The sequence below is a fragment of the Oncorhynchus nerka genome, linkage group LG21 (genome assembly GCF_034236695.1).
Source record: "Oncorhynchus nerka isolate Pitt River linkage group LG21, Oner_Uvic_2.0, whole genome shotgun sequence".
Classification (NCBI taxonomy): domain Eukaryota; kingdom Metazoa; phylum Chordata; class Actinopteri; order Salmoniformes; family Salmonidae; genus Oncorhynchus; species Oncorhynchus nerka.
The window spans coordinates 16,042,581-16,114,669 of record NC_088416.1 but is presented as its reverse complement, the minus strand read 5'-3'; the positions used below and the strand labels follow the sequence as shown (position 1 = coordinate 16,114,669).

The 72,089-nt window shown below is 43.2% G+C and overlaps 2 protein-coding genes across 5 annotated transcripts; one reads left to right on the top strand and one right to left on the bottom strand.

Moving 5' to 3' along the window:
- Nucleotides 1-24,206: 24,206 nt before the first annotated feature.
- On the bottom strand, nt 24,207-28,119 carry rrp36 (ribosomal RNA processing 36). The gene is made up of 8 exons (XM_029625034.2): nt 27,999-28,119; nt 26,997-27,435; nt 26,581-26,713; nt 26,262-26,328; nt 25,844-25,948; nt 25,507-25,584; nt 25,296-25,413; nt 24,207-24,896 (listed from the first exon to the last, which is right to left on the bottom strand). The coding sequence occupies exons 1-8, from the start codon at nt 27,999-28,001 to the stop codon at nt 24,760-24,762; spliced, it is 1,080 nt and encodes a 359-aa protein (XP_029480894.1). The 5' UTR covers nt 28,002-28,119; the 3' UTR covers nt 24,207-24,759.
- A 12,280-nt stretch (nt 28,120-40,399) lies between these two features.
- On the top strand, nt 40,400-71,871 carry LOC115103960 (uncharacterized). 4 transcript variants are annotated; one of them, XM_029625031.2, is made up of 20 exons: nt 40,400-41,201; nt 45,876-46,040; nt 46,384-46,502; nt 48,918-49,032; nt 49,333-49,410; nt 50,113-50,228; nt 54,243-54,396; nt 54,695-54,837; nt 54,937-55,030; nt 55,338-55,490; nt 58,168-58,317; nt 58,540-58,749; nt 59,658-59,810; nt 62,557-62,774; nt 62,960-63,143; nt 63,330-63,488; nt 63,849-63,986; nt 64,116-64,181; nt 66,591-68,306; nt 70,310-71,871. In XM_029625031.2, exons 1-19 carry the CDS (start codon nt 40,713-40,715, stop codon nt 68,280-68,282), a joined length of 4,596 nt encoding a protein of 1,531 aa, XP_029480891.1. In that variant the 5' UTR covers nt 40,400-40,712; the 3' UTR covers nt 68,283-68,306; nt 70,310-71,871. The 4 variants fall into 4 exon arrangements, with proteins under 4 accessions (XP_029480891.1, XP_029480890.1, XP_029480892.1 ...); XM_029625030.2 differs by having other exon boundaries at nt 40,401-41,201; nt 63,849-64,181; XM_029625032.2 differs by lacking the exon at nt 55,338-55,490 and having other exon boundaries at nt 40,401-41,201; nt 63,849-64,181.
- The last annotated feature ends 218 nt before the right edge of the window (nt 71,872-72,089 follow it).

The window sequence follows — 72,089 nt, the reverse complement described above, 5'->3', positions numbered from 1 at the left end:
GGGGATACAATCTTCCCAGCTCTGCAGATTTTGCTGCGAGGACGCAGAGTCATTAGATCATTTTATTTTGGTAATGTCCGTATGTAGCTTGTTTTTGGTCTCAAATCCAGGAATGGCAACATTTACCTAGAGCTAACGCTGCAGATAGAAATACTGGGTGATTTGACATGTCATAGTCAATCAATTAATAATATAATTATTATTTCAGCAAAAAAATATATCTTTAATTTGCAATCTGTGGGAACTATGAGAATAAAAAGGTTCAGTACTTTTCTGAAGCATCACAGCACAGTTGAAAAATATATGGCAAATAGAAATCCAAAATGGATGGTGCTAACTTCTTGGTGCACCCATCCCTTTTAGCGGGATCATTTTCGTCAACATCCGCTGAATTGCAGAGCGCCAAATTCAAATTAACTTACTAAAAATATTTAATTTTCATGAAATCACAAGTGCAATACAGCAAAATACAGCTTAGTTTGTTGTTAATCTACATGGAGTGTCAGATTTCAAAAAAGCTTTTTGGCGAAAGCTAATTAATAACTTAAAAATCACACAATGTGATTTTCTGGATTTTTGTTTTAGATTCCGTCTCTCACAGTTGAAGTGTACCTATGATAAATATTACAGACCTCTACATTCTTTGTAAGTTGGAAAACCTGCAAAATCGGCAGTGTATCAAATACTTGTTCTCCCCACTGTATATGTACTTATACCATGGCATTGCTGAATATTCCTTTCTTATTGGCTTGAAGGGCGTTCTAGAGCGTGCTTTATTTCCATATAACGCACGGTATTCATAGGTTGCACCTCCGTCACTAGGCTGTGCCATGACTCTCCTGTGAGGATCCAACGATCAGGTTTACAATGGATCTGTTTTTCACCAAACCCCTCTCACTCGTAGAGGGGAGGAGGGATTGATGTGGGGGTTTTATGACACCTCTTCAGTAGTGGTGATTGGAATCTCTTTGTTACAGAGACATTTTGCTGCCCAAAAACTCTAACGTCTAAAAGTGAACACTGGAACAATATTTCTAACATCCAAATGTGGGGAATGATGAGAGATGGAATATGGAAAATGAATGTCTATTTTGTGATGTCATTAAAAATGGTATAAAAATGAAATAAATAAATAAATATTGTAACTTGAAGAGTTTTCAGACTGTGTATGTCAGGTTTTCATCCTTTACGTTGTGTAGGAAATATCATGGATGAAGAGAATATTTTTGTTAAAATAAGAATTATGTGATTTTAGTTTTATAATGAGAACATAGTTTTGAGGATACTTTGCCCAGTCAGTAGCCACACCTGAGGGAGTTCAGCAAGCGTGTCAGCATGACGGAAACACCCCTACCAGAGTGTATAAAGGATGAGTTGAGAATTAACATATCAGACCAGAAGGACAAGTTGCAGCTTAAGTCTCCATTGGTTACGACCCTGAAAATCAACACGAGGTGAAGATGACAAAGTAGCTTCTCTAACAATCAATGTTAATGAGTGAAAGTAAACCCCATTCTGTTAGATCTGCTTAAGACAACAGGACAAGAGATTGAAGCCACGGACAACTAAGAAGGACATTGTGACCTCTTGTGGACAATCAGAGCCTTACACTTAAGAGCGCTGGAGAAGGCCCAACGGAACACTTTTCACAAAGGTCTGGGACCAACAGAGATACATGAGGAAGGAAGACATTCAAACACGTAAATACATTCATTACTTCTTACCCCAAACGGGTGGCGATTCGTGGCAAAGTATTATGATTAATGTGAGTGTAGTTCCAAGTGTATAAGTTTGTCTCTCTTTCTTTGACACTTTGTTCCTCTCTACTCCTCCCTCTTTTCATAAACAAGCAGTCATTTTGTCATTAGTCCACTAGGGACCTGTTTCCATCGTATTAAGTGTGTGTGTGCGCATGTGTGTCCTGTGTTATCATCTCGTTAGTTAGTAAATAAACAATTAAATCAATTTGTGTGGTATGGAATGATCAGTAAAGCTGGGGTTTGTGCTGATGCAAGGAGTATGCGACGTTCAGATGTATGGGACTGATATGAGGTAATGATGAATAAATAATCGATATATATCTTATATATCATCTAGAGTTTAATTCAGGAGATGGTAACTCATTAAACAACTTCTTCCATGGTGCCCGAAATACTAACGAGTTAATTGTTACATTATTAATTTAATCGAGTAACAATTAAACATACTTAGTTGATACGATACATAACAATCATCAGATGAATGAAAGTCACGTCAGGACAGCAGCATCATGCCATTGTTCTGAACAATCTCAAGCCGCACTCTATCGGTGGCTGCATAGTGGTAACCTGAAGTGGTGATAAGTCCCCCAGACAGCACACATACAGCTCGCCGATGTCGGCCTGACATCAGTGTATTGTTAGTAGATTGCGTTCCATGTAGAAGGTCGGCAGGAGGGGGCCTGTAAGTGTGGGAGGTCAGCATCACAGAGTCGGCCGTAGATCGTGTAGACATCAAAATTGGGACCCAGATAGCACGCGTCTTTTTTAAAAAAAAATTATTTTTTTATTTCACCTTTATTTAACCAGGTAGGCTAGTTGAGAACAGGTTCTCATTTGCAACTGCGACCTGGCCAAGATAAAGCATAGCAGTGTGAACAGACAACACAGAGTTACACATGGAGTAAACAATTAACAAGTCAATAACACAGTAGAGAAAAAAGGGGAGTCTATATACAATGTGTGCAAAAGGCATGAGGAGGTAGGCGAATAATTACAATATTGCAGATTAACACTGGAGTGATAAATGATCAGATGATCATGTACAGGTAGAGATATTGGTGTGCAAAAGAGCAGAAAAGTAAATAAATAAAAACTGTGGGGATGAGGTAGGTGAAAATGGGTGGGCTATTTACCAATAGATTATGTACAGCTGCAGCAATCGGTTAGCTGCTCAGATAGCTGATGTTTGACGTTGGTGAGGGAGATAAAAGTCTCCAACTTCAGCGATTTTTGCAATTCGTTCCAGTCACAGGCAGCAGAGTACTGGAACGAAAGGCGGCCGAATGAGGTGTTGGCTTTAGGGATGATCAATGAGATACACCTGCTGGAGCGCGTGCTACGGATGGGTGTTGCCATCGTGACCAGTGAGCTGAGATAAGGCGGAGCTTTGCCTAGCATGGCCTTGTAGATGACCTGGAGCCAGTGGATCTGGCGACGAATATGTAGCGAGGGCCAGCCGACTAGAGCATACAAGTCGCAGTGGTGGGTAGTATAAGGTGCTTTAGTGACAAAACGGATGGCACTGTGATAAACTGCATCCAGTTTGCTGAGAAGAGTGTTGGAAGCAATTTTGTAGATGACATCGCCGAAGTCGAGGATCGGTAGGATAGTCAGTTTTACTAGGGTAAGCTTGGCAGCGTGAGTGAAGGAGGCTTTGTTGCGGAATAGAAAGCCGACTCTTGATTTGATTTTCGATTGGAGATGTTTGATATGGGTCTGGAAGGAGAGTTTGCAGTCTAGCCAGACACCTAGGTACTTATAGGTGTCCACATATTCAAGGTCGGAACCATCCAGGGTGGTGATGCTAGTCGGGCAAGCGGGTGCAGGCAGCGATCGGTTGAAAAGCATGCATTTGGTTTTACTAGCGTTTAAGAGCAGTTGGAGGCCACAGAAGGAGAGTTGTATGGCATTGAAGCTCGATTGGAGGTTAGATAGCACAGTGTACAATGACGGGCCGAAAGTGTATAGAATTGTGTCGTCTGCGTAGAGGTGGATCAGGGAATCGCCCGCAGCAAGAGCAACATCATTGATATACACAGAGAAAAGAGTCGGCCCGAGAATTGAACCCTGTGGCACCCCCATAGAGACTGCCAGAGGACCGGACAACATGCCCTCCGATTTGACACACTGAACTCTGTCTGCAAAGTAATTGGTGAACCAGGCAAGGCAGTCATCCGAAAAACCGAGGCTACTGAGTCTGCCGATAAGAATATGGTGATTGACAGAGTCGAAAGCCTTGGCAAGGTCGATGAAGACGGCTGCACAGTACTGTCTTTTATCGATGGCGGTTATGATGTCGTTTAGTACCTTGAGTGTGGCTGAGGTGCACCCGTGACCGGCTCGGAAACCAGATTGCATGGCGGAGAAGGTACGGTGGGATTCGAGATGGTCAGTGACCTGTTTGTTGACTTGGCTTGCCCAACGTAGGCACGATGTGTACATGATACATCAGGAAGATGTAGTAAGGAGAGTGTTAGGACATTGGCAAGACGCCTTGCAGATGTATTTTGAATGCCTACATTCTAAATTCTACATCGTTTATACGTCGGCCAGGCATCCACATTCTATTCTGATGTCTCGGCGGTGTCTTGCCTATGTGCAAACGCTCTCCAAACTACATATTCCCTACGCATTTTGATACGTCGTCCGAAGGTGTGTGTGCTGATGCCTTCTCTCGAAGCATAATCATTCCTCGCCCGCAGGGCACGTTTCACATCTTTTAGGCATAGCCTACCCATGGACAGTCACACATTTTTGGGTCATGATTGGCAATACTTTTATCAGAATTTGTATAAAGCCTATAGGCTTAAATAAATTAATAAAAGTGCATTTTCTGATTTACAGTTAATGTCCCATGCATTCTTTTCACCACATGGTTCAAATGTTACCTTTTTTTGTAAATATATTCATAACATATTCACTGCTCTTAGCCTGTAATAAAACCTTCATTCCATAATGTAGTAACTTGACAAGGAATGCCCACATGCATTTCTATATAACTCCTTTATTTTCAAACTAAGAAATACAGCACACTCAACATGTGATAGTCGCCTTGAACAGATCCGACTTTGGGTGATGTCCTCATCAACGGGGAAAGGTCACAGTCAATGCCAATGCTTATAATACCCATGCACACATTAATAGCAATTATACTGTACTGCCGGTAAGTACAATACATATTGAATGTAATATAGAGTCCACACTATAACACTTCTCCCCCTTTAATTTCAATCCCCCCCTGTAAGGAAAGAACATAAGGTTAACCAGACAACCACAACAGTGTTTTCTTTTCTCTTTTTCCCAACACTTTAGAACTTCTGCTAGTGTTACTGTAAATGTAAACAAACAAACAAATATGACAGTCCTTACTTCTTTTCATCTAGGTCTGCTGTTCCAACCAAACACTAACACCACGAGACTCTCAGTCTCAACTACAGAGTTATTCTTTCAGGAGGCTTGTGACTACCCTGTGATTTTATTTTTTATATTTTTTATATATCCGTTATTTTACCAGGTAAGTTGACTGAGAACACGTTCTTATTTGCAGCAACGACCTGGGGAATAGTTACAGGGGAGAGGAGGGGGATGAATGAGACAATTGTAATGATCTGATCTGCGCAGTACTCCTGGTGTGCCACGAGACACAGGTAAGGTATGTACCGGTGGAGCTAGGTCTGTTCCTCAGATACTGTTTTCTGTGGAGTTTCAACGTGTGTACTACCACCCGCAGCTGTTCTGTCTGAAAACATGGTATTGTCTTTGTCATAGCGCAGGCGGATGTGGTCCTGGTGTCTGCGCATGACTCGACCATCAGTCAGTTTCACCACAAAGGAGACTGGACCACTCTGACTCCGAATGATACCTGGGAACCAGCACTGGCTGCTGTTTGTGAAGTTGCGGATGTAGACAGTGTCATTGGGTTTCAACTGTCTCTCCCTCGCGTGGTGGTCATGTCTCTATTTTTGTTCCACTCGTGCTTTGATGTCTGGACGCAGTAGATCCAGGTGAGCTTTTGGCTTTCTGCCCATCAACATCTCAGCTGGAGCCGGTCCTGTTGTTGTTTGCAGCGTGATGCAGTACTTGAACAAGAACCGAGAGAGCTTAGTTGTGATGGTTCCCCCAGTCATCCTTTTAAGTCCCTCTTTCAGTGTCTGTACAGCCTGCTCCTCGAAGCCATTTGAGGCTGAGTGAAAAGGAACGCTGCGGACATGACGAATCCCGTTTCTCCGCATGAATTCTTGGAACAAGTCATAGGTAAAGGTTCTGTGGAATGTTTTTGTATTTTCCCCTGCATATGCCTGTTACATAAGCAAGGAGACACACTTTCAGTTCATTACACAGAAAGTCAACCAGTCTGTTTTTTTTTTACATCCATTATGAATGACAACAGTTCTTCTCTCAATGCAAAAATATATTTCCAACACTCCCCCTCATTAACCACCAAGCCTCGGTGTGAAATAGAACATTGTCATGCTCTGATCCCATATCTCCACATAGTTCTGCGAACAGCTGTGTGCGCAGTGGATGTGGTTTGATGTGCAGTAGTTCACAATCGAAGTTACCTGCTGCTGCTTATCTCTGAGTTCTGTGCTCAGTTATTTTGCCGCCAGTTGCTCTGTGTATCATACAATGCGTCCATCTGGCAGAAGGAGATACATTCATAACTAAAGTATCGAGGCCTGCTCGCCGTCCCACCATTCGAGACCCATCTGTGCAAAAGCCCAGCATTCGATCCCATGGAATCTGTTTTTGGTATTTTGTAGTCACCCACCACACTGTGTCGTTGCATGCTCTGGAATTGTGAGATAGAACAATATGTCCTCGCCAATAGCATCCCCCGACATGTATAGCGAACAAAAGTCAATGCGTGGGCATCTCGGCCCTCACAGCTAACGTCCGTTTGGAGAGCATAAGCTGGGGAGTTTTTGAATCGTTCAGTCAGTTTCCTCTTGATTGCTAGGAATAGCATAAATTCTTTGTTTAACAGCGTTATCTGACAAAGGTATTGATGTGAGTCTTTGCAATAGTGTAGCAAGCCTGTAGCAGGCCTAGCCATTCACTGTGGGAATTATTCAAGTGAAACGATCAAGTGTGACCTTTTCCCATGATCTAAGGGTGCTCTCTGGTTGGAATGGATCTTTTAGATATGAATAATTGTAATTTAGAATTTTAAGGTTGACCCAATTACAATGATTTTGAGATACAAAGACAATATTATACTATTTTTTGTGTATATATTTATTTGAATGATTTTGGAAATTCTTCCGCATCCCCATATCAGTCGACCTCTAGCTTGGGAACCGCTGGTCTAGGATTCACAGAGAATGGTGCGACAAACAAAAAGCATCCAGTCAGCAGCAGTCATGTGGGCGAAAACAGCTCGTTGATGAGAGGTTGAAGGAGAATGTCAAGAATCGTGCAAGCTAACAAGCAGGCCACAAACAGACAAATAACGGCGCAGTACAACAGTGGTGTGCAGAACGGCATATCGGAACTCACAACTCGTCAGTACTTGTCACGGATGGGCAATTGCAGCAGACGACCACGATTGACCATGATTGTTCCACTCCTATCAGCTAAAAACAAGAATAAGCGGCTCCAGTGGGAAACCGATCACCGACACTGAACAATTTGGGAATGGAAAAACATCGCTAGGAACATGACAGCGAGTTCATATTACATGAGTGGCCTGCGCAGTTCCCAGACCTCAACCTAATAGAGCATCTTTGGGATGAGTTGGAACGGGCTGTTCACAGCATGAATGTACCACCGTCCAATCTGCAGCAACTGCGTGACACCATCGCGTCAGCATGGACCAACATCCCTGTGGAACGTTTCCAACACCTTGTAAAATGCCCCAGAGAATTCAGGCTGTTCTGGAGGCAAAGGGGGGTCCGACCCAGTACTAGATGTGTGTACCTAATGAACTGTCCGGTGAGCCAAAAGTATTCAGACCCATTGGATTTCTTCACATTTTATTGTGTTACAAAGTCGGATTGAAATGGATTGAATTAATCTACACAAAATACTCTGAAATTTCAAAGTGATTTATTTATTTTCTATTTAGAAAATCATGATGAAAATATAGTCGTTGCATAAGTACTCAGACCCTTTGTTTACACAAGCCTAAATTAGATAAAATGTGGCTTGACAAATCACATGATAAGTTACATCACTTTGTATTTCTGTATGTGTCTTTCTGCCTTTTCACTGCTGCGATGTGTTGTCTTTGACTTGACCTCCTGCTCGCTCTTGTGTACCTCGCTTCTCACTCTCAGATAAATATTTTAATAATTTTACCTTTCCCTCTTCCTTTCTTTTAGCATTTCTTTCCCTTTCCTTTTCCAGATATAGTTGATATTGCACAGGGGCAGTTTATCCTCTCTCTAGCCCCATTTATACCTAGTTCTAACATGTCAGTTGTCCTGATCTTGTCCATTTTCTGATTGTGCCCACATTTGTCAACAGGTGTAGACAATCAAAAGACGCATTGTGAACTGATTGTGATTCGATCATCCTGACCACCTTTGGAGTTAGTCGAAGACGCATCTTGTTCGGATATCCTTGAAGTGTAAACGAATCCTGACAATGAAAGCATTTCAATTTGGCCGATCTCATGGTTGTCCCGCACTAAAACAATGCATCACACCGGCCAGTTGAGGTAGTAGTTATGGACAATAATACCTCTATAATAATATTGGAAAACATTGTACAGAAAGACCAAGGAATGTATTATCAGGAGTGGGACCAGGAGAACCCAATGCCACTTTTATTCAAGACTGGACGTCATATAGGGTAACCATCCCACCACCAGTCCACTGTTCAATCTGGACAGAGCTGTGGAGGATGGAGATATTGAGCTGCTGAGCGCTTTTATAAAAGTTTTTGTAACATGAAGAATAGTCTAATTCAGTTGCTATAATAGGTATGAAAATAACAGTCTACAGTGGTATTATAATACAGTTGCTTGTCTATGGAAATGTTATACAACTCCACTCTGTCTCGATCTAAAGGTGCAGGTGGAAAATTAGGCCTATACATTATATTTTGCCATAGAGTTGACCCTTCCAACCCACCTTGGTTACTGTTGCACTCAGGCAACATTTTCCCAGGAAGCCCAATTCCCCATGAAACCACAGGTGAAATCACCTCACAATGATCTCAAACTGTGTTTCTAATACACAATGAAATTAAACACAGACTATTCATAAAATTGTTAACTTAGCTAGCTAGCATACATTTTAAGAAAACAAGTTATATTAAGTGGCTTGCTAGCGTTAGCAATGTTTGATGGTCAATGAGACTAACCAGCTAAGCTAGCAAACAATGTATCACAAGTATAATTTCAGATTCCAAAAATACTCCATCAAAAGGCTTTGCATTTCAGGAATCACAGTAGCAAGTACTCCTGGTGCACTGTTCAATTATACTGAACAAAAATATAAACACAAAATGCAACAATTTAAATTATTTTACAGTTCATATAAGGAAATCAGTCAATTGAAATAAATAAAAATAGGCCCTAATCTATGGATTTCACATGACTGGGCAGGGGCGCAGCCACAGGTGGGCCTGGAAGGGCATAGGCCCACCCACTGGGGAGCCAGGCCCAGCCAATCAGAATGAGTATTATTCCCACAAAAATTATTACAGACAAATAATTATTAGTTTCATCAGCTGTCTGGGTGGCTGGTCTCAGACGATCCCGCATCTGAAGAAGCCAGATGTGGAGGTCCTGGGCTGGCGTGGCTACACGTGGTCTGCGGTTGTGAGGCCGGTTGGACGTACTGCCAAATTCTTTAAAACGAAGTTGGAAGCCGTTTATGGTAGAGAAATTAGCATTATATTCACTGGCAACAGCCCTGGTGGACTTTCCTGCAGTCAACATGCCAATTCCATGTTCCCTCAAAACTTGTGACATTGTGTTGTTTGACAAAACTGCACATTTTAGAGTGGCCTTTTATTGTCCCTGCACAAGGTGCACCTGTGTAATGATCATGCTGTTTCATCAGCTTCTTGATATGCCACACCTGTCATGGGGATGGATTATCTTGGAAAAGGAGAAATGCTCACTAACAGGGATGTAAACAAATGTGTGCACAAAATTGGAGAGAAACCAACACTACATTTATTTTTGTTCAGTATATTTAACCATTAAAACATTTTATTTTTGGAAGAAAATTTAGTTTTTGCCATAGCCCTCACTGGCTTTCATAGGATTTAAACATGAACTTGTCTGATGTGTCAGACTTGACTACAGTTGCTATCCATTGGAGTGCTGCAATTGGTTGGCCAAAATTCTGGGGCATGGCCCATGCATCCCCAATACATTTGTAGTTCAGTTTAAATTCTGTAATGCTAGTATATCAGTCAATCAACCCTCAATGAGTGAAAGAGACTCTGTTACTGAATTATCACTGATAAATGATTTGAAGTAAACCAAACACAGTCGTTCTCCCAGAATGTCACAGTTCTGTTGCTTTGATAAAACTGTTTAGGCATAGAGACCCACAGTGGAGGTGTCATATTACCCATAACACCTAGTGGTCAAACAGGGAAATGGTTCCCATTCATTTTTCCCATAGGGCATTTAACGACTGTTTTGTGTAGGCTTACCCTGGTGTGACATTTTGATAACGGTGTAAATGTATCTGGGACAAGGTGATTTTTTTTATCCACGGCTGGGCACAAATGCGTTATGTGTGAGGTGATTTCCACATAATTACAAGATGAGGATATGGTGGAACTGAAAAACGTACTAGGATTTGTCTGCCCTAAATGCACCACCATCAAGCAGTTTAGGGAAGAGATCCTCTGGCTGTTCGCTCGGCTGCGAGTACACTGACCTTGCTGTAGCTCAGGCAAACCGAATCTCGCTTATAAACGCCTCCTAAAGCAAAGCTGTCAATGAGCTGGGTGGCATTGATCTGGCCCAACCACCATAAAGCAGAAGTGTGATGGAGGCCTTTAAAGAAGGCCTTTAACTTTTGCCTGCCTCACAGACCTGGGCCACGTGACAGCCCATTGGTTTCTGCCTCATGCCCCGGCCTCACAGCTGGGAGGGGGCCACAAGCTGGAATTGGGGGACTTTGGCAGCGCAGCAGTCTGCCAAAACTCAGGGCTAGGCCACAGAACCAGGTCAAACCTGCAGGGAAGCAGTCTTAAGCGGCAGCCGCTGCAAATCAAATCAAATCAAATTTGCCTCATAAATATTTATAATATAAGTCCCACTTATACCATGTATATGTACTTATACCATGGCATTGCTGAATACTCCTTTCTTATTGGCTTGAAGGGCATTCTAGAGGGTGCATTATTTCCCTATAACCAGCCTGTACTAGCCTGTTCAACCTCTCTTTCATATCGTCCGAGATCCCCAAGGATTGGAAAGCTGCCGCAGTCATCCCCCTCTTCAAAGGGGGAGACACCCTGGACCCAAACTGTTACAGACCTATATCCATCCTGCCCTGCCTATCTAAGGTCTTCGAAAGCCAAGTCAACAAACAGGTCACTGACCATCTCGAATCCCACCGTACCTTCTCCGCTGTGCAATCTGGTTTCCGAGCCGGTCACGGGTGCACCTCAGCCACACTCAAGGTACTAAACGATATCATAACCGCCATCGATAAAAGACAGTACTGTGCAGCCGTCTTCATCGACCTTGCCAAGGCCTTCGACTCTGTCAATCACCATATTCTTATCGGCAGACTCAGTAGCCTCGGTTTTTCGGATGACTGCCTTGCCTGGTTCACCAATTACTTTGCAGACAGAGTTCAGTGTGTCAAATCGGAGGGCATGCTGTCTGGTCCTCTGGCAGTCTCTATGGGGGTGCCACAGGGTTAAATTCTCGGGCAGACTCTTTTCTCTGTATATATCTTATGATGTTGCTCTTGCTGCGGGCGATTCCCTGATCCACCTCTACGCAGACGACACCATTCTATATACTTTCGGCCCGTCATTGGACACTGTGCTATCTAACCTCCAAACGAGCTTCAATGCCATACAACACTCCTTCCGTGGCCTCCAACTGCTCTTAAACGCTAGTAAAACCAAATGCATGCTTTTCAACCGATCGCTGCCTGCACCCGCATGCCCGACTAGCATCACCACCCTGGATGGTTCCGACCTTGAATATGTGGACATCTATAAGTACCTAGGTGTCTGGCTAGACTGCAAACTCTCCTTCCAGACTCATATCAAACATCTCCAATCGAAAATCAAATCAAGAGTCGGCTTTCTATTCCGCAACAAAGCCTCCTTCACTCACGCCGCCAAGCTTACCCTAGTAAAACTGACTATCCTACCGATCCTCGACTTCGGCGATGTCATCTACAAAATGGCTTCCAACACTCTACTCAGCAAACTGGATGCAGTCTATCACAGTGCCATCCGTTTTGTCACTAAAGCACCTTATACCACCCACCACTGCGACTTGTATGCTCTAGTCGGCTGGCCCTCACTACATATTCGTCGCCAGACCCACTGGCTCCAGGTCATCTACAAGTCCATGCTAGGTAAAGCTCCGGCTTATCTCAGTTCACTGGTCACGATGGCAACACCCATCCGTAGCACGCGCTCCAGCAGGTGTATCTCACTGATCATCCCTAAAGCCAACACCTCATTCGGCCGCCTTTCGTTCCAGTACTCTGCTGCCTGTGACTGGAACGAATTGCAAAAATCGCTGAAGTTGGAGACTTTTATCTCCCTCACCAACTTCAAACATCAGCTTTCTGAGCAGCTAACCAATCGCTGCAGCTGTACATAGTCTATTGGTAAATAGCCCACCCATTTTCACCTACCTCATCCCCATACTGTTTTTATTTATTTACTCTTCTGCTCTTTTGCACACTAATATCTCTACCTGTACATGACCATCTGATCATTTATCACTCAGTGTTTATCTGCAAAATTGTAATTATTCGCCTACCTCATGCCTTTTGCACACATAGTATATAGACACCCCCCCGCCTTTTTCTTTCTTTTTTTCTCTACTGTGTTATTGACTTGTTAATTGTTTACTCCATGTGTAACTCTGTGTTGTCTGTTCACACTGCTATGCTTTATCTTGGCCAGGTCGCAGTTGCAAATGAGAACTTGTTCTCAACTAGCCTACCTGGTTAAATAAAGGTGAAATAAAAAAATAAATAACCCAAGGTATTCATAGGTTGCACCTCCATCACTCGGTCACGTCATGCCATTGTTATGAATGTTTTGAAGCCGCCCTCTATCGGCATCGGGATAGTGGTGCCCTACAGTGGTGATAAGCCCCCCAGACAGCACACATACATTTTCCCGATTTTGACCTGACAGCGTTATATCGTTAGTAGATCGCGTTCCATTTCCATTTGCTCAGCATCACTGTGTTGGCCGTAGATCATGTAGACATCTAAATTAGGACCCAGATAGCACACATACGTCTGCCCAACGTAGTCACGATGTATACACGATACATCGGGAAGATGTAGTATGAATAGCGTTCTACATCGTTTATATTTACATTTACATTTAAGTCATTTAGCAGACGCTCTTATCCAGAGCGACTTACAAATTGGTGCGTTCACCTTAAGACATCCAGTGGAACAGCCACTTTACAATAGTGCATCTAAATCTTTTAAGGGGGGTGAGAAGGATTACTTTATCCTATCCTAGGTATTCCTGAAAGAGGTGGGGTTTCAGGTGTCTCCGGAAGGTGGTGATGGACTCCGCTGTCCTGGCGTCGTGAGGGAGTTTGTTCCACCATTGGGGGGCCAGAGCAGCGAACAGTTTTGACTGGGCTGCGCGGGAACTGTACTTCCTCAGTGGTAGGGAGGCGAGCAGGCCAGATGTGGATGAACGCAGTGCCCTTGTTTGGGTGTAGGGCCTGATCAGAGCCTGGAGGTACTGAGGTGCCGTTCCCCTCACAGCTCCGTAGGCAAGCACCATGGTCTTGTAGCGGATGCGAGCTTCAACTGGAAGCCAGTGGAGAGAGCGGAGGAGCGGGGTGACGTGAGAGAACTTGGGAAGGTTGAACACCAGACGGGCTGCGGCGTTCTGGATGAGTTGTAGGGGTTTAATGGCACAGCCAGGGAGCCCAGCCAACAGCGAGTTGCAGTAATCCAGACGGGAGATGACAAGTGCCTGGATTAGGACCTGCGCTGCTTCCTGTGTGAGGCAGGGTCGTACTCTGCGGATGTTGTAGAGCATGAACCTACAAGAACGGGCCACCGCCTTGATGTTAGTTGAGAACGACAGGGTGTTGTCCAGGATCACGCCAAGGTTCTTAGCGCTCTGGGAATATGTCGGCCAGGCATCAACATTTTATTCTGATTTTAATTGGCACATCTCGCCAATGTGCAAACGCTATCCAAACTACATATTCCCTATGCATTTTGATATGTCGGCCAAAGGTGTGCGTGCTGACAGGACGAGTGTCACAATTCTCTCGATTCATAATCATTCCTCACCTGCGGAAGGGGGGGACGTTCCACATCTTTCAGGTATATCCTACCCATGGACAGTCAAACATTTTCTGGTCATGGTTGGCAATACTTTTATCAGAAAATATGTATAAAGCTATAGGCTTAAATAAATTAATCAAAAGCGCCTTATCGGATTTACAGTAAATGTCCCATGCGTTATTTTCACCACGTGACTCAAATGTTTCTTTTTTTTGTATTCATCAAATATTCACTGCTCTTAGCCTGTAATAAAACCTTCATTCCATCTTTATCAAACTAACTGCACACCCTCTCTCTGCATAAGCTACATTTTTATCAAATGTGATGTTTATGTTTCTCTCTCCTCTGTGCTGGAGTTCTTTTATTAAGAACTTGGTGTAGCAACACCCTAACACCACTGAGGCTGACGCATATATACCTTTCGTAATATTTTCCCCAATGTTATTAGCCGACCTCCTCTATCTCTGTTGTTGCTTCTGCACGCTCGCTCTTCTTTCAAACTCTCCTTGAGTTCTATTGGCTGCTGTATTTCACATCCAGCAAACAAGAGCTTGCCAGAGAGTGCTCGCGCGTGCACTGATTTAAAGCAACAGTATTTGAGTGCTAGGCCGTTTTAAAACTCTGCAGCTGCAATAAAATAAAGTAAAAATGTGATTCCCGACATCCAGATGGAGATGGGTAAATTAGACCCGCATTCGGCCTTTATATTACTGTAGCATACACTATGTTGCAGCAAATGCAGGCCTACCTGTCATAAGAAAAAAAGTTACCGTGATAAAATGATGGATCCACGTGCATTGTGAACTGCGCTCCATACTGAGATGAGCTGTTTGTCCCCACCATGAGCATTGATGATTCGTCATGCAGAGGCCGTAGAGAATCCCGATTTCGACATGGCATACAATTTAACATTTCCATTTCACGCCATGCTGTTCATATAAATCATTTATTATAATTTACTGGTTTCTCAAAGTTATTTTTTCCCGGGAAAAGGGAGTGGTTTTGGGCTGTAAATGTCGGTAACCAGGTTCCCCCATTCAACTCTATATCAGACATTTTTCAGACCTCTAAAGTACTCTAATGTTCCAATGAGTGTTTCAATTACATCATAATATTGTTTATTCTATGTTTTATTCAGTGTTACAATGTGAACATGACCAGAATATAGATTTTTCACCTATATTTGCTTATGCCCTGATTTTTTTGTATGGAGACGGCCATGGAGAATTGACTATTAAATTCTTAGATCCACAGAAAGCCGCACGATTTTGTCTATAAAAATCTTGAGTATCAAATGAGTAATGCATTACAATTGTAAATTTCAGTCCTTTCCAAGTATCGTTCCAAATAGAAGGTGCATGACAGTACATTAAGGATTACTTATACTGTTGTTATGATTAATGGTAAAAGAAAATCACCAAAATTGAATTACGGTCGAGTTGAAAACAGTGGTACCACATATGGAACTCGATCTCGGCCCTTTATTTTCATAAGCCAATGAAAATTGAGCATAGACAGTGTTGTCATTCTATGGTGTAGTAACGCTACCATCCACTGGAGGGCAAAGGATGAAGCTAGATTGTTAGATATACACAATGATGTGAGTTTAAGCAGGTGTAACCTTCTTAACCGCTTCCTTTCCATGTAAAGTGATGCGTTTCAGACCTCAAAAGTAAACTTTTGTTACGAAAGTATTCAGACCGCTTGACTTTTCCACATTTTGTTAAGTTACAACCTTATTATAAAATTTATAAAATTGTTTTTATTCCTCTTCAATCTACACACAATACCTCATGACATATCAAAAACAGTTTTTTAGAAATTTTTGCGAATTTATAAAAATAAATCAAATGTCACATTTACATAAGCATTCAGACACTTCACTCAGTACTTTGTTGAAGCACCTTTGGCAGAGATTACAGCCTTGAGTCTTCTTGGGTATGACGCTACAAGCTTGACACACCTGTAGTTGGGGAGTTTCTCCCATTCTTCTCTGCAGATCCTCTCAAGCTCTGTCAGGTTGGATAGGGAGCGTCGCTGCACACAGCTATTTTCAGGTCTCTCCAGAGATGTTCGATCGGGTTCATGTCCGGGCTCTGGCTGGGCCACTCAAGGACATTCAGAGACTTGTCCCAAAACCACTCCTGCGTTGTCTTGGCTGTGCGCTTAGGGTTGTTGTCCTGCTGGAAGGTGAACCTTCGCCCCAGTCTGAGGTCCGGAGCGCTCTGGTGCAGGTTTTCATCAAGGATCTCTCTGTACTTTGCTCCATTCATCTTTCATCTTTCCCTCGATCGTGACTATCCTCCCAGACCGCTGAAAACATCTACACAGCGTGATGCTGCCACCACCATGCTTCACCTTAGGGATGGTGCCAGGTTTCCTCCAGATGTGATGCTTGGCATTCAGGCCAAAGAGTTCAATCTTGGTTTCATCAGACCAAAGAATCTTGTTTCTCATAGTCTGAGAGTCCTTTAGGAGCCTTTTGGCAAACTCCAGGCGGGCTGTTATGTGCCTTTTACTGAGGAGTGGCTTCCGTATGGCCACTCTACCATAAAGGCCTGATTGGTGGAGTGCTGCAGAGATGGTTGTCCTTCTGGAAGGTTCTCCCATCTTCACAGAGGAACTCTGGAGCTCTGTCAGAGTGACCATCGGTTTCTTGGTCACCTCCCTGACCAAGGCCCTACTCCCCCGATTGCTCAGTTTGGCCAGGCGGCCAGCTCTAGGAAGTCTTGTCGGTTCCAAACTTCTTCCATTTATGAATGATGGAGGCCACTGTGTTCTTGGGGACCTTCAATTCTGCAGACATTTTTTGGTACCCTTGTTCCTCGACACAATCCTGTCTCAGAGCTCTACGGACAATTCCTTCGACCTCATGGCTTGGTTTTTGCTCTGACATGCACTTTCAACTGTGGCACCTAAAACTTATAGGTAATCAAGACCTGGGGAAACCAGTCTTGCATTGGATATCTTGTTCATAATGTATTGCAGTGCTTTTCACAATAAAAAACTCTGTTTTTTCATTTTTTGCATTTACGGCACATTATCGCTCATATAAATTCCTCAAAAGTTTGTTTTGACATTATATTTATTGTAGCTGACAGTGTGCTGAATCAATAGATTTAAAACACTTCATGGTGCTCATTACAGAAATGCCTGTAGAAACCAAAATGTCAAGGTAGTGAAAAACAACTTTATGGGGTTAAGTGTTATCAGCAGATGTCTTGAAAATAGAAAAAGGCAGCGAGTCAGTAGTTCCTGCGCCATAGACAGGCAATTGCTTTGGAGTTGTTGAAATAATGTTTTGGTATTTCTATATGATCAACCATGACATAATCTAGACCTACGTGAAACAGTATAGTACACGAGGTACACATTTGAAATTTGGCTGTGCACCAGCAGTCACTCAATTAGCCCATGTCCACAAATTTGTCTTGATTGGTAAGTTAGTCTAGTGGCCAGCTATCTAAACTTGTAGTAAGCACCCCGGTCGAATTACCAACCGGGGTGGGGCCCTTTGATCATCAGTTATCATATTAAAAACGGGGGGGGGGGGGGGGGGATTTTACTCCTGGCTCAGAGTTTGTCTTAGCAGTGTCATAACATCATCCTAAAAATGACGCTGACATGCGAGTTTTTTTCTTGTCTTAAAACAGGTTTTAACAGAATTCCTAGGACCTTTTCTGAGACGCTTTGTGGACACGGGTCCTGGTTTCCATGTTTGATACCATTCCATTCATTATAATGAGCCTGCAAAATGTCTAAAAGTAAAATGATCACAGTTTATACTGCATGTTCATCTACACTACCAGTCAAAAAGTTTAGAACACCTACTCATTCAAGGGTTTTTCTTTATTTTGACTATTTTCTACATTGTAGAATAATAGTGAAGACAACAAAACTATGAAATAACACAAATGGAATCATGTAGTACCAAAAGAAGTGTTAAACAAATCAAAATATATTTTATATTTGAGATTTTCAAAGTAGCCACCCTTTGCCTTGATGACAGCTTTGTACACTCTTGGCATTCTCTCAACCAGCTTCAACTGAAATGCTTTTCCAACAGTCTTGAAGGAGTTCCCACATATGCTAAGCACTTGTTGGCTGCTTTTCCTCCACTCTGCGGTCCCAAACCATCTAAAATTGGTTGAGGTTGGGTGATTGTGGAGGCCAGGTCATATGATGCAGCACTCCATCACTCTCCTTCTTGGTAAAATAGCCCTTACACAGCCTGGAGGTGGGTTGGGTTGGCGCCCCCCCCCCCCCCCCGGGTTGCGCCGTGGCGGAGATCTTTGCGGGCTATACTCGGCCTTGTCTCAGGATGGTAAGTTGGTGGTTGAAGATATCCCTCTAGTGGTGTGGGGGTTGTGCTTTGGCAAAGTGGGAGGGGTTATATCCTGCCTGTTTGGCCATGTCCGGGGGTATCATCGGATAGGGCCACAGTGTCTCCTGACCCCTCCTGTCTCAGCCTCCAGTATTTATGCTGCAGTAGTTTATGTGTCAGGGGGCTAGGGTCAATATGTTATATCTGGAGTATTTCTCCTGTCTTATCCGGTGTCCTGTGTGAATTTAAGTATGCTCTCTCTAATTCTCTCTTTCTCTCTCTCGGAGGACCAGAGCCCTAGGACCATGCCTCAGGACTACCTGGCCTGATGACTCCTTGCTGTCCCCAGTCCACCTGGCCGTGCTGCTTCTCCAGTTTCAACTGTTCTGCCTGCGGCTATAGAACCCTGACCTGTTCACCGGACGTGCAACCTGTCCCAGACCTGCTGTTTTCAACTCTCTAGAGACAGCAGGAGCGGTAGAGATACTCTCAATGATCGGCTATGAAAAGACAACTGACATTTACACCTGAGGTGCTGACTTGTTGCACCCTCGACAACTACTGTGATTATTATTATTTGACCATGTTGGTCATTTATGATCATTTGAACATCTTGGCCATGTTCTGTTATAATCTCCACCCGGCACAGCCAGAAGAGGCCACCCCTCATAGCCTGGTTCCTCTCTAGGTTTCTTCCTAGGTTCTGGCCTTTCTAGGGAGTTTTTCCTAGCCACCGTGCTTCTACACCTGCATTGCTTGCTGTTTGAGGTTTTAAGCTGGGTTTCTGTACAGCACTTTGATATATCAGCTGATGTAAGAAGGGCTATATAAATACATTTGATTTGTTGGGTCATTGTCCTCACAAAGACATGGCGGTTGGAACCAAAAATCTCCAATTTGGACTCTCAATATAGACATTGCTCGTGTTTCTTGGCACAAGCAAGTCTCTTCTTATTATTGGTGTCCTTTAGTAGTGTTTTTTTTGCAGCAATTCAACAATGAAGGCCTGATTCACACAGTCTCCTCTGAACAGTTTATGTTTTGATGTGTCTGTTCCTTGAATTCTGTGAAGCAATTATTTGGGCTGTAATTTCTGAGGCTGGTAACTCTAATGAACTTATCCTCTGCAGCAGAGATAACTCTGGGTCTTCCATTACTGTGGCGGTCCTCATGAGAACCAGTTTCATCACAGCGCTTGATTGTTTCTGCGTCTGCGCTTGAAACGTTCAAAATTCTTGAAATTTTCCGTATTGACTGAATATGGACTTCGTCTTTTACCAAATAGGGCCATCTTCTGTATACCTCCCTACCTTGTCACAACACAACTGATTGGCTCAAACAACACATTAAGGAAATAAATTCCACAAATGAACTTTTAAGGCACACCTGTTAATTGAAATGCATTCCAGGTGACTACCTCATGAAGCTGGTTGAGAGAATGCCAAGAGGGTGCAAAGCTGTCATCATGGCTACTTTGAAGAATATAAAATATATTTTGATTTGTTTAACACTTTTTTGGGTACTACATGATTCCATGTGTTATTTCAGTTTTGATGTCTTCACTATTATTCTACAATGTAGAAAATAGTCCAAATAAAGAAAAACCCTTGAATGAGGTGTTCTAAACCTTTTGACCTGTAACATCTCTCAGCTATGTAATTCTGGTTCATCTTCAAGTTTACCAGGATGTCCAAGGTGATCTTTACTGTTCCCTCATCACGGTAGCTCTCCATCACCGTGTCCTGCCTGACATCGTTCTCTAGCTGGCTTCCTACAGGAAATTCAGGCTACAGGCTGAAATCTTTCTAGTTGCTCTTCAGTCAGCGCCTTCAGCATCAACAAGTCTGTGACAACATTGTAAGGAATACAACTACTGGCAACAAGAACATCAATACCTCCATATTTTTGGGGATATACTGGAATATTTTAACTTAATCTCTCAATCTCATAATCATGGGACAGATTCACTCACTAACACAATTTGTAAGCTTTCAAATTATTTCAGAGTTGGCTTTAGCCTGCCTGGAGTTTGTACTTTTGGGATCACTGGTTCCATTAAAACAGGCAGGCTCAATCAAGAACAGCCTTAGTATTTGATATTTCAAATAGTATTTGAACTCCCGTGTCCTAGAGCAGTGGCAATCACAACAATAGGGAATCATTCTGCAGACTAACCTCATGTTCTCCTCCTTTCAAAATCATTTACCAATGGTCCAATTGTTTCAGTCTGTGAAGAAGTCAGAAAGCAGTTGAGGGTGGAAGTGACCTGCCAGGACCCCGTTTTTAATTGTTTTTAATTTGTCAAAGAATGATCCAGATTCTGTAATCCCCTATTTTGCAATCCAGGATGAGATCAATCGTTCCAAATGAGTTTTTCAGAAAAGGATGGGGTCAATCTGATCCAGATAACACAATGTGAAGGTAACAGATGTTCAGTGCCTTGAACAGGCCTACACCTTGCCATCTACTGACAAGTCGTTACTACTTCTACACTGTCATGGGAAACAGTTACGTAAACCACAAGGACTCAATTATTAAATTATACTGACTACTGTCATGACGTTGGCCTGGGGGTAGGTTTATGACAGTCATAAATACCTCTTCCCCCCCTTTTTTCCTCTCTCTACCCTACTGACGTGACATTTGAAAATCCTTTGGTTAACATAGAGATTCTGGGAACATCAGAATGTGGGGGGAAATTAACCATATTCTGGTAATCCGACCACTTAAACATATGCGTTGGTACTTAATGAATATGATGTCAGTTCGGTTGTCATCTGAGACATTCTCATCAATGATAGGATGACAAACTCTACAGTGGAAAGTCTGCACATTGTAGTTGTTCAATTTAAATGTTTGAATATAACATTATTGGTGAAGAGATTAAATGTAATTTTAGCTTCCAAATGAGAGATGGGTTTTCATAAGGTTAGGGCTCTTCTCAATCAGTGGCCCGTCCCTGTGAAGAGACATGGGTTATAAAACTGTGAAAACACACCCTTCTCCCTCCACTATATAGAGAATGTAACCTCCTGTTCCGAGGATGTGAGGACGACGGTCCGATGTCAGAATTGTTCAGATAATAACTACAGAACGAAGCCAACCTCAGCGTGAGCTTTGGTTGCGAATGGTATGAACTTTGAAATCTTATTCACTACAGAAATGATACCTCCTAGCCGTTGAGTTAGCAACAGCAGCTGCAAACGTGGGCTAGGAAAGAACAGACAGAGTATTCCGTCTACCACACAACGACGTTACTACAACGTATCCAATTTACCAGCAGATACATTCTTCAAAGGACAAAGGACTCTGTTGGGCAACACGGCCTTCCACCTACCACCAACCTACCGAAGCGCAACTCAGAGTAAATACTTATTGCATTTTCCTTTTCCAAATGGGCGGTAATTTAGAATGCATAAGATACTGTATTTACGATAGAGACATCACTTCTCCTTTTGTTCCTCAGTCTTCCCGCTCTTTCACTCAAACCCAGACCCCTTTTCTTTGCGTAACCAGCTGTCATATCTGTTCCGCCCGCTAGGGACGTTTTCCTTTATGACGTAATATGTAATCAAGGTATGATTCATTCTGTGTACATGTAATTCTGTATGATTAGTTAGGTATTTAGTAAATAAATAATTAAAGCCAATTTTGTATTGCTGATTCAACTTGTTTGCCAGGGTTTGTGAAGATAACCAATAATTTACAATATTTCAGATGAGACTGAAATAAGGTGACAATTAATATTGACTGCTATTGATGTAAATTATTACTCGGTCTTTAAGTTTATTCGGAAGATAACGGCTCTATAAATATTATTTTGTGGTGCCCCGACTTTCTAGTTAATTACATTTACATGATTAGCTCAGTCAGGTAATATTAATTACAGAGAAAGGATTTTATAGAATAGCATGTCATATCACTTAATCCGGCATAGCCAAAGACACCACATACTTACACAGCAGTCAATTTAACACACTGCACCTTCCTTTTAGGTTTTTTAAACCTCCCCACCTTACAGTAATGTATTGGTTTTAGTGCCTTTCACATTTCTAAATCCACCCTTCCAGTGGGATCAAGATTATCGAGATTTTTTACATCAAAACACAACATGCACAAGGGTTAGAGAAGTCTTAACAACAGATCAATCAATCGTGAGTAGTATAGGCCAGCACTGAGGGACTTTGGAAATAAAAAACAGCTCCATGCACCTAATGGAATGCCACATGTGTACAGGGGAGAAGTACATGGCTGAGCTTAGTGGTTCAGTACTCAACAAATAATTATGTTTATGACCCATCTAACCAATTTTCTTGCAAGTAAACCCATTCAATGACCCATCTAACCCATTTTCTTGCAAGTAAACCCATTCAATAAACAAAAAGTGTTTTTAGTCAGGATACAGTCTTGAACTACACACAAAACGGATCAGATGGGACTCATCATTGGTGAAAACATTGACTTGACAAAGTGAGTGCACTTACAGTAGGGAGAACAAGTATTTGATAACCTGCAAAATCGGCAGTGTTTCCTACTTACAAAGCACGTAGAGGTCTGTAATTTTTTAATCATAGGTACACATCAACTGTGAGAGACAGAATCTAAAACAAAAATCCAGTATGATTTTTAAGTAATTAATTTGCATTTTATTGCATTATACATAAGTATTTGATCACCTACCAACCAGTAAGAATTCCGGCTCTCACAGACCATTAGTAACACACTACGCCTGCTCAAGTCAGCACATGTCCAGGCCCGTCTGAAGTTTGCCAATGACCATCTGGATGATCCAGAGGAGGAATGGGAGAAGGTCATGTGGTCTGATGAGACAAAAATAGAGCTTTTTGGTCTAAACTCCACTCGCCGTGTTTGGAGGAAGAAGAAGGATGAGTACAACCCCAAGAACACTATCCCAACCATGAAGCATGGAGGTGGAAACATCATTCTTTGGGGATGCTTTTCTGCAAAGGGGACAGGACGACTGCACCGTATTGAGGGGAGGATGGATGGGGCCATATATCACGAGATCTTGGCCAACAACCTCCTTCCCTCAGTAAGAGCATTGAAGATGGGTCGTGGCTTGTTCTTCCAGCATGACAACGACCCGAAACACATAGCCAGGGCAACTAAGGAGTGGCTCCGTAAGAAGCCTCTCAAGGTCCTGGAGTGGCCTAGCCACTCTCCAGACCTGAACCCAATAGAAAATCTTTGGAGGGAGCTGAAAGTCCGTATTGCCCAGCGACATCCCCGAAACCTGAAGGATCTGGAGAAGGTCTGTATGGAGGAGTGGGCCAAAATCCCTGCTGCAGTGTGTGCAAACCTGGTCAAGAACTACAGGAAACGTATGATCTCTGTAATTGCAAACAAAGGTTTCTGTACCAAATATTAAGTTCTGCTTTTCTGATGTATCAAATACTTGTGTCATGCAATAAAATGCAAATTAATTACTTAATCATAGTGTGATTTTTCTGGATTTTTGTTTTAGATTCTGTCTCTCACAGTTGAAGTGTACCTATGATAAAAACATACAGACATCTAAATGCTTTGTAAATAGGAAAACCTGCAAAATCGGCAGTGTATCAAATACTTGTTCTCCCCACTAAGTGCCATCCAAACAAGTTTGTCAATGAATGATCATAACATAGATGCTAGGTTTGGTTGAGGAGAGGATTGACACTCATGATATTGGCAATGACGTATATATTTAATACAAAAATGACCCTTCTGCATGTTCCAATGAAATAACAACATAAATACAAACCATATGTATTTGCATTGGAAGTCCTCATAAAAACATACAAAATCAACAGTGTGCTTTCAAAAATTCCTCACCGGTGAGCAAATACGGGAAGACGATATGAAGTACTAGATAATATACCGTAGTTGTGATTAAGTCCTCTCCCATGGGACACCTCCATGGCCATGATAGGGCCGCATTCGCTTGGCTTCGGTCTCTGTCAGCCCTCTCCTAACCTTATTGGCTCAGTTCAAACTTAAGATGCATGCAAGCATCTTAGACTCTCACATAAATCATACATTGTTAATGGGATTCAGACCAGTTCAGTTACTCACATGAATCTCAAGATAGAAGAGCGGCCCCTGGGTAGATTGGCCCTTAGTAAAAAACAAAGCAGTGTAAACTGTTGCTGGGACAGCTTCTGAGGCCAAAATGTCCCACCATCATCATCATCAGGACAAACAAAAGAGCAAGACTGTTCCTGGGCCAGTTTCAGGACAGTCACTTCTGCTGGAAAGGCAGCTTCCTGCGGTCTTTGCCAGCATTCCTCTTCCTCTTCTTGCTGAGGAAGTTTTCCAGCTTGCCGCTCTTCTTCAGTTCGCTGTACTTCTCCGCCAGCTCCAGCTTCTTCTTGTCAGCTGTAAGAGGGTTAAGAGAGCAGAGTAAGGTTTTTGAGTATCCTATTTGCGCTTTCACCGTAATGGCATTTCTACAACCAGAGTCTTCTGGTCAATGAAGATGGTGTTTGGACAGCGATACAGTCTCTTATTCCATTGTATTATCTCTGATTTACAATGTGAAAAAAAACATAAGAGATTCCCCACCCAACCAAACAGGGTACAGCATTGTATTATAGTCTAGTGGCAAATTCTGAGGGGTTCAACAATATTGCATTGTTGTTGCCTTGATTATAGAACTGTATCATATCTGAAGTTAAGAGCTTTACAACATAGAAAAATAATGTCTATAGAGAAGAATAAATAGGCTTCAGAGTACAAGAAATAGAATAGAATGTCATGCTTTACATCCCAACTTACATTTCTTGAGGAAGAAAGGCTTCAGTCCCTGGCCCGCCATCTCTCTCTGCTTCCTCTTGAACTCTAGCTCCTTCTCACGCTGCTGTTCCCGGCTCTTCCGGGCCCGCTCCTGGTTCTCCTGAATATGAGAAGGAATCGGGTGAATTATAGAAAAGCAGCCCTCATTCTAAAATTGCTTTGCATGGTTGTGTGCGTTCAGCAGTTAACTCACCATTCTTTTCAACAGGAACTGAAGTTTCTCCTTCTTTTGGTTGCTCTTTAGTGGTTTCTTGAGCTTCTTCTGCACTACCTATATATATATATATATATATATATATATATATATATATATATATATATATATATATATATATATATACACCACAAAGAATGAACAGAATTCAATTCAGTGATAGTCAAATGTAAAAAATCTTGAGGACAAGCAGGACCACGTTGTACAAGAGATAATGCAAAACAAGTCCTATTTCAAATGTATGTTGCCTAAAATGAAAAACGGACTGATATGGACTAGACAAATATGGACTGATTAGAATTGATCGTTTTCACACATCTCTCTCGTGCTGTTTGATGTCGTTGATGAATCTGTACGTTTTCTCAAAGATCTCCGGTTTGTATTCACCAGACAGATCGTCAAATCGAGGATCTCTTGACACCTGGGGGGGAAGGGGAAAGTGACAGACAATTACAATTACACCTGGGGCGGCAGGTAGCCTAGTGGTTAGAGCGTTGGGTCCAGCAACCGAATCCCCGAGTTGACAAGGTAAAAATCTGTCGTTCTGCCCTTGAACAAGGCAGTTAATCCACTGTTCCCCAGTAGGCCGTCATTGCAAATATGAATTTGTTCTTAACTAACTTGCCTAGTTAAATAAATAAAAGACAGCATGCAACAAGATGGTTTGAGAGGTCAAAAGCAAAAAAGCAAGAGATGGAGATGTCAATCTACAAAATACTTCAGAAGTGCCTTACTGATTTCTTGACAGGAACTACTTGTCTGAGAAAAGGGGCTGGCCTCTTGGCTGATATCTCCATGGGCCTTAAAAAGAAAAACAATGTATGAGAAAGGATTGTTAGGAGTTTAAATACATACACCATCCCCACAGTAAAGAAATAACAGATTTTCTCCAAAATGACTTACACTCAACACATACAGATACTGAATAAAAATGAGGTTCATAAAGGAATCAAACACCCATAACACATATTTAGAGTGCCATCCATGCTCCAACTCAGCTTTTGGAATGGCCTTATTCCAATGCATGAAGGTGAACAGACAATTGGACATTACCTATTCTTGTTGAGGCGTTTCTTTGTGGGAGTTTGTTTTGCCTTGGTTGTTCCGTAGGCTATTTCATTATAGACCTTTGTCCCCACCTTGTTTTGAAGCTTCATAATGTCCTCAAAAGACATTGTTGAAAGCTCTGTAAAAGTCAAAGAAAAATGAAGGATTCACTGGCTTGCATTTCACTAGTCGAGAATATATTATAACCTTATGTATAAATTATAAATTGAAAATTCAAATGCAGACCATTTCCATTTGGTTACAAATCGTATAGTTATAGTTCTGTATGGATATAGTAAATAAGAATGAGTTCTTAACTGACTTGCCTAGTTAAATAATGGTTAAATAAAAATAAATAAAATACCTTGACATTTGTTCCTGGGAGATCAACTGCAGTGAATGAAACTATGCCTACGATTTACCTTTTTTAATGTCGTCTTCTGTTTGTATTTCACCACGGCTGTTTACCGATTCCAGTTGTTCTGCGTCATCATCGACATCCTCAGAGTCCTCAGTGTCACTACCCAAACCTGTCTGGTCAACACCATCACTCTCTGCATTTTCCTCATTTGCCTCTTCTTCACTGGCATCCTCAAGAGCTTCTCCACCACTCAAACGGTACTCATCTTCCTCTCGTCCAGACTCTTCCTGGTCTTCCTCGATCATACCGGAGGAGCTCTTTTTACTGAGTAAGGCAAAGTTTTCTTCCAGTTCAGAGTCTTCACCACTACTGTCAGGGGCTTTATTTGACAGACTTTTGGTCTTTTTTGACTTGTTATCCAACCTAGACACAGTGACAGCCACTTCTTGATGTTGCTTTCGCTTCATAGTTGCTTTCTGGTGCCCGGAGGACATTGTGGACTGTGAAAAGACACATAGGAGTTGTAAAAGCCTTAGCTCACTCGCTTACAAAGTGCATGGGGCCTGAAATAGATTTAGGTAGCCTACTTTGAGATAGTCGATTTTAAACAATAACACAAAGGGTGAAACACCTCTACACCATAACATGTTGCTACGAGGCACGTTCTAGCAACACGTAGACAAACAGGTACCAGAAACAGCACGCCTATTTAGACTCCTTAGAAACGGTGGCTTTATAAATCAATGTGATTGATTGGCTCACCTGCCTATGCTGAAAAAGGTTACATAAAACCCCTAAAACAAATTGCCGTGCGCTACATTGGAAAGCCACTCCAGAAATAATGTCTCTCAACGCAAGTCCCCGGGGTTCACTCTCCCCCCGAATAGAACACAACTCGAGTACCAGGCTTTAGAGAGGCCTTGTCTTGCATGGCTAATGTTACTAGTTAACGTTAGCTATAGTGGCTAGCTTGCAATAAAAAGTCAAACCAACAACAACGGTGAATATAACACGGTATTGTTTTTGGCGAAAGAGTTATTAAGTAGGTACGTTAACGACTTACCATTATATGAACGACGATCCTAACTTAGAAACGAACTATAATAGCAACCAGCCCAAGATGTTCTCCACGTGTGTTTTAGTTGTGTACTGTTAGCTAGCTAGCTACTCTGAGTCTGACTGATTCCCGTGCAATATTTAATCGACCAACGAGGGGCACTGTTGAATAGATATTGAAATACAGGCAGACGCGGGCCCAAAGATGTGTGTTACCTTAAATTTGACCTTGTTACAATGCTGACATTTTCTAATTCAAGGCACCTTTCTCTGTCTATACTAACAAGAATGTGTTGATCATCACCCGATCCACTTCAGAGCTTTATTCTCGATAAAATTGGACAACACTGCTCAAACTTTTTTGTCATTCTCATTGGTAGGTAGGCTCACTTGCAGAGTGAAAAAAAAAACGCCCCCGCTTTAAATGATGTTCAGTTTATAAAGGCTTCATAATGCCTTCATAAACACTACATGAATGTGTTACAAATCATCTATAACCGTATGCCATGCATTATACAGGCTTCATAAATGTGGCATAACTGTGTGACAATCACCATTATCAAATGTGACATAACCCACTTATGTCGAATATGATATAAACATGTGACATGTGCTGTCGGATGGCCCATGCTCTGAAGTGGAGTCATGTTAGTCACATTACACCTAATCTCGTTCCCAGACACTTATGCCCAAATGTGCGGAAGGTCCAACGAATCAAATGTGGCCTTCATTAGTTAGGGTTAGGTTTAAAATCACATTTTAAGAAGAGAAATTGTGGAAATGGGTAGGGTTTAGCCATAATTATGACTTTGTCGCACACCAGAACATAACTAGTACCAATACATACAATCAAACAATTACCGACAAGGACATGAGGGGAAACAGTGGGTTAAATACACAACATGTAATTGATGGGATTGGAACCAGGTGTGATGGAAGACAAGACAAAACCAATGAAAAATAAAAAATGGATCAGTGATGGCTAGAAGGTCGGTGACGTCAACCTTCGAACACCGCCCGAACAAGGAGAGGGACCGACTTCGGCGGAAGTCGTGACAGTATCCCCCCCCCCCCACTGATGCCCTAGCAGCGCGTCGACACCGACCTCGGGAACGACCCGGAGGGCGACGCGCAAGGCGATCCGGATGGAGACGGTGGAACTCTTGCAGCATTGAAGGATCCAACACGTCCTCCACCGGAACCCAGCATCTCTCCTCCGGACCATACCCCTCCCAGTCCACGAGGTACTGAAGGCCCCTCGCCCAACGTCTCGAATCAGGTATGTAACAAACGGAGTACGCCCCGGGGCCCCCTCGATGTTCAGAGGGGGCGGAGGAACCTCCCGCACCTCAGAATCCTGGAGCAGGCCAGCCACCACCGGCCTGAGGAGAGACACATGGAATGAGGGGTTAATGCGGTAATCGGGGGGAAGCTGTAACCAGTAACAAACCTCGTTCAGTCTCCTCAGGACTTTGAATGGCCCCACAATCCGTGGTCCCTGCTTCCGGCAAGGCAGGTGGAGGGGCAGGTTTCGGATCGAGAGCCAGACCCGGTCCTCACTGCGGTGGCGATCTGCGCTGTTTTTTGGCGCCTCACGGCCCACTGAAGGTGCACATGAGCGGCGTCCCATGTCTCCTCAGCGTGCCTAAACCAGTCGTCCACCGCAGAAGCCTCGATCTGGCTCTGATGCCAAGGCACCAGAACCAGCTGGTACCCCAGTACCCACTGGAAGGGGGAGAGGCTAGTGGAGGAGTGGCCACGTACGCCGCCCATTGCCGTCTATTGCCGTCCTGGCAATAAGACAGCAGAAACCTACCCACATCTTGATTCACTCTCTCCACCTGCCTGTTACTCTCGGGGTGAAAACCTGAGGTAAGGCTGACCGAGACCCCCAGACGTTCCATGAATGCCCTCCAGACCCTTGACATCAACTGGGGACCTCGATCAGATACTATGTCCTTAGGCACCCCGTAGTGCCGGAAGACGTGTGTAAACAGGGCCTCCGCAGTCTGTAGGGCCGTAGGGAGACCTGGCAAAGGAAGAAGACGGCAGGACATAGAAAACCGATCCACAACGACCAGGATCGTGGTGTTATCCTGTGAGGGAAGAAAATCTATTAGGAAATCCACCGACAGGTGCGACCACGGCCGTTGTGGAACGGGTAAGGGTTGTAACTTCCCTCTGGGCAAGTGCCTAGGGGCCTTGCACTGGCGCACACCGAGCAGGAGGAAACATAAAACCCTCACGTCCTTAGCCAAAGTGGACCACCAGTATTTCCCACTAAGACGGCACTGTCTGACCGATGCCCGGATGACCAGAGGAGGGTGACGTGTGTGCCTAAAAGATCAGCCGGTCGCGGACAGCAGACGGAACGTACAGAGCCCAATCGCCTCCAATGTCCAGCTGGGCCTCTGTACGTTCCGTCTGCTGTCCGCGACCGGCTGATCTATTAGGCACACACGTCACCCTCCTCTGGTCATCCAGGCATCGGTCGGACAGTGCACTGTCTTAGTGGGAAGTACTGGTGGTCCACTTTGGCTAAGGACGTGAGGGTTTATGTTTCCTCCTGCTCGACGGAACGTACAGACGCCCAGCTGGACATTGGAGGGGATTGGGCTCTGTATGTAACGCCCGGGTAAAAAACATGTCCCACCTTGCCTGGCGAGGGTTCAGTCTTCTCGCCGCCCGGATGTTCTCAGGATTGCGCTTGTCAGTCCAGATGAGAAAAGGGTGTTTAGCCCCCTCAAGCCAATGTCTCCACGCCTTCAAGGCCTTGATGACAGCCAACAGCTCCCGGTCCCCCACGTCATAGTTTCGCGCCGCCTGGCTGAGCTTCTTCGAAAAGAAGGCACAGGGCGGAGCTTTGGTGGCGTACCCGAGCGCTGAGAGAGCACGACTCCTATCCCAGCCTCGGACGCGTCCACCTTCACAATGAACACCAAAGAGGGATCCAGATGAGCCAGCACGGGAGTCGAGGTAAACCGAGCTTTCAGCTGACCAAAAGCCCTGTCCGCCTCAGCCGACCACTGCAAATGCCCCTGTCCCCCCTTCAGCAGTGAGGTAATGGGAGCCGCTACCTGACCAAAGCCCCGGATAAACCTCTGGTAGTAATTGGCAAATCCTAGAAACCACTGCACCTCCTTTACCGTGGTGGGAGTTGGCCAATTACGCACGGATTAAATGCTTTCACTCTCCATCTCCACCCCTGAAGTGGAAATGCAGTACCCTAGGAAGGAGACAGACTGTTGGAAGAACAGACATTTCTCAGCCTTGACGTACAGGTCATGCTCCAACAGTCGACCAAGCACCCTGCGCACCAGGGACACATGCTCGGCGCGTGTAGCGGAGTATATCAGGATGTCATCAATATACACCACTACACCATGCCTGTGCAGGTCCCTGAAAATCTCGTCTACAAAGGCCTGAAAGACTGATGGAACATTCATCAACCCGTACGGCATGACGAGGTACTCATAGCGCCCAGAGGTGGTACTGAAAGCCGTCTTCCACTCGTCTCCCTCCCGGATACGCACCAGGTTGTAAGCACTCCTGAGATCCAATTTGGTGAAAAAGCGCGCTCCGTGCACTGACTCAATCGCACTGGCTATGATAGGTAGCGGGTAACTGTACCTAACAGTGATCTGGTTGATACCTCGATAGTCAATACACGGGCGCAGACCTCCATCCTTCTTCTTCACAAACAAGAAACTTGAGGAGGCAAGTGAAGTGGAGGACCAAATGTACCCCTGCCCCAGGGATTCGGAGACATATGTTTCCATAGCCTCCGTCTCCTCCTGTGAAAGGGGATACACGTGATTCCTGAGAAGTGCTGCGTCTACCAGGAGATTTATCGAGCAATCCCCCCGTCGATGGGGTGGTATTTGAGTCACCCTTTTTTTTTACAGAAGGCGAGAGCCAAATCGTCTGTTTCAGAGGGGATGCGCACGGTGGAGACCTGGCCTGGACTTTCCACCGTAGTATCACCAACTGAACAGGGCTCCGGGCAGCCGAGTGGAAATGGAGGAAAACTCGCCTCCCTGCGGACCTGGCATCCTTTCACTCCCTCCTCTCTACATTTTCCTCTTCTGTCTCTGCTGCTAAAGCCACTTTCTACCACTCTAAATTCCAAGCATCTGCCTCTAACCCTAGGAAGCTCTTTGCCACCTTCTCCTCCCTCCTGAATCCTCCTCCCCCTCCCCCCCCCTCCTCCCTCTCTGCAGATGACTTCGTCAACCATTTTGAAAAGAAGGTCGACGACATCCGATCCTCGTTTGCTAAGTCAAACGACACCGCTGGTTCTGCTCACACTGCCCTACCCTGTGCTCTGACCTCTTTCTCCCTCTCTCTCCAGATGAAATCTCGCGTCTTGTGACGGCCGGCCGCCCAACAACCTGCCCGCTTGACCCTATCCCCTCCTCTCTTCTCCAGACCATTTCCGGAGACCTTCTCCCTTACCTCACCTCGCTCATCAACTCATCCCTGACCGCTGGCTACGTCCCTTCCGTCTTCAAGAGAGCGAGAGTTGCACCCCTTCTGAAAAAACCTACACTCGATCCCTCCGATGTCAACAACTACAGACCAGTATCCCTTCTTTCTTTTCTCTCCAAAACTCTTGAACGTGCCGTCCTTGGCCAGCTCTCCCGCTATCTCTCTCAGAATGATCTTCTTGATCCAAATCAGTCAGGTTTCAAGACTAGTCATTCAACTGAGACTGCTCTTCTCTGTATCACGGAGGCGCTCCGCACTGCTAAAGCTAACTCTCTCTCCTCTGCTCTCATCCTTCTAGACCTATCGGCTGCCTTCGATACTGTGAACCATCAGATCCTCCTCTCCACCCTCTCCGAGTTGGGCATCTCCGGTGCGGCCCACGCTTGGATTGCGTCCTACCTGACAGGTCGCTCCTACCAGGTGGCGTGGCGAGAATCTGTCTCCTCACCACGCGCTCTCACCACTGGCGTCCCCCAGGGCTCTGTTCTAGGCCCTCTCCTATTCTCGCTATACACCAAGTCACTTGGCTCTGTCATAACCTCACATGGTCTCTCCTATCATTGCTATGCAGACGACACACAATTAATCTTCTCCTTTCCCCTTCTGATGACCAGGTGGCGAATCGCATCTCTGCATGTCTGGCAGACATATCAGTGTGGATGACGGATCACCACCTCAAGCTGAACCTCGGCAAGACGGAGCTGCTCTTCCTCCTGGGGAAGGACTGCCCGTTCCATGATCTCGCCATCACGGTTGACAACTCCATTGTGTCCTCCTCCCAGAGCGCTAAGAACCTTGGCGTGATCCTGGACAACACCCTGTCGTTCTCAACTAACATCAAGGCGGTGGCCCGTTCCTGTAGGTTCATGCTCTACAACATCCGCAGAGTACGACCCTGCCTCACACAGGAAGCGGCGCAGGTCCTAATCCAGGCACTTGTCATCTCCCGTCTGGACTACTGCAACTCGCTGTTGGCTGGGCTCCCTGCCTGTGCCATTAAACCCCTACAACTCATCCAGAATGCCGCAGCCCGTCTGGTGTTCAACCTTCCCAAGTTCTCTCACGTCACCCCGCTCCTCCGCTCCCTCCACTGGCTTCCAGTTGAAGCTCGCATCCGCTACAAGACCATGGTGCTTGCCTACGGAGCTGTGAGGGGAACGGCACCTCAGTACCTCCAGGCTCTGATCAGGCCCTACACCCAAACAAGGGCACTGCGTTCATCCACCTCTGGCCTGCTCGCCTCCCTACCACTGAGGAAGTACAGTTCCCGCTCAGCCCAGTCAAAACTGTTCGCTGCTCTGGCCCCCCAATGGTGAAAACAAACTCCCTCACGACGCCAGGACAGCGGAGTCAATCACCACCTTCCGGAGACACCTGAAACCCCACCTCTTTAAGGAATACCTAGGATAGGATAAAGTAATCCTTCTCACCCCCCCCCCCCCCTTAAAAGATTTAGATGCACTATTGTAAAGTGGCTGTTCCACTGGATGTCATAAGGTGAACGCACCAATTTGTAAGTCGCTCTGGATAAGAGTGTCTGCTAAATGACTTAAATGTAAATGTAAATGTGGAAACCCCTAAACACCTCCCCAAGCACCTTCGTGACTAATATGGATCCCTAAACTATGGGCAAATGATCTGTCTATAAAGTTCCCAGCTGTGCCTGAATCTACGAGCGCCTTGTGCTGGGAATGCGGGGAAAACTCAGGAAAATTAATATACAAAAACATGTGTGTAACAGAGGGCTCTGGGTGAGCCTGGTACCAACTCACCTGGGGTGACACGAGAGTGCCTTGCCTACTGCCTTGACTCCCAGAGGAACTTCCCTAGCACCGACCGGCAGTGTGCCCTCTGCGGCCACAGATGGTGCATGGACCGGCCCCTCCTCCGGTCGTCCTAAGTGCAGCACCTCCCAGCTCCATGGGCGTAGGAGCGGTGGTAATGGGGGATGGGATCTACAGACCCCAATCTGGACGTCCACGGGTAGCCAGCAGGTTATCCAACCGGATGGACAGGTTCACCAGCTGGTCAAAGGTGAGAGTGGTGTCCCTGCAGGCCAACTCCCGACGGACGTCCTTGCGCAAACTACAATGGTAGTGATCGATCCGGGCCCTGTCCCTGTCGTTCCAACCCGCGCCGGTGGCCAGGGTCCAAAAGTCCAAAGCGAACTACTGTGCGCTCCTCGTCCCCTGCCTATGGTGGACGAGACGTTCAGGTGAAGCAGCGGGTGAAATCCTTGAATTGGTCCAACACCGCTTCTCCTTCCCCCCATACGGCGTTGGCACACTCCAGGGCTTTCCCTGAGAGACAGGAGACGAGGGCGGACACGCTCTCACGGCCCGAAGGAGCCGGGTGGACGGTTGCCAGGTAGAGCTCCAGCTGGAGTAGGAACCCCTGACATCCCGCAGCCGTCCCATCATACTCCCTCAGAAGAGTGAGCCGAATCCCACTGGGACCGGGTAAAGGAGGGGTGAGTAGTGGTGCCCTTGGTGGGGCTGGTGGAGGAGCTCCTCTTCTCTCCCAACGATCCATAGTCTGAAGGATGCGATCCATGGCGGTGCCGAGATGTTGTAGCATAGCCGCATGCTGCTGGACGCGCTCCTCTACCCCTAATACGGGGGTGTCTGCTCCTGCTGTCTCCATATGGTTGGGTGTGTGATTCTGTCAGAAGGTGGGTGTAGCTGGTGCAGGAGAGCAGAATGAGTGAGCAACGTACTTTACTCAAAATAAAGGCACAAGGTAACAATACACTTGACCAACAATAAACGGTAATCAATTACGCACGGATGAAAACAGCACCTGTCGAAAACCAGCCATAACGTGGGGGAACATGGGGGAAACAGAGGGTTAAATACATGAACATGTAATTGGGGAATGAAACCAGGTGTGTAGAAAACAAAGAAAAAACCAAATTAAAATTAAAAGTGGATCAGCGATGGCTAGAAGACATTGACCGCCGAACGCCATCCGAACAAGGAGAGGGACCTACTTCAGCGTCATGACAGTAGCTGTGAAAAGTAAACATACTTTTATAGGAGCAGTTTCCCAGACAAAGTTTAATTTAAGTCAGGTAAGTAAGCTAATTCTTCTTAAATTAATCCAGATTAAAAAAATAGCTTTCTGAGATGTTGCTTAACTTCAGATGAATTCATTATAGACTGGGGAGTCTCAGACTAAGGTAAATAAGGACTAACCAGTTAATCTTTGTGAAGCCTAATTAGATTAATGATGTGCACTTGGTGCTGACCTGAGGCTGCTTCAAAAATCAGGGATGGGACACGAATACATAAGCAAGTCACCTAAACCAAGCAATGGATGGAGGTAAAAGAAAACATTAAACGAATTTCAGTGACTGAAAAAACCCTCTTGAAGCGAATTGTGTCAAACCACCCAATTATCGAGAACAAACAGCATGATTCATCAACAGAAAACAATAAAAAATAGTGCCTGAACTACCATTTGTAGGGAAACCAGAAGCAGGTTCTTCTCGAACCAGCACCAGTTTGGGATCCAAATATTTCCATTTGTGAATAATAACCTTTTTGTTACCAATCCATGGCTATTGTTTGCTTCAATCACTTGAGCTGTCTTTGTTGTGAGAAGTACCTCCAGGCTCTGATCAGGCCCTACACCCAAACAAGGGCACTGCGTTCATCCACCTCTGGCCTGCTCGCCTCCCTACCACTGAGGAAGTACAGTTCCCGCGCAGCCCAGTCAAAACTGTTCGCTGCTCTGGCCCCCAATGGTGGAACAAACTCCCTCACGACGCCAGGACAGCGGAGTCAATCACCACCTTCCGGAGACACCTGAAACCCCACCTCTTTCAGGAATACCTAGGATAGGATAAAGTAATCCTTCTCACCCCCCCCCCCCCTTTAAAGATTTAGATGCACTATTGTAAAGTGGCTGTTCCACTGGATGTCTTAAGGTGAATGCACCAATTTGTAAGTCGCTCTGGATAAGAGCGTCTGCTAAATGACTTAAATGTAATGTAAAAATGTAAGTGCTGCATAGCAAAAGCATCTCTGCAGGATTGTCCATTTCTGTCAAGATTCTGTCTCAAGCCATGGAAACAAATGGGTAATCTTCATCTTCAGTGCGAGGATCTGGGCAGCCATGCTGTTTGAGGTAATTATGAAGCACTGCTGTTGCAATTATGACAATGCTGCATCTTCTTGGTTGAAACTGCAATGTGTTTCTGAGACACTGGAAACGACTCTTCCATTTGGTATTTTTGGTATTTTATTAGGATCCCCATTAGCTGTTGCAAAAGCAGCAGTTACTCGTCCTGGGGTCCACACAAAAATGACATAATATAGAACATTCATAGACAAGAACAGCTCAAGGACAGAACTACATCAAAAATATTTTAAAGTCACACACAGCCTACACGTCAGTACATACACACAAACTATCTAGGTCAAATAGGGAAGAGGCATTGTGCTGTGAAGTGTTGCTTAATCTGTTATTTTTAAACCAGGTTTGCTGTTCATTTGAGCAATATGAGATTCCATGCAATAATGGCTCTATAAAATACTGCACGCTTTCTTGAATTTGTTCTGGATTTTGGGACTGTAAAAAGACCCCTGGTGGCATGTCTGGTGGGGTAAATGTGTGTGTCAGAGCTGTGTGTAAGTTGACTATGGAAACTATTTGGAATTTTCAACACATTAATGTTTCTTATAAAAAGAATGGATGCAGTCAGTCTCTCCTCAACTCTTAGCCAAGAGAGACTGGCATGCATAGTATTTATATCAGCCCTCTGATTACAATGAAGAGCAAGAAGTGCCACTCGGTTCTGGGCCAGCTGCAGCTTAATTAGGTATTTCCTTGCAGCACTCGACCACACGACTGGACAATAATCAAGATAAGACAAAACTAGAGCCTGCAGGACTTGCTTTTTGGAGTGTGGTGTCAAAAAAGCAGAGCATCTCTTTATTACAGACAGAACTCTCCCCATCTTTACAACCATTGAATCTATATGTTTTGACCATGACAGTTTACAATCTAAGGTAACACCAAGTAGTTTAGTCTCCTAAACTTGTTCAACAGCCACACTGTTCATTACCATATTCAGCTGAGGTCTAGAACTTATGGAATGTTTTGTACCAAATGCAATGCTCTTAGTTTTAGAGATGTTCAGAACCAGTTTATTACTGCCTGCCCATTCCAAAACAGACTGCAACTCTTTGTTAAGGGATGTAGTGACTTCATTAGCTGTGGTTGCTGATGCGTATATGGACACACATGCCTTGTTTAATGCCAGTGGCAGGTCATTGATACCAATAAAAGAGTACAGGGCCTAGAGAGCTGCTGTGAGGTACACCACACTTTACATGTTTGACATTAGAGAAGCTTCCAATAAAGAAAACCATTTGAGTTCTATTAGATAGAGAGCTCTGAATCCAAGATATGGCAGAGGATGAAAAGCCATAACACATGTTTTTCAACAACATGTAATGGTCAACAATTTCAAAGGCTGCACTGAAATCTAACAGTACAGTAATTTGTGTCAGTGCAGTACATGTTGAGTTCCCTTTTCTATAAGCATGCTGAAGTCTCCATATACCAAAAATGTGCTCCACTGCACCTCTGGTGCGAATATGAGCTTGGTTGTACCGTTGTTGCTCAGGTCCTATTGCAGGAAGATAGGGGTTGAACAATAAGTAGGTCTGTGCATACCCGCTGTCACCAAGTATGATTCCACTATGTTGTCTTCCTTCAAGCTGAGGAGTTCTGGAGTTGCACCTTTCCGACATGCAACAATGTTGGAGAACTGCAAATTGGGAGTGGACACACTTTGTACAGTTTTTAAGATTCCTGTACTTCTCAGCATCTGCTGTAGATGGGAATATGACTTCCATCTATACAGCTAATGACTCCAGGGAAGTTCCCATATTCATATAACTCTACCTTGTAGTTGGCTTGGGTAACAACATAATAGAACTTCATGTACTTGTCATTCAGTTCGCATTGTAGACTTTGTGGACTATTCTGCAAACTGTCTGTTCACTTGCACCACACAAATCTCCTGTTTCACAGTGGAAGGTTCCAGATGCCAAAAACCTCAATGTCAGCTGCATTTTCTTTGTATTTACGGTAACGATCACGAAAATGTATTTAATCGCCCTTCTGTCTGGCCTTGGTGGTGCTCGTTGATCATCATTGAAATGGTCCAGGTAAATACATTTTTTTGGCCAGGTTTAATTTAAGCTTTCACTTAGATCTAGATGAATTATAATCGTCTTTCTGGAAATCAGACTTTTAAAATCTAGACTTGGGCAAGTCTGAGACTATTTTAAACCATGTCTGAGAAATGTAATATACATTTGTCCAGTTTAAAAGTGAAAATTTGCCTAGGATTTGGCTTAATCTGTGTCCGCAAAACCGCCCCATAGAGTTTGTTTTATGGTAGGATCAAGATGGTCAGATTTATATTTAGATACTGCATATTGACATTTATTCTGGAATGTTTAATGTTTCATTAGCATCATGGAAAAATTAAAATGTCTAGTAACCCATGTTGGAATAAGTGTTGAAAATGCAGGAGTATGTGACTGAACTCTTTGTTCTTGCTATCAGCAAAACAAGAGCTGTCATTGTAAGGGGTGAGCTATAGCCATAGGAATTTGAGGTCATGTAGCTACAGTACATAAGACGGTTGGTTCTTGGAACAGTAAATGGACAGGGCTGTTTCATGCCTTAAGTATTTTTGGTCCTCATGGGGTTGACCCAAAGTCAGTTGACTTCAGTTGAGCCTCGAGAGAAAGGGGGCATGGGGTGTAAGGGTAAAATACAAACATGAGAAGTGTTCATTTGTGAGAGTGAGCAAGTTAGCATGGTGTAATTGTGTCGCGTTCATAAATCAACGAGGGAATTTCCCAACATCTTGTACAAGGCAAATATGTGAACGCAGTTCCACCAGAGTATAGGATTACACAGGGAAATATTTGAGAAAACAAAAATAAATCTTCTTTCTACAAAACCCCAATCCATCTTCATGAAACAATGACAGGTATTTTCTCCTGTTCCTATAAGAACAAACACCATTGTATAAGTCCCAGTCCACATACAGTATAGGCCTGTGGCTTATAACGTGGAAAATACCTGTAATTGATTGCCAAAGAAGTACAGAGGATGTTACAGTAGCCTGATAGGACACCTGGTTCAAATCAAGTGGAAGCCTGAGGCCTGAGTAAGCACAATGTGTTTCCTATGTGTGTCTGTAAATGTTTGGACTGTGAATGTGGAATTAGAAAAATAAGTGGAAAATTGCATTGGATTTTGTTACTCCTCAAAACAAACTCATAGGGATTGTTATGAAAAAGTGTGAAAACTGTTAGAAAAGACAATTGATTCTTGAAGCATGTTTGAGAACAAGCAAATACCCTCACCTTTAGTCTTTGTAGAGCAAACATTTGACAATTTGACCAGTTATGGAGAGAGATAAAGAGAGAGAGCAGACTGCAGACGTGAGATCTAGAGGTGCTTCATGTTTGTTGTTCTTGTTAAAAGCATTACCTCATTGTCCAGCTGTGAGCAGGCGAGACCAGAATGAGAGAGAGTGAGAGCGAGAGAGAGAGCAAGAGAACATTTTACCCCTCTGTTACTCTACTCATATCTGAGCATGGAGCTTTTTGTTTTTGGGGAGGAAGTTTTTACAGCTCCAGTTTACAACCCTCAGTCACTCTGACTCTGCCCAGCCCTTGACAGAAAGTGGTGACCTCACTCCTCTCTAATGAAACTTCCCCCCTCTCTTTCCCTTCCTATTTTTTCTTTTTTTCTAAGAGAGCACCCAGGCAGCAAGCCAGACACTTTCCCTTTTCACTCAGATTTCTCTCTCTCTTTCTGTCTCTCTCTCTCACTATTGGCTTGGTGGTTGCTCAGAAGAGGCACTCCTCCCTCCTCGCCTTCTCATATTGGTTTCCCCTGACATGACACAGGCGCTGTAGCTCAGTTGATAACTTCGAAACAGACAGGAGGGGACGTTCTATTGTGTGTCCTGTACTTGTCTTCCTCTCCATGAGGTGCAAGGAGGCGGGCGGCTTTTTGAGTGAGTTTTGCTTTTGACAATTTTTTGGGGAAAAGAGCGTTTATTCGAGAATTAATCTGGTTTTTCCTCTCATTCTGAACTTCTGATACTGGACATTGCCGTACATGAGGTGAGATATCTGTATTGTTTTGTGACTCTTGTCACAGTATGCCCATCTAGACTAAACCGCTATCAAAAACCATGTCTGAGGGTGTCGTCAGAAAAATCCAACCCTTTACCATTGGGACCAGGCTGTCTGTCCCCTCCGAAGCCAAATGCCAGGAGTTCGTGGACGTCTATCTGCCGAAGTCTGCTGCTCCGAACAAGTTGGAGCTACACGACCAAATGTCCCTTTACATGGGCCAGTCCCAGGGGTGGCCTGAGAACTCGGAACTCCCACAAGTGGCCACCCAGGTCTACGCTTCAACACCAGAGGGACATAAGGATGAGAGAGTGGAGGAGGACAGGAATTCTGTGTCCCCCACTGCATCCTCTAGATCCATCAGGAAGATTGCTATTTGCCAGAACGTTGAGACAGCCCCCGACGTGTCCTTGTGTGACTCTGACCTGGCCACTTCCGTTAGATCCACGTCGGAGACCATCCGAAGCAACCACAACAGTGTTCATCCAAAACTGCCATCCTTGATGGTAGAGGACGACTTGGATAAGAGGTCCAAATCTCAGTCTAAGGTAACCTTGGATTACAGTTGTTTTATTCATGGTGTCTCACATGTTATTGAGTTGGGATAGGCTACAAGCCAGCACCAACTAATGTACATTTCAAATCACCTGGTTCAAATCAATTGACTTTGAAATAGAAATGGTGAATGTCTCAACCAGTGTTATGGACATTTGTTTTGTTTCTGTTGGTCAATGTGACCCGTGTTAACCATTCTCAAGCTTTCTGAAAGCAAATTAATTGACTTGTTTACTTGAAAGAAAGTAAGTCCAGAGCCAAAAGGCAATAGGAGGATTGGGAATTAAATCCATAACCACAAAACCCAGTGTAAGTATTGTTTTTCTCCCTAATTTCACATACTATGTAATGCTCTCATTACATAAGTGTTTTTTTAACATACTAATAATTACTGGATTTGCGTTACTGACTAAGCTGAGTAACAACATCAGAATCTTTCCGTTGGGCGCCTTCCACCCTGCAACACAAGATACTGTTTTATCGGCTGTTACCAAAAGCAACATGATATAAACACCACCATAACGTACATTGTTCCAGCATGAAACCTCCACACACACACAGAATGTGTGCACTATTACCTCAGTGTTGCATTATCCACACTGTACTCTCGAGCTATGAGATCATCAGCAGGCTTTCATTAAGCTAGGCAAAAGGCCACGTTTCGGATGAACTGGTTATTTCCACAGAATAAACGACTCCCAATTCCATAATTGAAGGGGTTGCATGATAAAAATAGCAATCAGGCACATTGCGTTGGTGGATATAATGATGCCAAACTGAAGTTGTACCTGTGATTAAGTGTTTCTCCAGAATCACAGCTGGCAAACAGGTTATTTCAATATTTGCGAGTACCTTTAGGAATTTAAGGGGACCCTGATTGTTTTTAATGGCGACATTGAACAACTATTTTGAAATATAACTCCACATGTTCCATAAGTTCCACTCCAGTGGCACAAGCATGCCAAAATAAGCTTACAAATGAGGAAGATCGTGTACTTATTATCACATACCATGTTAAGATGCATATTTTATGCACTCAGAAAGCATGATATACATTTGAAGCAAACCGGAAAATTAAGTTAGATATTTATACAGACAACAGTCCAATGGTTACAGTTTTCAATGCTGAGCATGCAACTAGCAAAAGGACATTGGGAGGGGAAAAGGAACGCCCCAACAGCGAGAAGAGGAGCAATTATTTTGAGATGAGATCATGGCTTTGGCTCTCTTCGTTCTTCATCTCGGCCCTGTGTAGGTGGGCTGGCTGAGTCACACAAAGCCTGCGTTATCTCATCACTGTGTTTAGTACACAAGTTCCATTTTTCACCAGGATTGAGTATAGCTCTGGGGGTCCGTTTCTGTGTATCTGTCTGTACATTTCCCTGTTTCGCATGACAATGTCTACATCTCTTGAAGTTTTCAACTTTTCAAGGGCCCAAGACTAAATAGACACATTGTTTATAGCCAGGCAAGCTATCCAAATACTACAGGGTATGTGCATTCCGTTTTGTGGTCTTTTGTAGCCAACCTGTGGAAGGCACATGGAAATCATGCAACATGGTGAAACTTGTGTTACAGTTCTTACATGAAACCTGTTCAACAGGGCTTACAGAGACGCATTATGGTAAAACATTATAAAAGCTCATATACAAGCTTATCAACGCATCATACTGCATTATAACTGCAAGCTTTAAGTAAACTGTTACCAAAGTGTGTATTTCACTGCAGAAAATACAGTACATTACGTTCCAGGAAAACAAATATCTTTCTAAGATGAAAAGCAGGCAGGCCTAACAAGTTTCAGATTATTGTGGAGACCGTAGGGAACCAGCAGCAGGTTGCTCCATGATTTAGCTCCATACTGTGATGATGTAAGAGGTCTCGGAAAGATAATATGCATCATTCAACGTTTTGCATGAGGTCATCAGTACAGAATGCATTGGCATGGCAAAGGGAGAACGGCGACAGACAGGGAAAAGGTTCCTCAAGCTTAAGGTTAATAAGGTTATGAAATCACAAAGATGGCGATGGAGTAGTGCTCTGGAGCTCGCAGAAAATGATTTCATCTTCCAGGAATTGTGTGCAGATCCTTGCGACATGGCACCGTGCATTATCATGCTGAAATATGAGGTGACAGCGGCAGATGAATGGCACAACATTTCTGAGATATTTTATTTCAGATCACGAAACATGGGACAAACACCTTAGATGTTGTGTTTATATTTTTGTTCAGTATATATACCACTGTTCAAAAGTTTGGGGTCACTTAGAAATGTCCTTGTTTTGAAAGAAAAGTACATTTTTTGTTCATTAAAATAACATCAAATAACATCAAATTGATCAAAAATACAATGTAGACTATGTGCTTTTCTTTAAAAAACAACATTTGAACTGTAGTGTGTATATACAGTGTAGTGTGTATATACAGTTGAAGTCGGAAGTTTACATACACTTTAGCCAAATACATTTAAACTCAGCTTTTCACAATTCCTGATATTTAATCATAGTAAAAATTCCCTGTCTTAGGTCAGATAGGATCACCACTTTATTTTAAGAATGTGAAATGTCAGAATAATAGTAGAGAATTATTTATTTCCAGCTTTTATTTCTTTCATCACAATCCACATGGGTCAGAAGTTTACGTACACTCAGTTAGTATTTGGTAGCATTGACTTTAAATTGTTTAACTTGGGTCAAACATTTTGGGTAGTCTTCCACAAGCTTCCCACAATAAGTTGGGCGAATTTTGGCCCATTCCTCCTGACAGAGCTGGTGTAACTGAGTCAGTTTTGTAGGCCTCCTTGCTTGCACACGCTTTTTCAGTTCTGCCCACGGATGTTCTATAAGATTGAGGTCAGGGCTTTGTGATGGCCACTCCAATACCTTGACTTTGTTGTCCTTAAGTTATTTTGCCACAACTTTGGAAGTATGCTTGGGGTCATTATCCATTTGGAAGACCCATTTCCGACCAAGCTTTAACTTCCTGACTGATGTCTTGAGATGTTGCTTCAATATATACACAGAATTTTCCTGCCTCATGATGCCATCTATTTTGTGAAGTGCACCAGTCCCTCCTGCAGCAAAGCACCCCCACCACATGATGCTGCCACCCCCGTGCTTCACGTTTGGGATGGTGTTCTTCAGCTTGTAAGCTTTTTCCTCCAAACATAACGACGGTCGTTATGGCCAAACAGTTATATTTTTGTTTCATCAGACCAGAGGACATTTCTCCAAAAAGTATGATCTTTGTCCCCATGTGCAGTTGCAAACCGTAGTCAAGCTTTTTTTTATGACGGTTTTGGAGCAGTGACTTCTTCCTTGCTGAGCAGCCTTTCAGGTTATGCTGATATAGGACTCGTTTTACTGTGGATATAAATACTTTTGTACCTATTTCCTCCAGCATCTTTACGAGGTCGTTTGCTGTTGTTCTGGGATTGATTTGCACTTTTCACACCAAAGTACATTCATCTCTAGGAGACAGAACGCGTCTCCTTCATGATCGGTATGACTGCTGCATGGTCCCATGGTGTTTATACTTGCGTACTATTGTTTGTACAGATAAACGAGGTACTTTCAGGCATTTGTAAATTGCTCCCAAGGATGAACCAGACTTGTAGAGGTCTACAATTTTTTTTTCTGAGGTCTTGGCTGATTTCTATTGATTTTCCCATGATGTCAAGCAAAGAGGCACTGAGTTTGAAGGTAGGCCTTGAAATACATCCACTGGTACACCTCCAATTGACTCAAATTATGTTAATTAGCCTATCAGAAACTTCTAAAGTCATGACATCATTTTCTGGAATTTTCCAAGCTGTTTAAAGGCACAGTCAACTTAGTGCATGTACACTTCAGACTCACTGGAATTGTGATACAGTGAAATAATCTGTCTGTAAACAATTGTTGGAAAAATTACTTGTGTCATGCACAAAGTAGATGTCCTAACCGACTTGGCAAAACTATAATTTGTCAACAAGAAGTATGTAAACTTCCGACTTCAACTGATATATATATATATATATATTACCCATATGGGACCAATTCATCTTGTTTACAGACCGTCATAAAATTTAACTGTCCAAAAAGAAATGTAAGGAGTGGGAGCTAGAGTTGTCTTTACTTCATCACTTCTTTTTAATTTATTTGTGCAATTGTGAAACACAAGAATAATGAGTACCACAGGCTTGCAACTGTCTCTCAGTGCACCTGCAATGCTTGCAATTTGACATGTCTGTATAAATTATATTGGGAAATGTAAAGGAATGTATTTCATGATATATTGCAGGCTTGTTCTTTTTTGACTATCAATAATATATTTCATGATTATATTGCAGATTTACTTTGTAACAAATGACTATCAATTATAGTACATTTACTCCTTTTTGCTTGCTCACTTCCAGATGTTTAATCCCGGGTTCCAAACTGTTTAGTTAGCAAAACACCTAAATCAGTGTTCCAGTATATTTTTATATACTCTTTTCAGTATATTTTCTGTATTTATAAACAGTAATCTCCTCACTAAAGGCACAGTACTCATCAAATGTAATCATGTCATCATGGATAGATACTTTATTGTAAGAGCATATCTGCTACAGTACAAATCCCTTGAACTAATTTCGTATCAACTTGATTTTAAAGACTTGTTATTACTCAATCGTGTTTCTACACAGGTGGACTCTTGGTTCAAGAGGAAGCTTCGGGATCTGAAGTATGGCTGTAGTGTCCTTGGATGTCCTTTGCAGGACCCAGAGGACGCGTCACCGACCCAACAGCGAGACCTAAAGGACATTGAGAATTCCCTCATACAGATGACGAGAAGTCTGGACATAAAACAGGTTTGTGCTTCAATGAATGAATCAATGTGGTACAGCTCATAATTCAGTGTATCTCAATCCATAAAAAATATGTTATTCTAGCCAAGGACTAACAGACCTGACTCAACTGATAAGTTAGCCATTAATTAGTTGAATCAGGTGTGTTAGTGCTGGGCTAAAACAAAAATGTGCACCCTGGAATGGATAAAGAAATGTTATCATGTCATGGGCCTTTATGCACTACACATTGATTACATTTACTTCCTACAATATTGTACTGTATCCACATACATGCCCTCAAGTGTCAGAACCATGCATTGAGTGTACTGGTTCACAGATTCTTCCTTTCTAATGTCCTCTATAGGATGGACATCAGTACGAGACGCTTGACGTGGAGACCGGCCACGGGGGAGAGAAGAGGAAGAGACTGCAACAGATAGAAGGCAACAAAATCCCTTCTGGAGAGAACACCGTTAACCAAACGTAAAGTCCCATTTTTGACTGTTTGAGCAAGATACATCAATAGCACCTTACTTTAATTAAAAAATAAAGCAATAACAGTAAGGCATTCGAGGCCCCTAGGCTGTGATATACTCATGATAAATCATGGCCACTCGTGCTTTATTATAGTTTTTTTTTCTCTCTATGGCTAAATCAAATCAATTTCTATTTGTCACATGCGCCGAATACAACAGGTGTAGACTTTACTGTGAAATGCTTACTTACAAGCCCTTAACCAACAATACAGTTTTAAGAAAAAAAGTGTTAAAGTATTTACTAAAACAAACTGAAGTAAGAAATGAATAAATAAGAAAAATAGAAAAATAACACACACAAAAAAAAAGGAGCAACAATAAAATAACAGTAGCGAGGCTATATACAGGGGTACTGGTACAGAGTCAATGTGCGGGGGCACCGGTTAGCCGATGTAATTGAGATAATATGTACATGTCTGTAGAGGTAAAGTGACTATGAATGGATAATAAACAGTGAGTAGCAGCAATGTAAAAATGAGGCTGGGGGGGGAAATAGCAAATAGTCTGGGTAGCCATTTGATTAGCTGTTCAGGAGTCTTATGGCTTGGGGGTGGAAGCTGTTAAGAAGCCTTTTGGACCTAGACTTGGCACTCCGGTAGCACGTGCCTAGGGTGGCTGAGAGTCGTTCTCTGACACCGCCTGGTATAAAGGTCCTGGATGGCAGGAAGCTTGGCCTCAGTGATGTACTGGGCCGTACGCACTATCCTCTGTAGTGCCTTGCGGTCGGAGACTGAGCAGTTGCCATATCAGGCGGTGGGTGATGCAACCCATCAGATGGTGCAGCTGTAGAACATTTTGAGGATCTGAGGACCCATGCCAGATCTTTCCAGTCTCCTGGGGGGATTAGATGTTGTCATGCCCTCTTCACAACTGTCTTGGTGTGTTTGGACCATGTTAGGTTGTTGGTGATGTGGACACCAAGCAACTTGAAGCTCTCAACCTGCTCCACTACAGCCCCGTCAATGAGAATGGGGGCGTGCTTGGTCCTCCTTTTCTTGTAGTCCACAATCATCTCCTTTGTCTTGATCACGTTGAGGGAGAGGTTGTTATTCTGGCATCACTATGCCAGGTCTCTGACCTCCTCCCTATAGGCTGTCTCATCGTTGTTGGTGACCAGGCCTACCACTGTTGTGTCGTCGGCAAACTTAATGTTGGTGCTTGGCCATGCAGTCATGGGTGAACAGGGAGTACAGGAGGGGACTGAGCATGCACCCCTGAGGGGCCCCGTGTTGATCATCAGCGTGGCAATGTGTTGTTACCTACCCTTACCACCTGGGGGCAGCCCATCAGGAAGTCCAGGATCCAGTTGGAGGGAGGTGTTTAGTCCCAGGGTCCTTAGCTTCGTGATGAGCTTTGAGGGCACTATGGTGTTGAACGCTGAGCTGTGGTCAATGAATAGTATTCTCACGTAGGTGTTCCTTTTCTCCAGGTGGGTAAGGGCAGTGTGGAGTGCAATAGAGATTGCATCATCTGTGGATCTGTTGGGGCGGTATGCAAATTGGAGAGGGTCTAGGGTTTCTGGGATACTGGTGTTGATCTGAGCCATGACTAGCCTTTCAAAGTACTTCATGAATACAGACGTGAGTGCTATGGGTCGGCAGTCATTTATGTAGGTTACCTTGGTGTTCTTGGGTACAGGGACTATGGTGGTCTGCTTGGAACATGTTGGTATTACAGACTCGGTCAGGGACAGGTTGAAAATGTCAGTGAAGACACTTGCCAGTTGGTCAGTGCATGCTCAGAGTACACATCCTGGTAATCTGTCTGGCCCTGTGGCCTTGTGAATGTTAAATAGTTTAAAGGTCTTACTCACGTCTGCTACGGAGTGCATGATCACACAGTCATCCGGAACAGCTGATACTCTCATGCATGCTTCAGTGCTGCTTGCCTCGAAGCAAGCCTATAAGATATTTAGTTTGACTGGTAGGCTCGTGTCTCTGGGCAGCTCGCGGCTCTGCTTCCCTTTGTAGTCCGTAATAGTTTGCAAGCTCTGCCACATCCGACGAGCATCAGAGTCAGTGGAGTACGATTCAATCTTAGTCCTTTATTGACGCTTTGCCTGTTTGGTGGTTTGTCGGAAGGCATACTGTGATTTCTTATAAGTGTCTGGATTAGAGTCCTTGACTAGGCTACATATACTTTGTCCTTGGTGCTATGGATGTATATTTGTTATGGCTACTGTTAACATGTTGTTTTCCTATCTACTCCTATGTAACTACAGCTTTCCATGTTATGTAGCAGTACTTGGTCTGACTTGAATTACTTTCACATCCATCTTGGATTTCAAGTCATATCTGGGAATTTGACCCCATTGTGATCCCATTCCCAAAGCACTGAACTAGATACTGTATCTCTTTGGTAGCTGGCTGAGGTTCCAGTCACTGTTAAGAAACTATCACCAAGACCTCAAACTGGCTCTGGACGTCTCCTCCTTCTACCAACAGGCTGACACCATCATCTGCACCATCAACAGGAAGGTAAAAAGGCAGAATAGGAATTTGGACAAGAGTTCTATTTTGCACCAGTGATCCTGTAAAGGTACAATCTGCAATATTTACATGCTGTTAAAAGTTTGATTGATTCTTGAAAAATATATGCGCCATGAGAGTACAACTGTCCCCATCATAACCCCAAATATAAGATCGTTTTACTCCATAGTTCCTCTTTATTATTTGAATGGTATGTGTAAATGTGGTCCCAAGGTTCTGCAGATTATCATTGTTTTGTAATTACACGTTATTACACATTGACTCTATGTTATTTGGTTTGTTTGGTAGAGAAGCGTCCTGTCTGGATCCGATAACCAGGGGAGCTGCGGTCAGACAGAGATCTACAATATTGCCAGCCAAATCATGGTGAGCGGCACATGGGGAATGTAGCTCAGAATAATTCATGCATTTATGGTGAAATGCAGCAATGCATCATTCATACATCAGGGTTGTGTTCAGTTCCATTTCAAGTGAAATACTGGTCGTTTACAAATGTTATCATTGAAAATACTCAAATGTACTCCAATAGGAATTTAAAAGGAATACACTGTAGTAGTATGTGTATGGTGTAAGCACATTTTGTAACCTTTATTTAACTAGGCAAGTCAGTTAAGAACAAATTCTTATTTACAATGATGGCCTAGGAACAGTGGGTTAACTGCCTTGTTCAGGGGCAGAACAACATATTTTTTTACCTTGTCAGCTCAGGGATTCGATCTAGCAACCTTTCGGTTACTGGCCCAATGCTCTAACCACTAGGCCACCTGCTCAGTACTCAAGACTACTTCAATCCTAAGTAGAGAGAAACTATCATAAGACAGTGAAACATAACACTAAAATCTAGACTACTCCTTCCTAGACCTTTTCTGAATCTTTTTTGTGGCGTTTCCCCCTTAACCATAGAAGAAGCATTCTATGAAGTGGTGTTACACTTCTGTGTTAAATCTAACCATAGACTTCCATTTTTAAAGAACGTGGGTCGTTTTCCAAGACTGTAAATCAACTGTAAATGAATTGTGTCACATCCATCCACTACCCCCATCCCCTCCTCGACCACTCTCTCTCCAGATGCTGAACGAGACTGTTTCCCGCCTTTCGGACCTCCATCCTACCCTGGCTGCCAGAGTGACACGGAAGCAGGCTGAGGTGCAGGAGAGCTGGGGCCTTCTCCAGGAGGGTAGTGGGTAATAAAGGGTCCTAAAGCCCATAATGTTTCTCTAATGCAGCGTTTCCTAAAATTGGTCCTCGGGACCCCAAGGAGTGCACATTTTGGTTTTTGCCCTAGCACTACACAGCTAATTCAAATGATCAAAGGTTGATGATTAGTTGATTATTTGAATCAGCCGTCTTGTGCTAGGGCAAAAAACAAAATGTGCAGCCCTTGTGGTCCCGAGGACCAAGTTTGGGAAACCTTGCTCTAATGGCTTCCCTATTCCCTATATACTGTAGTTCACTATTTTTGACCAAGGACCATGCGACTCTGGTCAAAAGTAGTGCATTATATAGAGAATAGGGTGCCATTTCAAGTCCTTCTATTATATAATACAGTGTTTCCTAACTCCAGGCCTTGAGTATCCCCAACATCACACATTTGTTGTATCCCTGGATAAAAACACCTGATTCAACTTGATGATTACTTAAGTAGAATCAGATGTGCTTGTCCAGGGCCACAATGTGTGTTGTTGGGGGAACTCGGGAAACACTGATCTAATATCGCATTATCTAGGGGTGTGTTACAAGGATGCCATCTATCATCGTATCTATATATTATGGCAATATTTGCTATAAATGTAAGATCAAATACTAACATCAAAGGATTTTGAGAATGTTTGCAACGTTCACACATGTTTCCTGTTTGGTTGGAGAACGCTGGTTGTAACATAACTCCTGAAACACCTGATTTAACTGTGACAGGGCTGGCCAATGCCCTTCACATAAAAAGGGTTTTACTAAAAGAACTGGAACGGTTTCTTCCAAATTGGGAGATTTATTTTCAATAAATATATAAATACAAAAACAGGCTTCAAAATGGCAGCGCTAAAATGGTAAAAACATGGACTAAAAGATTTAAGCCCCAGAATAAAATAATAATCTTCACTGGTCTATCGTTGCTTACCTCTCTTCCCCACTGGCACTCTCCCACAAACATTTAAAACATCTGTAGCTCATTATCTCATTTAGTGGGAGGGGCCTACAATTACCTCTTTAGCCAATACCAATTCAGACACAAACACTCAGTTACTACACACTTAACTGGTTCAGGTGAATTGGTGGAATCAGATCTCAACTATTGCATGATATGAATAATGTATGTTAAGTAGGAACCATGGAATACAATTAACATAGAAATAAACACTCACAAATACAATTTAAATTAGGGGCAAGGTTCAAATGTTCAAGTGAGGATGTGTTTGCATCACTCAACCCTATCGGTTTATTGAAGACTGTGTATATTTCGCTCCTGAAACCACAGTCTGACAACCAGGTTGCTTAACCAGGTGGAAAATGTACCCAATTGTCATACTTACGTAAAAAATAAAGATATCTTCATGGAAAATGACTCAAGTAAAAGTGAAAGTCACCCAGTAAAATACAACTTGAGTAAAAGTCATAAAGTATTTGGTTTTAAGTAACAAAAGTAAATGTAATTGCTAAAATATACTTAAGAATAAAATAAAATAAAAAAAAGAAATCATTTCAAATGCCTTATAACTTACGGATAGCCATGGACACACTAAGACATCATTTACAAACGAAGCATTTGTGTTTAGTGAGTCCGCCAGATCAGAGGCAGTAGGGATGACCAGGGATGTTCTCTTGATAAGTGTGTGAATTGGACCATTTTCCTGTCCTGAAAAACATTCCAAATGTAACGAGTACTTTTGGGTGTCAGGGAAAATGTATGGAGTAAAAAGTAAATTTTTTCTTTAGGAATGTAGTAAAAGTAAAAGTTACCCCAAAAATGTATTTTTTATTTTTACTTAAGTACTTCACACCATTGCTATTTTTCCCTCCATAAAATCGCTTACATATGGTAGTGCTGAATAAAGTCATCAATGGAGGTCACCAATAACTGAGTTAGCGAGCCGTTGCTACAGTATAATGATATAAAATGGGCAGCCCTTTTGACCCAACCCACACGTCGACTCTGAACTTTTCAACATGTTGATAAACATTGCTTTAACAGTTTACGTCTGGATGAACTCATGGAATATGTATTCCAGATGAAAAGGTTTGATGTGATTAAATGGAAAACATACTCGGTGAATAAGATGATTGTTTTTCTGCTAACACTCGTTGCGTAACTAACAAGACATTCTGACATTAGAACCAATGCCCTAATGGCAACTGAAGCCGACATTGAAATGATTCTTGCCCTAATAAGCCATAGTCTGAGTTTCACTCATAACAAATGCTGTCCAAATAATCGCCATGGAATCAATTCAGGGGAATTCGTTCTTGACATTCTCTTTGTATTATGCAATGCTCCAACTTTAAACATGACATGGATTTCGCAAGCCCCTGTGTCACAGTGAATGTGTTCTGTGTAGGAGCTGGTGCCAAAATGAGATATGGATGAATATCGAGAAAGACATTTTGGGGGGAGATTATACTATACGATAAACCTGCTCCTAATTTCTTCAGCAGATGTGTGCAGGGTGCCTCATAAGTATGGTATGGCCTTGTGACCAGGGATACAAACGGATGTAGCTTATAAAGCTTATTGAACAGAAGTATACTGGTCAGTTACCATGTTGGTCATTCGATTATGGGTTAAATGCACTTCTGCCTTTAAAGTCACATTTTGGAAGTTTAATTACAAATGTTCTACCTCAGATTTTGGATTTAAACTGTATGGTTTACAGAGGCATTAACACATTTCTTAACCCATTGAACCATAACATTTTAGGGTATCAAACCTTTGAAATATAAACAGATGACCCACATTCCAAGCATCTGTGTGGAGAGGTGTGCCCATTTCTGTCCAGTGAGTATCAGTATCACAAACGTTGTATTTTTGTTGTAAGGGCGGCAATGGGCTCTCTTATGTCAAAACTGGAAATAGATTTCTTTAACGGGCGCCAGCGAGAAAGAACGTTCGAATTAAAGACAACCGACAAGACACGACATACACAAAGTGTTCCTTTTTGATTCCAAGATTTCTGACTCCTCCCAGCTGTTCCCTCTCTATTTTATAGTTTCTTTCAAAAACAAAAGCACTTTCCTGAAACCATGACCTCACCCCTTCAGAGGGGGGTGACATCATTACTTTATACCCCTGCCAGCCCCAGTCAGTCACTCCAAGGACAAAGCCCTCTGTCTGTTCAGATTGTCATGGTTGCATAACATGTCATTAGCTAATTCAGCTTATCTGGTGGATCCAGTCAATGTTGTTCATCCTGGGATTTCTGAGTCATGTGACATCTCCAAGCAGAAGCGCTCTAGACATGTTGAGGAGTGCTCAAACTTGTGGGTATGACTTAAACCCTAAAGAATATACAGTAAAACTGATTAACAGGCATCCGCAGCTGCCACAAATGATCCACTTTGGACATATTGTCTCTAATGCATGACAATACGTGCTAAGCCGTGGTTAAGTGGTATTACTCCCTTCGCTATGTACCACAGCCCTGGAGTCCAGAGTTCAACCTTCGTGTCCACCCTTCTGACCTCTCCCCCACATCTATTTACCCCTTTGTTTCCAATCTGCCTACATTAACAGCACTAACATGCAGTATGTGTTTTATTTTAACACTCCACACCACAATGCTTTTCTCTCATCTTCTTTGTGGGGCTGAAAATAGAAGCCTCAGGAAACAATTTTCCTAGTATATCACCGGGGTGGATACAGTACACCAATGTTTGCTGTGGAGAATGAGCATAATATCGTACATTGTAAAAGACTACTTCCGGACACATGACTACCTCTGCATGTTTATTGTTGGCAGCATTTCAGACAGTGACTTTTCTCAAGACAATTTTGAGTTAGTTCTCTATCCGAAACCACAATCACAACAACAGCTTGTTCTTGCTTTATTATGATTTTAGCCCAGTCACTCACATTAACTGTTCTATTTCATTACCAATGAACCTAGCACTGAGAGTATCAACTGGCCTTCTGGATGAAGTAGGGTAGGGTCACCATCATTGATAGAACCAGGGTTACAATAAGTAACCCATAATGTTTTGCCATGCAGGAGCGAGTGGCCAGATTTGCCCACCACCCTTGACATAGACTTCTCCTGTGATGAACCTGGCTCACTGAGTCCAACCAGAGATACGGAACATGAGGCCCAGAGGACCATAGGAAAGGACATCAAAGAGGAACAGAACCGTCTCAAAGGGTTCGAGGTCAGCAGATCCATTTTTCAAATGACTAGGAAATTCTCTTTAAAAGTAGTTAAAGGGATAGTTAACTCAAATTACAAAATTAAGATAGCTCACCCAAATTACAACATTACATATAGGTTTCCTTACCTTTAAAGCAGTCGATTAAAAACTAATATGTAATTTTGTAATATGGGGTGTAATTTGGATGAACTGTTATGAAAAGGGTAAATCATCAGAATAGGTGGTACTTGATACGAAATAGCATTTTAACTCTAATTATATGACCTACTAATGACCTATGTAATTTCATTTTTTTTAGAACATGAAAGACTGTGGTGTCCCCAGGAAGCTGACTGTTTGTCAAGTTGAAGAACAGCCTTTCAAAAGCTATGCCCGAGTCTCCTGTGACACCACCAGCAATCTGGATGACTTGATTGGAAGACGGCGTGTGGAGAGGCAAGGGTATAGACTTTCATCAGCTTCTTGTTTTTTGAAACCAGATTAAATTGTTGATGACACTTTAAGCAGAACATTAAGTTAACGTATGTGCTTGCTTTGCAGAAAGGACCAGACAACCCATTTGAACACTTGTTCTCCAGATTGCCAATCAGAACTTGGTACTCAGTTGCAAAATTCTACCACATCTGCTGAGAAGGTAGCTATGGATTGATTTCTGGTGTTTCTTGTGGTCTGCTACTACAGTACCAGTACTAATACTTTAGAGTAAATATCCAATGACAATGTCCGCGAGATGAACAAGGTGTGTTGATTTTAACGGGGTTTACAACGTTGATACGGTGTAAACATCGAGAGTGAACCCCCAGTGTACTGTAGTTTTCCTTCATCTGCAAATGATTGAATTTGGGCCTGGATGCATCCCACTAGGTTAACCAAACGTCACTTCCTCCTCTTGTTTTCTCTCTTCCTCTTCCGTTTCCTCACTTCCTGTTTCTTGGTTGAAGACTCTGTCATGGCTGAAAGACAACCTTGCTATGTCAATCCCCAGCCACCACACAGCCAGTCTGTGTTGTCCAGATGTGACTAAAAACCTGCCAGCTGATATTTACGAGGACAATGTTGTTTCGAACACGATTTGCTTAGACCTGTCCAAGGGAGTAAGTCTTGTAGCTTTTCTTTGCATAATATGCAGTCTTTATGACGGTACTCCGATTCAGAAAGTGTTACATTGGGCAATTTATACTGAACAAAAATATAAATGTAAAGTGTTGGACCCATGTTTCATGAGCTGAAATAAAATATCCCAGAATTTTTCCATAAGCACAAAAATCTTATTTCTCTCAAATTTTGAGCATAAATTTGTTTACATCTATGTTAGTGAGCATTTCTCCTTTTCCAAGATAATCCATCCACCCGACAGATATCAAGAAGCTGATTAAACAGCATGATCAATACCAGTGGCGATTTTAGCATTTAAATCTTGTTGGGGCAAACAATTTTTTTTTTAATGCATGCCAGCAAAGCTACTACACAAAACAACACTAAACAATACATTAATTGCACTATAATGGCGACAAGTGGTGCCCACAAACTCTGAGGGCCTACATAAAGCTGTCACAACAGCAGAGCTTTCTTTCCAGCACAATGGAGTGAATCCTTGCCATCGCTACACCTGGCTATCAGCAGAGCCTTGTCTGGCAGCGACACAATTCATTCAGCCTCGTTACTGCCTTTTAAAAAACAAAGCTGATATGGCTGACCATATCACCCGGGCATATTACATAAATTATGCAGCAGTACATAAAACATTTTTGGAATCACCTTGTTGTCCTTTGGCAAATTGTCATCAATAAAAATGATTTACAATTCCGAGTTGGATGACCGTTCAAAACGTATTTTCCCGGTCTGACTTCCCAGCTGCAATGCTTGCAATTAGCCACTGTCACTGATTCCTTCCAAACAACTCATTGTTGAATTTGCTATTTCCAAATTGTTGTGTAATGTTTATGTCCAATGGCCGATGAGCACCGATACGTTTGATCTATATTTTCTCATCATTATATTTCTTCATATGACAAGGATTAAAAAGGATTTGCCAGTAGACTTGATTCACGAATCATGATGATGACTGCTAGCTAAAATTATGAAAGTAAGACATTAACATGATCAGTGCAATCACAGCTACTGGACATAGAACGTGATTTGACGTAATTTCTGTGGCTAATGACCGTAAGCCTACCAAAATAACATGCAAACAGGCAAGCCCCCCCCCCCCTCAAAAAAAGAAAGAAAAAATAATATATATACATTTATTTATATATTTTTGCAAATGTGGGTCACCTGCCGTGAATGACGGGTTGCCACTGATTATTACATAGGTCCACATTGTTCTGGGGACAATAAAAGGCCACTCTATAATGTGCAGTTTTGCCACACAACACTGCCACAGATGTTTCAAGTTGAGGGAGAGTGCAATTGGTATGCTGACTGCAGGAGAGTCCACCAGAGCTGTTGTCAGATAATTGAATGTCCATTTCTCTACCATAAGCTGTCTCCAATATAGTTTTAGAGAATTTGGCAGTACGTACAACCGTCCTCACAACCGCAGACCACGTATAACCACGCCAACCCAGGACATCCACACCCGGCATCTTCACCTGCGGGATCGTCTGAGACCAGACACCCGCCCAGCTGATGAAACTCTGGGTTTGTACAACTGAAATAAATTCTGCACAAACTGTCAGAAACCGTCTCAGGGAAGCTCATCCGAGTGCTCGTCATCCTCACCAGGGTCTTAACCTGACTGCAGTTCGGTGTTGTAACTGACTTCAGTGGGCAACTGCTCACCTTCCATGGCCACTGGCATACTGGAGAAGTGTGCTCTTCATGTATGAATCCTGGTTTCAACTGTACTGGGGAGATGGCAAATAGCGTGTATGCCATTGTGTGGGTGAGCAGTTTGTCGATGTCAACGTTGTGAACAGAGTACCCCATGGTCTCAGTGGGGTTATGCTGTTATGCTGATGTCAACAGCCATGAGCTACAGACAACAAACAAAATTGCATTTTACCGATGGCAATTTGAATGCCATGGCAAGATCCTGAGGCCCATTGTCGTGCCATTCATCCGCCGCCATAACCTCATGTTTCAGCATTAAAATGCACGGCCCTGTGTTGCAAGGATCTGTTCACAATTATTGGATGATGCAAATGTCCCAGTTCTTCGATGGCCTGCATACTCACCAGACATGTCACCGATTAAATGTTTGGGAATACGACAGCGTGTTCTAGTTCCCGCCAATATCCAGCAACTTTGCACAGTCATTGAAGAGGAGTGGGACAGCATTCCACAGGCCACAATCAACAGCCTGATCAGCTCAATTTGAAGGAGATGTGTTGTGCTGCATGAGGCAAATGGTGGGCACACCAGATACTGACTGGTTTTCTGATCCTTCTGATAAGGTATCTATGACCAACAGATCCATATCTGTATTTCCAGTCATGTGAAACCCATAGATTAGGGCCTAAATAATTTATTTCAATTTAATTACTTCCTTATATGAACTGTAACTTATTGAAACCTTTGACTGTTGCATGTTGCGTTTATATTTTTGTTCAGTATATGTATGATGAGATTTGCAGGGGCTATCAGAGTTGGGGTCTTTAATTCTGGCAAAGGGTTTAAATTGAACATTACTTTCATTATTTTCCTATTCACTAATAGAATTTACAATTCAGAAATGTATAAATGTGACTGTTAAAATGGAAAATAATTTATTTTATCCTACAAAATGACAGACTAGAGCAAAGATTTATGTTCCATGCTTTGGTACAGGAAAAGCCAGGGTCAACCCAAGGTCAGCACAAAGGTGGTGTGAAGATGGAGGACCTCCTTGGCCAAGTGGAGACGCTATGGGAAGTTCTGAGGAGAAGACATCATAGAAGCATGGTTGATGCAAACAGCTCTGAGAGGCTCAACTTGGAGGTATTGATTATTGGTGTCTATATACTGATCTGGGCCTGTATTCATAGTGTCTCAAAGTCGGAGTGCTGATGTAGGATCAGTTATGTATTTTACATCATATTAATATGATTATATGGATAGGGGGACCTGATCCTAGATCAGCACTCCTATTCTGAGACACTCTTTGGTCCCCAGAGGGCAATGTATGCAGTATTGAAGACAAATCCATGCTATCCTTTGTAGAAGGATGACAATCATGAGACAGACAAGGATCGGCTCGAAGGACGCATGTCAGAATACAGGGCAACCACGGAAAACGTGGAATTCTGGAGCGTCCCAGAAGTCAATGATCTCTCTGAGACATTGGAGGAAAAGAACAGAGGAATGCTGACAGAGCTGCTTAGGTGTCTTGACCAGGATGAAAACTTTGATTATTGTGAGGTAGAGGAACAGGTAAGGTTTCAGCTTTTTCCATTCGCGTGGTTTTCCAATGCCACTTTATTAATGTCCTCCTTGCAAGTCTGTTTCCTCAAACCTCCGTAAAAGGAAGGTGGGGTGTTTTTTCTTCTTCTAGATACATACACTCCCACTAAACCTTCTTTTAGACCTCAACAAGACATGGTCACTGGCCTTGCAGGCAAAGCTAACCACACTCCAATTCTATCATCAGATAACTCAATTAGATTAATACAGCCACAATCTACCAAAATACTGAATAATTATTTGAGTATCATGGCAGACCCTTACTGGACAAATGGATGACCAGGGGTGCATGGACCACCCTATGGAGGAATTGGTGGGGGTCCTGGAGGATCTTGGTGAAGCAGTGGAGAAAAGAGGACATTCCCTCTATCAAAGTCAAGACATCCAAGAACTTATGAGTCAGATAGGAGTTAACTGAACAGTTTTTTTATTTGGATGTGGTCCTCTGTAGCTCAGTTGGTAGAGCATGGTGCTTGCAACGCCAGGATAATGGGTTTGTTTCCCAGGAACCCCCGTAAGTGAAATATGCATGCATGACTGTAAGTCCCTTTGGATAAAAGTGTCTGCTAAATGGCATATATTATATGATTATTTTCTGTTGCTTTTAACATAAAAAACACCAAAAATTTGCACACTTTGCTTGTAGAGTTTCACAAACTGAACAATAGTAACAGAAACAGACTGATGTTACTAGCATTGACTGGTTGAAGTAGTGTAACCAGTCAATGCTAGTAAAGTCAGGCTGTTTCTGCTACTATTGTTCAGTTTGTGAAACTCCACAAGCAAAGTCATTCTTTACCTATGGGCTAAAATAAATTCTGCAATGCCCCCTCTCCTCTCTTCTCTTCTCTCCTTTCCTATCCTCTCCTCTACTATAGCAATCAACACTGAAGCTGCGCATCAACCAGCTCTTGTCCAGGTGTGCAGAGTTCAGCATGGACATTCTGGACACTGAGACAGACATGGCGGTCAGATGTGAGCCCAATAGTTCTGAACTCAAGGGACTGCAGGAGCAACAGGATGAGCTAGAGGTATATACAGTATATGTATGTGTGTTAAAAAGAGGACATTCCCTCTATCAAAGTCCAAGACATCAAAGAACTTAGGAGTCAGGTTGACTGAACAGTTTTTTATTTGGATGTGGTCCTCTGTAGCTCAGTTGTTAGAGCATGGTGCTTGCAATGCCAGGATAGTGGGTTCCCAGGACCTGTCATTTGATAGGGTACCAGTCAAAAGTTTGGACACACTTATTCATTCAAGGGTTTTTCTTTATTTTTACTATCATGTAGTAACCAAAAAAGTCTTAAACAAATTAAAATAGGTTTTATATTTTTGAAGAATCTAAGTAGCCACCCTTTGCCTCGATGGCAGCTTTGCACACTCTTGGCATTCTCTCAACCAGCTTCACCTGGAATGATTTTCCAACAGTCTTGAAGGAGTTCCCACATATGCTGAGCACTTGTTGACTGCTTTTCCTTCACTCTGTGGTCCAACTCATCCCAAACCATCACAATTGGTTTGAGGTTGGGTGATTGTGCAGGCCAGGTCATCTGATGCAGCACGCCATCACTCTCCTTCTTGTTAAAATAGCCCTCACACAGCCTGGAGGTGCATTTTAGGTCCCACTAAGCGCAAACCAGATGGGATGGCGTATCACTGCAGAATGCTGTGATAGCCATGCTGGTTGAGTGTGCCTTGAATTCGAAATAAATCACAGACAGTGTCACCAGCAAAGTACCATCACACCACCTCCTCCATGCTTCACCATGGGAACTACACATGCGGAGATCATCCGTTCACCTACTCTGCGTCTCACAAAGACACAGTGGTTGGAACCAAAAATCTCAAATTAGTTTGATATTAATAGTTAACGATTATATACTTAACTAATAGTAAGACATTTCTGTTCTATTAATGCTGTCTTTCTGTAAAAGGATGGTTTCCACTAACGTCCTGCCGTTAGTCTGGGAGTGTAGTCAAGCAATGGGTTTTGCTTGAGATCGCTTGAGCTGACAATGATTTAAAAACCTAGTTCCCAAAGAACACAGTGGCCTCCATCATTCTATTTATTTATTTTTTATGTTTCTTTGTGATAGACAATTGATAGTTACAGTCTTGTCCCATCGAGAGGTGAAGGTAGAGAGCCATGCGTCCTCCGAAACACAACCCTGCCAAGCCGCAACCCTGCCAACCCTGCTTTCCGGTCATGGCCGGCTGTGACACAGCCTGGGATCGAACCCAGGTCTGTTGTGACGTCTCAAGCACTGCAATGCAGTGCCTTAGACCGCCGCGCCATTCGGGAGGCTGACCTCCATCATTCTAAAATGGAAGAAGTTTGGAACCACCAAGACTTCCTAGAGCTGGCCGCCCGGCCACACTGAGCAATCGGGGCAGAAGGTTCTTGGTCAGGGAGGTGACCAAGAACCCGATGGTCACTCTGACAGAGCTCCAAAGTTTCTCTGTGGAGATGGGAGAATCTTCCACGAGGACAACCATCTCTACAGCACTCTACCAATCAGGCCTTTATGGTAGACTGGCCACTCCTCAGTAAAAGGCACATGACACCCCGCTTGGAGTTTGCCAAAAGGCACCTAAAGGACTCAGACCATGAGAAACAAGATTCTCTGGTCTGATGAAAGCAAGATTGAAATCTGAATGGTCTGAATGCCAAGCGTCATGTCTGGAGGAAACCTGACACCATCCCTAAGGTGAAGCATGGTGGTGGCAGCATCATGCTGTGGGGATGTTTCTCAGCAGCAGGGACTGGGAGACTAGTCAGGATCGAGGCAAAGATGAATGGAGCTAACTACAGAGAGATTCTTGATGAAAATCTGCTCCAGAGCACTCAGGACCTTAGAATGGGCGAAGGTTCACCTTCCAACAGGACAACGACCCTAAGCACACAGCCAAGACAGCGTAGGAGTGGCTTCGGGACAGTCTCTGAATGTCCTTGAGTGGCCCAGCCAGAGACAGGACTTGAACCTGATCAAACATCTCTGGAGAGACCTGAAAACAGCTGTGCAGCGACGATCCCTATCCAACCTGACAGAGCTTGAGAGGATCTGCAGAGAATGAGTGAAACTCCACAAATACAGGTGTGCCAAGCTTGAGGCATCATACCCAAGAAGACTCAAGGCTGTAATTGCTGCCAAAGGTGCTTCAACAAAGTACTGTGTAAAGGGTATGAATACTTATGTAAATGTTATATTTCAATGTTTTATTTAATACATTTGCAAACATTTTTTGAATAGGGCTGTAACGTAACAAAATGTGGAAAAAGTCAAGAGGTCTGATTGCATTGTTTAGTCCAGTGTCTTCAGAGATATTGTGTATGCTTCAGCTTTCTTTAACACTCCATAGCATTGTATTAAAAAAAAACTCTAGAATTGTCAGATCTCATCTCAGAGTCATAGACTTTACACCTGTGTTAAAATTTCGAACATCATTAATAAAGGATAGTTCTCTCAAACTATCCAGCATAAGCTGTCAATAGTGTAATCTTGGCTATCCAGTCATGATACATGATGAGTTCAATCATACTAGCCATGGTGTCCCTCTGTTTGAAAGACCAGAAAAAAATATAGATTTTGTTTTCATAGCAGAATGCAACCCTATGTCCATTATCTATCATAAGATTATGACAGGCGTTATTAGTTGGATTGGATAGGTTTTGAGCCTCTGTCAGGCTTAAACTCTGATACAAAAATATTCAACTCACCTGCGAGAGTGTAATTGTTCCACATACAGTATAAAACATACAGTATGATCTTCTTTCAGAGGGACTATCAGGTCATAAAAGAGGAGGTGGAGGAGATTGAGGGACTGGCTTCGCAACTACATGTCCTCCTACCTGAGATGGCAGGGGCTTTGGGGGAGAACGTCTATGCGACCCAGCAAGCTTGGCAGGAGTTGGGCTGGAGCATCGCAGAGAACCAATGCAACCTCCAACAATTTCAGCAACTGCAAGATTTTCTTAGGGCCTACCTGGTCATGATGTAAGGGATTACACACACAGTCAAATATTGTTCTTGGTACAATTGGTTCAACTGGAATGTTGCACCTGTTTTGTCCTGAATAATGTACATGTATATGTTTAGTGCTCATGAATGCTTATTGTAATAACCAATTTACCTACTGAGCCCCCCCCCCCTCCCTCTCCTCTCCTCTCCCTCCCATACAGCTCATGGACAGAGGACACACAGACTTGCATTTTCTCAGAGGCTTCAGCCCAGCAGTGGAGATTGGCAGAATCGAGTGTTCCATCTGAGCTAGATCTGAGGATAGAGCAGAAGTTTGACGAGTTTGACAAGCTCGCTGCTGCTGGGCAGAAGCTTATCAAGGAGCGACATCACTTGGCAGATATTGTGAGATATTTTACAAGTGTCACAAACATATTTTGCCCTGTGGACTACAGCCTTTGAAAAGACTGTGATTAATAAAATTATTTTGTACTTTCACTTGTTTTAAAAATGGAACTAGTCTATTTGCACAGACCCCAAATGACCCAACCATTAGAAGAGACTGAAAATATCTGGCAACTGTTTCTACAGATAAAGGAGAGGACTGAGGAACTGCAAAGCATGCTGGGATGGATCCTGGTGTACTGGAGGGCACAGAAAGACCAGCTGGGTCGGGAGAGGTCAGGGGATTCAAGAAGAAGTGATGCCCCTCAGGGAGACGCAACCAGATTTTCACAAGGCCAACCCCAGGTAGGATATCCCTGCTACCCCCTAAATAATGTATTATAATAATAAATAATAAAAGGATATCCCTGCTTTCACATCAATGCGATATTTATTTGTTATAACAAATTCTTTCAGAACAATACCACTGTTCTCTATTAGAATTCGACACATTTAATGCACTGAACTATATCGCTGTGGTGAAGCTACTGTATACATGTGTAATGTGTGTAGAAGACCAAGTGCTTTCTGACGATATTCAACCTGCCCAAATCTTGGCAAAATATGCTCCTAAGGATCAAGGCTTATTGAACAAAACCTCAAAAATAATTGTAAAAATAGTTGAAATTGGAGTTATTGAACAAAAATCTTTGGTTTTCTTTGCAGAATCTATCCTCTCTGGCAGAACACAAGTCCTCGGAAAGACTGTCCACAAAGCACAGGCTGATGGTGGCGAGCCGGTTTGAAGGACCACAAAAATCCCAACCGGGGATAGGTCACCATGGAGAAAACTTTGCCAAGCTGGTAAACGTCACACCACACGTCCCCTTGGCTGTGGCAGTAAACTCGCCCAGCATTATCCTTGAAGAGCCCTGTGCTACTGTCACCCCACTGGGCAGCAGCATCAACCTCATCCTCAGTTTTGACCAACAGCCACCAGGGGGCAGTCTGCAACAGGGGCCAGTGGAGCCAAGGCAGGCAGTGGAACCTGTGCATAGGGTGAGTACAGATCACCACATATTCATATGTACATACCACAAGACAACATCAACCAAATTAAAAGGGAGGATGCAAAGTTTTGGACAACAGTCAAATTTGAATTATGTTGCTGTAGATGTCTGTAAGCAGGTAGTTGACCCAACGTGTACGATGATGTTATACTGTCAAGTCTACCTAAAAGGCACAAATACACAACATGGCCAAATGTATGTGGACACCCCTTCAAATGAGTGGATTCGGCTATTTCAGCCACACCTGTTGCTAACGGGTGTATAAAATTGAGCACACCACCATGCAATGTCCGTAGACAAACATTGGCAGTAGAATGGCTTATACTGAAAAGCTCAGTGACATTCCATGTGGCACAGTCATAGGATGCCACCTTCCAAACAAGTCAGTTTGAACATTTCTGCCCTGGTCAACTGTAAGTGGAAACGTCTAGAAGCAACAATGGCTCAGTCGCGAAGTGGTTGGCCCCACAAGCTCACAGAACGGACCGCCGAGTGCTGAAGCGCGGAAAAATCGTCTGTCCTTGGTTGCAACATTCACTATCGAGTTCCAAACTGCCTCTGGAAGCTACGCCAGCGCAAGAACTGTTTGTCGGGAGCTTCATGAAATGGATTTCCATGGCCGAGCAGCTGCACACACACACTTCACCATCTGGCAGTTCGACAAACAAATCGGGGTTTGGCGGATACCGGGGGAACGCTACCTGCCCCAATGCATAGTGCCATGGTGCTTGCCTATGGAGCTGTGAGGGGAACGGCACCTCAGTACCTCCAGGCTCTGATCAGGCCCTACACCCAAACAAGGGCACTGCGTTCATCCACCTCTGGCCTGCTCGCCTCCCTACCACTGAGGAAGTACAGTTCCCGCGCAGCCCAGTCAAAACTGTTCACTGCTCTGGCCCCCCAATGGTGGAACAAACTCCCTCACGACGCCAGGACAGCGGAGTCCATCACCACCTTCCGGAGACACCTGAAACCCCACCTCTTTCAGGAATACCTAGGATAGGATAAAGTAATCCTTCTCACCCCCCCCCCCCCCTTAAAAGATTTAGATGCACTATTGTAAAGTGGCTGTTCCACTGGATGTCTTAAGGTGAACGCACCAATTTGTAAGTCGCTCTGGATAAGAGCGTCTGCTAAATGACTTAAATGTAAATGTAAATGATGCCAACTGTAACGTTTGGGGGAGGAGGAATAATGGTCTGGGGCTGTTTTTCCATGGTTCAGCCAAGGCCCCTTAGGTACAGGGAAGGGAAATATTAACCCTACAGCATACAGTGACACTCTAGACCAGGAGTGGGCAATTCCAGTCCTCGGGGGCCTGATTGGTGTCACAGTTTTGCCCCAGCTAACCCACCTGACTCCAATAATCACCTAATCATGATCTTCAGTTTAGAATGCAATTTGATTAATCAGCTGTGTTTTCTAGGGATGTAGAAAAAGTGTGACACCAATCAGGCCCCAGAGGATTGAAGTTGCCCACCTCTGTTCTAGATGATTGGTTAACTTCAACTTTGTGGCAACAATTTGGGGAAGGCCCTTTCCAGTTTAAGCATGACAATGACCCCGTGCACAAAGTGAGGTCCATACAGAAATGGTTTGTCGAGATCGGTGTGGAAGAACTTGACTGGTCTGCAGAGAGCCCTGAACTCAACCCCATCGAACACCTTTAGGATGAATTGAAATGCCAACTGCGAGCCTCACTAATGTTCTTATTGCTGAATGGAAGCAAGTCCCCACAGCAATGTTCCAACATCTAGTGAAAAGCGTTCCCAGAAGAGTGGAGGCTATTATAGCAGCAAAAGTGGGGACCAACTCCATATTAATGCCCATGATCGACGAGCAGGTGTCCACATACTTTTGGCCATGTAGTGTATTTTAACACAAAACATCTAGTAGAACCTCAAGACTTTCAGGCACATTTCTATTGTGTTTATCTTAAAAAGCTTTAGACTGGGATAGGGAGAGCTGATCCTAATGGCCTAGAGCAGCTATTAGTAAAGGAATGTGCTGTAAGATTTCTGTAAGGTCCCCCATTCCAGAAGTGGTGTTTCATCAACTTGGCTCACACTCAGTGGATTAGTCATGGTCAAGCCATTGCCACTGCAGCTGGGTATGAGACCACCTCATCCCCATGTGATTTTGATAAGTTTTGCAGAATGTCTGATCCCACTTTGAAGGCTTGCAGCTGAAGTAATGTCTTAAAATAACGTACAGTATTTTCCTACAGAATCAACTACATATTTCATAAAGTTTGCATGAGTATCAAATTGGTTCTCCGTAAATTAATCTAAGATGTCTTTGATCATAGTTGCATAAGCATTTAACTTCAAGGATAATGAAAGTCTCATTTTGCAGTGTTTTGTATTTTAATACATCCAATTATCTTAATCTTTTTCAGGTGAGCACCTATCTGCAAGTCACAGATGGAAGTCCTGTTTTTGAAGAGGTGGCATCGCCTCATATCACAGACACGAGCCACGTGTCGACCACCGTTTCCACAAGCTCAACCAACTCCACTTTCATACCCCAAGTCAGGACTGTCTTGCTCCCCACCTTAACCAGAACCAGTACCACCTCTACCTTAAACCTGAAGGGACCGATGAAGAGGAGGAAGAAAATTACACACAGGCACACTGTGACTGGCATTATCGGAATGCCCAAGCCGGAGGGGGTTACTACCGTGCCCATCGGCGCCACACACAGAGCCTACACCTGGCCACTGGAGGATAAGAAGGAATGCCATGCCAAACAAGGGAGTCCAGTTAATACAGAACTCCAACTGTATATCAAAAATAATTCTGTGGTGAGTGTCATAGATGGAAACTCTTCAGACACGTCAAGCATTCCTACCGTTCCTACCATCCAGGGGCATTTCTTGCATGGGCCCAATGAGATGACCATTAGGCAAGACAAGAGCCACTATGGCGTTATCCCTCTTGGGTCGATGTTGAGCTTTGACCTACCCAAGGATTGGGGGAAAATCTCACAGATAGGTGCAAAAGACCTCACAACAGAGAAAGTGCCTTCTGAAGCCAATTTGGACCATGCCAGTCCACCTTTGAATCTGTATATCTCAAACACACTCGGTCAGACTCACGTATCGTCCAAAGTAATTGGACAGACTTTCGCCCTCAGTCCAGAGAAGGAAAGGCATCTTGAAGCTGATGGGGAACATGACAGTCCGAATGGTTCACCTTCGATTCTATGTAGACCGCCAGGATCAAATACACTCAGTCTAACTCAGAAAGTGATTGGGCAGAATTTCACCCTCAGTCCAGGGGAGGAAAGTATCTGCAAAACAGGGGACTTTGCTGGTCAAAATGGTTCACCTTTGAATCTATACAAATTGGCAGACTCAAACACACTCAGTCAGACTCACAAAGTGATTGGACATACATTCACCCTCAGTCCGAAAGAGGAAAGGAGCTGCGAAACAGCAAGGCAGGACTCGCAGAAGGTGAGCGCAGAGTCTGTTTCTTTTTTGGTTCAGTGTATCTCGCTTCCTGAGAAAGATGACGTCCTTCACGACCTAAGATGCGTCACAAGGAGTCCTGCCCTTGCTGCTGGACATGAGAACATTTTCTCCAGCACTGTTGGTATCCACGATGAGGATAGGGTTGAGATTTCTATTCCAGTGGCCATTTTGGACTCTAACAAGCAACGCACTGAACCAAACTGCAGCAGCTCGATGCATGACCACACCCACACTGAACCGTCACAGAACCACAAGCACAACTGTTTAAGTGTTCACACTAAGATTCAAGACCTCAATAACCACATATACTTCCCTTCTGCAAAGAGACAATTCACTTTCCAAAGTGCACTTCGAGTTGTAGAGATCAAGGTCTTGTCTACTGTGTCTGAAGACTCCACATGGATGGGTGTGCGCAGGTCTGGACGAGTCATTGTGTGCTCTGAGGACAACTGTTGCGTGTGCTCCGACAGCTCCGCACCAATGATGGTATTGGAAAAAGAAACTTCACCCAAAAGAGAACCAGATCATATTCATCCTGATCATTGGCAGTTTGAGGAGGAGGAAGAGGAGCTGGAGGATATTTGGAATGGCACAGACCGGGAAAGAGCGCCTTGAATTACTGTGGTCCAAAAATACGAGGTATTTAGATCAACAAGTGTCCATCTTGTATTTGTATATATCTGCACTCATAACACACACACACACACACACGCAATGCATCTGCCATAGTGTAATATACATACATTCTTGCATTAATATTTCTACACACAAACCAGCTGATTTCATACTGCAAAGTGTAGCCTAAGTAAATACAGTGGGGCAAAAAAGTATTTAGTCAGCCACCAATTGTGCAAGTTCTCCCACTTAAAAAGATGAGAGAGGCCTGTAATTTTCATCATAGGTACACTTTAACTATGACAGACAAAATGAGAAGAAAAAAATCCAGAAAATCCCATTGTAGGATTTTTTATGAATTTATTTGCAAATTATGGTGGAAAATAAGTATTTGGTCAATAACAAAAGTTTGTCTCAATACTTTGTTATATACCCTTTGTTGGCAATGACAGAGGTCAAACGTCTTCACAAGGTTTTCACACACTGTTGATGGTATTTTGGCCCATTCCTCCATGCAGATCTTCTCTAGAGCAGTGATGTTTTGGGGCTGTTGCTGGGCAACACGGACTTTCAACTCCCTCCAAAGATTTTCTATGGGGTTGAGATCTGGAGACTGGCTAGGCCACTCCAGGACCTTGAAATGCTTCTTACGAAGCCACTCCTTCGTTGCCCAGGCGGTGTGTTTGGAATCATTGTCATGCTGAAAGACCCAGGCACGTTTCATCTTCAATGCCCTTGCTGATGGAAGGAGGTTTTCACTCAAAATCTCACGATACATGGCCACATTCATTCTTTCCTTTACACGGATCAGTCGTCCTGGTCCCTTTGCAGAAAAACAGCCCCAAAGCATGATGTTTCCACCCCCATGCTTCATAGTAGCTATGGTGTTCTTTGGATGCAACTCAGCATTCTTTGTCCTCCAAACACGACGAGTTGAGTTTTTACCAAAAAGTTATATTTTGGTTTCATCTGACCATATGACATTCTCCCAATCTTCTTCTGGATCATCCAAATGCTCTCAAGCAAACTTCAGACGGGCCTGGACATGTACTGGCTTAAGCAGCGGGACACGTCTGGCACTGCAGTATGAGTCCCTGGCGGCGTAGTGTGTTACTGATGGTAGGCTTTGTTACTTTGGTCCCAGCTCTCTGCAGGTCATTCACAATGGCCCCCCGTGTGGTTCTGGGATTTTTGCTCACCGTTCTTGTGATCATTTTGACCCCACAGGGTGAGATCTTGCGTGGAGCCCCAGATCGAGGGAGATTATCAGTGGTCTTGTATGTCTTCCATTTCCTAATAATTGCTCCCACAGTTGATTTCTTCAAACCAAGTTGCTTACCTATTGCAGATTCAGTCTTCCCAGCCTGGTGCAGGTCTACAATTTTGTTTCTGGTGTCCTTTGACAGCTCTTTGGTCTTGGCCATAGTGGAGTTTGGAGTGTGACTGTTTGAGGTTGTGGACATGTGTCTTTTATACTGATAACACGTTCAAACAGGTGCCATTAATACAGGTAACGAGTGGAGGACAGAGGAGCCTCTTAAATAAGAAGTTACAGGTCTGTGAGAGCCAGAAATCTTGCTTGTTTGTAGGTGACCAAATACTTATTTTCCACCCTAATTTGCAAATCAATTAATTAAAAATCCTACAACGTGATTTTCAGATTTTTTTTCTTCTAATTTTGTCTGTCAAAGTTGAAGTGTACCTATGATGAAATTTACAAGCCTCATATTTTTAAGTGGGAGAACTTGCACAATTGGTTGCTGACTAAATACTTTTTTGTCCCACTGTAAGTAACATTGATTTAGATTTCAGACTTTTACATTTCAATTCTAAATCAAGTTCTACATGGACACCGCATTAGGAAAAGCTTGAAGTGTATGCATGTCTGTTTTAACACAGATAACATCTTTTGATACAGCCTGAACATTCTGAGTGAACAATTTTCTGAAAGAGATTGAACTGGTTTTGCCTTGAACAACTCAATTTTAATCTTCAATGTATTCTCATGTTCCTTCTTCTCCCACCAGGTGGTGACCATGCCACACTGAAGCACAGACCAGTGACCAACCAGCCAGAGATTAAAGTGTCCCTAAACGTATAGCGTCTCAGAGTAGGAGTGCTGATCTAGGATTAGTTTGCTTTTTTTTTAGATCATAATGAATAAGATTATATGACAGATCCTAGATCAGCACTCTTAACTCTGAGATGCTTTGTGGGATTCGGACCCAGATCTATGATCAGTTTATTCTCCCCCTTTTCCAATCTTGACTCCAAATGGACTTTTACTTCACTTCACATTGTCTCAGTGACATTAGAGGACTATCGTGTGCAAGCAGCAGTGGTGGAAAAAGTACTCAATTGTCATACCTTAATAGAAAATGACTCAAGTCAAAGTCACACAGTACACTATTACTTGAGTAAAAGTCCAAAGGTATTTGGTTTTAAATATACTTAAGTATCAAAAGTAAATTGAATTGCTAAAATGTACTTAAGTATCAAAAGTAAAAGTATAAACCACTTCAAATTGCTTATATTTAGCAAACCAGATGGCACAATAATAAAACAAATGTTTTAATTGACGGATAGTACTTTGGGTGTCAGGGAAAATGTATGGAGTAAAAAGTATATTATTTTCTTTAGGAATGTAGTGAAGAAAAATTAAAAGTTGGCAAAAATATAAATAGTAAAATACAGATATCCCCCCCAAAATACTTAAGTACTTTACACTTTACAGTCTGCAAGAATCTCACTACAGGAGACTGAAAACATCCATACAAGACCAAAGTAGTCATGCATGTACTGTTCTTTAATAAGGGAAATTAGACAGAATTCCCCATATTAAACTCTTACCTGTGATTTTGACTTGGTATCCTCAACCCTTTTTTTTAACCCTTATTTTACCAGGTAAGTTGGACACATTCTCATTTACAGTAATGACCTGGGGAATAGTTACATGGGAAAGGAGGGGGTGATGAATGAGCCAATTGGAAGCTGGGGATGATTAGGTGGCCATGATGGTATGAGGGCCAGATTGGGAATTTAGCCAGGACATCGGGGGTTAACACCCCTACTCTTATAAGTGCCATGGGATCTTTAGAGACCACAGAGAGTCAGGACATCCCATACCAAACATCCCATACCAAAGATGGATTTCCACTCAATAATTGATGGATGTCAATGGACAATGGAGGGCCGAACCATTACAATCTTTGTGACTCTTTCCATTGGTTACTGGCTGTTACCATGAATTGACTGCCTGATACAACACAAAACAATACACATTATTATATTGAAGCAATCAGACACTTGATGCAGGGTCACAAGTAGTGCAATACACTGAACTGAATAGACTTACCCCATTGAATACCATACAAGACGATCAAAATGTATTTGCTCCTTCTCTTTAATGCCACTTGGTGTCTGATTTCTTTCAACTGTGTATGAATTGCATGCAGGGCACATAAAGAAAGAACTGCCATTGATACCTATTTTAATCTGCTGTACAGTAGACTATCATTTATAATTGTAATCACTTTTGTAAAGAAAAAATAAATAAATCAAAGAATTTGCAGTCTCTGTTCATATTGAATTGAAGTGGTTTGTCTGTTTATTAGTTGTAATAGAGAAACCTATTTCAGGTTATCATGAAGAAGTTCAACCTCTCATACTCGTTCGATGAATTTGAAGTATCTAGGAAGATTGCCTTTTACGAGTAGACATTTTAGATGGTCAGGCTCAGATATATTCACTTTATTATTGTTACAAAAAGCAAGACAACTTGTAGTCCAATTCGTGGCTGTGCAAACT

Coding starts and splice junctions, on each gene's coding strand:
- rrp36 (XM_029625034.2), bottom strand. Junction 26,329..26,580: donor AAACGCCTCAACAAGAATAG/GTAATGTCCAAT, acceptor TTTCTTTTTAAG/GCCCATGGAGATATCAGCCA. Junction 25,414..25,506: donor AGTTCCTGTTGAAAAGAATG/GTGAGTTAACTG, acceptor TCTCATATTCAG/GAGAACCAGGAGCGGGCCCG.
- LOC115103960 (XM_029625030.2), top strand. CDS start 40,713: ATGTCTGAGGGTGTCGTCAGAAAAATCCAACCCTTTACCATTGGGACC. Junction 49,033..49,332: donor TCTGCACCATCAACAGGAAG/GTAAAAAGGCAG, acceptor TTTGTTTGGTAG/AGAAGCGTCCTGTCTGGATC. Junction 55,491..58,167: donor GCTTAGACCTGTCCAAGGGA/GTAAGTCTTGTA, acceptor GCTTTGGTACAG/GAAAAGCCAGGGTCAACCCA.